This window comes from Antechinus flavipes, chromosome 3 (genome assembly GCF_016432865.1).
Source record: "Antechinus flavipes isolate AdamAnt ecotype Samford, QLD, Australia chromosome 3, AdamAnt_v2, whole genome shotgun sequence".
Lineage (NCBI taxonomy): Eukaryota > Metazoa > Chordata > Mammalia > Dasyuromorphia > Dasyuridae > Antechinus > Antechinus flavipes.
The window spans coordinates 541,806,019-541,870,677 of record NC_067400.1 but is presented as its reverse complement, the minus strand read 5'-3'; the positions used below and the strand labels follow the sequence as shown (position 1 = coordinate 541,870,677).

Genomic DNA, 64,659 nt, shown 5'->3' with positions numbered 1-64,659 from the left:
CTGCTCACTTAAATGCAATAAAACTTCATGGATGTGTTGTGCCACAGTTCCCTTTTAATGTCCTGACCTAATTTCTCCAATTGTCCTATTTAGTTACTCTGCCTCAGGTTATGACCTTTCCCTCTTAATGTTTGATGAGATAAAAATGTTCTATCTTTAGGCCATAATCATTCCTTCTTAATATTTGAAGGGATAAAGATCTATCCATTTTAGACATCATTAGAATATCAGTAACCTCTCCAGTACCTCCCTCCATTGTGTCATCCTAGGTGCCTCCCCCCATTAGGTTACCCCCATCCAGGTTCTTGTTATCTTATAAAAATTTTTGCTGTCTAATACTGAGTGCTGCATTCTTTGAGATGATATTCTCATCCAGCCCTGGGACCAAGCATGGATCCATTTGGTCCCAGTATATCTCTCCATTTAATAAACTATTGAATTGGTCTCTAATCTCTATCTTGCTCAATTTCTCCGGTATTACAGATGCACCCTGGCAGCAAACATTGGCATTTAATAGATTATGTGATTGTAAGGAGAGACAGATAGAATGTGAGAGTAATGAAGAAGTAGAGAGTTGTACTGATCATAGACTTTTCCTCACCAAGTCGAATATTTGCATTCAACAAAAGTACAGGCCCCAAGGCAAAAAGATTACCTGAATAATTAATGGTAGCAGATTAGAGCACTTCTCTGAGCAGGAACAGTTTGTTGCCAACTCAGAGGGAGAGTTGAACCAACACACAATTGGCAACATTGGAGCAGAAAAGAACGGGGCCGATTTCAGAAATACAGCACTGTATTTATTCATCTGGGATGGAACACCACAAACATCAAGACTAATTTGAAGAAAATGATGGGGAAATCCAGAAGCTGTTAAAAGAAAAACAAGAACTTCACAAGTGTACCAACAGGGTACAGCATTTAATTTCTAATAATAATAATAACAAGGCAGCATTTAATTTCTAAAGCTTAGGACATTATATCATCCACCTGGAATCAGGGTCCTACTTTAACAAAGTGTTAAAAGAAAAATAATAGGCTGGGAAAATTAGTAAACAATCAAAAAAGATTCTTGCAGAGAAAGTTACTATGGTGACAATAAAGATCAAAATATATGCTCAGAAGATGATGACAAAGTCAAAATTCCTATATCCAAAGCCTCCAAGAAAAATAAGAATTGATCTCAGGCTATGGAAAAACTCAAAAGGAATTTTGAAAATCAAGTAAGAGAGGTAGAGGAAAAAATTGGAAGAGAAATAAATGAGAATGATGCAAAAGGAAATATAAAAAGCTAATGAGAAGAATGCCTTTAAAAAGCTAAATTGTACAAATTGGAAAGAAGGTGCAAAAGTGTACTGAAGAAAACAATTTCTTAAAAATTAGAATTGAACGAATGGAAGCTAATGACTTTATGAAACATTAAGAAACAATAAAACAAAATCAAAGGAAAATTTTAAAATGTGAAATATTTCATTGGAAAAACAACTGACCTGGAAAATAGATCTAGGAGAGAGATAATTTTAAAATTATTGGTCTATGTGGGAACTGAGTGTGGTCCACAACATAGCATTTTCACTCTTTCTGTTGTTTGCTTGCATTTTGTTTTCTTTCTCAGTTTTTTTTTTCCTTCTTGATCCAATTTTTCTTGTATAGCAAGATAAAAGTTGCTATGTATATAACTATATATATATATATTGGATTTAACATATATTTTAACATATTTAACATGTATTGAACGACCTGCCATCTAGGGGAGGGGTGGGAGAAAGGAGGAAAAAATTTGAAACAGAAAGTTTTGCAAGAGTCAATGTTGAAAACTTACCCATGCATGTGTTTTGTAAATAAAAAGCTTTAATGATAAATATATATGTCTACCTGAAAGCCATGATCAAAAAAAGAACCTGGACATCATCTTTCAAAAAATTATAAAGGAAAACTGATCTCATATCCTAGAACCAGAGGATAAAAATGGAAATTAAAAAAAAAAAAACTACCCATCACCTCCTGAAATAGATCTCAAGATGAACACTTCCAGGAATATTATAGCTAAATTCCAGAATTCCCAGGTCAAAGAGAAAATCTTATAATTGCCCAGAATCTAAAACTCAAAAATTGAAAAACAAATGTAAAAAATATTTTACATGTAACTGGGGAAAATTAAAATATTAAAAAAAAAAGCAATAAAAGGAAGTGCCACCAAAAAAATCCACCTCAGATGGTAAATCATCAAAATGCTTTATCATGAAGACTTAAGATGAAATTTTAAAAATAAAGCTTATTCAATAACCAAAAAATAAAAATAAAGATAAAATGAAAATCACAGGGCATTCTTTATCTTAGCCATTTCTCCAAGATTCTTGCTAAAGTCCTCTTTAATAGATTGATCCTTCACCTGGAAGATGGTCATCCACCTGAAAGCAAGAAGGGCCTGAGGAATACTAGATACGGTGTTTGTTCCCCTATAACTCCAGGAAAAATTCCAGGAGTAGAACAGAGGCATATACACGACATTTGGAGATCTGACCAAAGCTTCTGATATAGTCACTCTCAAGGGCTTTGGAAAATTCCAAAAGTTCATTTCATGACGGTATATTTGCCTGGGTTTTGAATAGTGAATAATGTTCTCATGCCTTTTAGTATGAAGTTTTCAGTCATACTGTCAAATACTTCATTGAGGACAAACATGACATTAAAGTCAGGTACTGCACTGATGGTAAATTCTTCAATGTAAAAAGACTAAGATTAAAATGGAGGGAGTGTTGATGCATGATTTTTTTGTTTGCAGATGACTGCACACTCAATGCAGACTCTGAAGCTGAAATGCAATAATGTATGGCTCAATTCTCTGCAGCGTGTGCTAATTTTGACCTAACAATTAACACCAAGAAAACACGGTATTCCATCAGCCAGCATCACACCATTCATATGTAGAATCATGGGTTATAACAAGTGGAGAAGTTTTGAATGCTGTAGTAAGGATATTACCTTGGCAATATACTCCCCAGGGATGTACATATTGATAATGAGATTGACACATGTATTGCCAGAGATAGCTCAAAGTTTGGAAGGTTCTGAAGGAGCATCTGGGAGAGGAGAGGTATTAGACTGACTACCAAACTGGAGGCATACAGAGCCATTGTGCTAATCTCTCTCGTTATATGCCTGTGAAACCTGTTCAGTATACCAGAGCCATGCCAGGAAATTGAATCTCTTCCATTTGAATTGTCTTAGCAAGATTCTGAAGATCACCTGGAAAGATAAGATATCAGACACTAAGGTAATGAGGTCATTTCTCCATCTAAACTGCCAGGTATTCAAACTCTACTGTAGAGAGCAAAATTACATCGAAGTGGCCACATTGTTTGAACGCCAAACATATACTTGCCAAGAAGACTATTTTATGGAAAACTCAGGCTAAGTACTCCCATGGTGGTAAGAAAAAGTGACATAAGGACACTCTCGAAGTCTCTCTTAGGAACTTTAGAATTCATTGTATGACATGGGAGACAGTGGCACAGAACCACCTGGCAGGCCATGCCCTCTTCAGAGAAGGTGCTGGGCTCTATGAACAAAGCAGAATTGAAGTAGCTCAAAAGAAACTCAAGAGGTGCAAATTTAGAAAATTCGTCCCAAATGTTTACATAGACTATTTGTGCCTGACCTGTGGTACAGCAAAACTCATACTGATTTGATCAGCCACACTCAAGACACAATGTAACTTAATTCTAACATAGTGATATCATTTGGGTCCTTTTTGAGAACCAAAGACAACAACCAATATGAAAAATATAGGACAAATATGATTTACCTGATCATAGACAGAAAATGAGAGTTTGGTTACTAATCTTAAAATAAGGTAGAGTTGTTCACAGAAAGAACCCAGAGTCTGAACAAAGATAAGAGAGGTGAAAAGACAGATTTCAGAACTCCCAGCAGCTAAGCCTGAAGCTGGAAGTGATGGATACCATAGCTGTTGTGGAGGAATAAGTTGAATAGAACTAAAAAAAAAATCTTGGAAGCAGAAATTAAAAGAAATCTCCTGTATATTCTTTTCATTAAAAAAAGAGACATGTCTGTGTATATCCCAGGAATATAGGATATTCCAGAAGCAACTCGGTGATTTAAATAGTTTGGCTTATATATTCTGTCCAATGAGAGTTTGGTCAAATACAGCATGAATCAATTCATCTTAGCACCACACAGAAGTTATGTTCAACAATGAAATTTTACTTACAATTCCTTAGGCAGAAAGAAGACAATGAAATTTACAATTCCAAAGTGATGAGTTATCTTAAACACATGAATTTTCTTTACTCATGAATATCCTTGTCAGGTCTCCCCCCACAGTTACTGAGTATATTGGTGTGAGATTAACCATCAAGTTTGTATAGATTATGATGTATTTTATTATTTCTATATTTGCTTTATACTTTTTATCTTATTTTCACTTGTCTTGTCATTAAGTAAATAGTTAAGTGTAGTATCTAAAAGTATCATTATTAAAATGAGGATAAGAACACCTGTACTACCCACTCATAAATTTGTTGCAAGTTTCAAATGAGATCTGGCTGCTCTTCATTCTTGAAGAGGACCAGAATGACACTTCTGTGTTAGAATCAAAGTACAGTGTATACAACTGAGGCTGATCAGACCAATCCGAGCTCAGGATGCTCTGCCACAGGTTGGGCACAAATAGTCCCTGTGAACATTTGGGGTGGATAGAATAATCGATTTAATGCTAGAAAGGACATGAGACATCCTATAATCCAGTTTCCTCATTTGCAGATGAGGAAATTAAAACCCAGAAAGGTTAAATGACTTATATAGTATAACACAGCTAGCAAAGCAGCAGAGCTAAGATTTGAACCCAAGTCCTCTTCTCACAGCATTAGAAGATTAACTACATGAACACAACTTAACTGGAAGGAGCTACCATTGTTATTCCACAATTCCACAACTGTGCTGCTGGCAAGCCAAGCTGGGTGGCTATCAATTTCTGAGCTTTTCTGAGAGCTCCCTTCCCATTTCCTTTGCATGGGCAGTCTCTCTAGCAACTCCCTCCCTTCTAGGCTGTGACTTTCTTCCAAACCTAGTGCTTTTTGCCACCAAGGGTGTTTTCCTGGGGTTGGGAGGTCTCTTTTTCTTTCAGAAGCACTTAGATTAACCTAATAAACTCATCTCTGTTGAAAGTCTAACTCTGAATCTCCAAGTTCAACCCTGCCCTTTATGTTTGATCCAATAACTTTTCTCTAAAATAGAGAACATCCTCTCCTCATCTATTATATGTGAGCCTTAAGTAAGATTACAGCACTTTGGATGCATGTTGATCAGCAATTTTATCACATAAATGAATTATAAGTGAACATGCATGTTTAGAAAAAAGGCTAATGCTTCTCAAGCTCAGAGGGAAGCAGAGTCAACCAACTAAATATTTATAATGTGTCTACAATATACTAAAAGTTGAGACAGCAAAGGGGAAAAAAGAGGCATTTAGGTGCCTACTATGTGCCAGACACTGTACTTTATAAAATATTTCATTTGTTCCTCACAACTCTAGGAATAAGTGGTCTTATCACCTCATTTTATAGTTCAGGAGATTGAGTTTAAGTGACTCATCCAGGGTCATACAACTAAAAAATATGTGAGATTAGATCTGAACTCAGATCTTCCTGACTTTAAACCCAGTGTTCACACAATCAATTATGCCATTTTAACAAAGTAAAGTAGTCCCTAGAATTAAGACCTAATGAAGAGAACATATATTTATAGAAGCATATTCAAGACACATACAAGTCCAATATCAGGTAACCTGAGAGAGAAAGTACCTAGAATCTGGAGAGGGATTAGAAAAGGTCTCTTGAAGTAGATGGCCCTTGAAATGAGTCTTGAAAAAAACCAAGAATTTCAAGAAGGAAAAGGATTTCAGGCAAGAAGGGATATCCCAGGCACAGGTACAGAGGCAGAGGATGGAGCATTGGTGAGACGAACATAAAATTAACCAATATGATTAGATTGCACAGTTCATGAAAGGGAGTAATTGAGAAGACAGGAAAGATGAGAAGAATTCAAGTTGTGAAGAACATGAAGTCCCAAACAAAAGAGTATGTATGTGTATATGTATGTGTGTGTATACATATATCTAAGTAAAATAGGAAGTCATGACATCTATTATTGAGGGAAAATGTGACATAAAATAGTAATAACCATACTAGCCATAATAATACTAGTAATAATATAGTATTTCTTTAAGAGTGGCAAAGCATCTTACATATGTTATCTCATTTGATCCCCACAAAAATTATGTAAAGTACATATTATTATTGTCTTCATTTTATAGATGAAGAAACTAAAGCTAGGAGGCTGGGATTTTGACTTGCCCAAGATCACACAGCTCATAGGTGTCTGAGGGAGTGTTTGAATTTTAAATCTTCTTGATTCCAAGTATATCACTTATGTAGTGTATAGAATATGTGGTGTAATAATAACTGAAGAAACAGTCCAAGCAAAACTGGATAATAAATGGATCAGTGGACTCCCAAGTCACTTCAATACAGAGGGAGACAGATTTGTGTATTAAAACCAATCAAATAAGCCAGTTAATATAAGAAAACAATTAACCAGGATATAAAATTAGCTAATCTGATTATTAATTGGAGGAAAGATTAGGGACTTTCCCACTTAGAAAGAGGAAAGAGTGCATTTCAGTGGAATTGGAAGGAAACCAGTAGGTTTCAGGTTCTTTCTATTCTCAAAATGGAGAGATTCTGATTAATAGCATCCACCTGCATTTGTGAAACAATAGATGACTTATACTATCTAGTTTCCCAGGGATGATTTACAGAAAAACAACAAGATGGAGGAGAACATATGTGGCAGAACAAGATGGAATCAGTGTTCATGAAACAGAATCTGACTAGTTCTCTTGATTCTGATACCAAACTAACTTCACCCTATTTCATCATTTACCTGTCTGATATAGTCAAATCTGTACTTTAGGGGAAAATCACTTTGCTGGCTTTGTGAAGAAATGTATTGAAGTGGAAGAGATTTAAGCCAAAGAAATAAATTGGGAGGCTATTGCAATAGCCCAGACAAGAGGTGATTATATCTAAACTAGGATGGTGGCTTTGTGAATGGAGAGAAGAAGATGTATGTGAGAAAAATTGTGGAAATAGAAATAAGAAGACATGACAACTAGTTGGAAATGTCAGATGAAGAAGTCAAGGATAACCTTGAGGTTATAAAACTGGATGATTAGAAGAATGGTGGTACCCATGAGAAGAATGGGGATGTTTATAAGGGGGTATATGTGGGTAACTCAGAATTCATTCAGAAGAGAGAGTAGTATATGTCATCATCTCTGTTCCCTAGCTGAGTAGCATTAATAAGACAGACTTCATCCAGGACATGGGTTGTGTTTGGATCATCTTCTCAGCCCCATTAAGAAATTCTACAGCTACTAACTCAGACTTAACCCCTGACATCTTCCCTTCATTGCTCTCTCTCTCCGGTCTGTTTGCTTGCAATGGCTTCCCGCTGCTTTGGCTTACACTGACTCCTTTCTTCTCCTACCTGCAAATCCGTTTCAAAGTCACAGGTAGGATTCCCAAGGCTTGGAAGAATCTAGACAAAAAGTCCACCCTAATACCCTAACAAGGCATTCACTTGGGTTTGAAGTCTCTCAGATCCCTCAGTCTTATAGATGCAAATATTGAACATCATTATTATTAAAGTGATGTGAGAGATTGCCTTCCTTACATCCTAAAGCTAAGAATAAAAGTTAGTGTCTGGAAAGGGAACCAAGAAACTCCTAGAGCACAATCCTTACATTCAGGCTCTGCTTTGCTCCTACACAGAATCTTTTAGCTAAACTCACAGACGCTTCAGAAAACATTTTTCCCCAGGACTTGAAAGCCCCAGTCAGTTCGGAACTCAGTGTTGCTCAGCATCCATTGGCACAATGAGACAGCATCTTTTCAACTGACCACATGCCCGGTGACTCATCCAGCCCTGCTGAGAAAAGCTGAAGTGATGGAAAAAGCCCAGTACCCCTAAACTGTATCTTTGTTTCCTCCAGTCAGTCTGTACCAGAGCTATTCCTCATACTTCACTCACTGTGCAGGCATTAACAAAACACAAAACCAGAGGACTGAAGGGGCCCTTAAAGAGCTTCTGATCCGGCCCCCTCATTGAGCAGGTGTGGAAACTGAGGCACAGAGTTATTGTCCAAAGCCATATGGCTAATGTTGGCAGAGATGACAGGGTTCTTTCTAAAATATCATGCTGCCTCATTGCTTGTCAAATGTGGGCTAGCAAGACAACAGTAATAGTAATAACAATAATGATAATTATAGTTAACCTTTATATAGTGCCAGGCATTGTACTAAGTACTTTTACAAATATGGATGTGTCATTATCAAATTAATCATTGCCTCATCTTTACTGAATAATCAATCATCCCCCAAGGCTAAGGTCTACCTGTTGCCATTAGGAACGATATCCTTCCAGACCTCCAAAGACCATTTCATCCTCAAATCCTGATATAGGAGGGTGAGGAAAGGAAGGGAAGTAGAACCAACCAACTTAGGGACTTGCCACCAGGCCAGGATGTCCTAAATGGTGTTAAGTACCTGAAAACTCAACTCATCACCATCTATTCAGCTTGAGACCATCTTTTGCATCTCATATGGTCATCCAACAGGACACCGAAGGCAACTCAGCACAGGCTCTTGCCATCTGCGGTACCCTGGAAATGCTGCCCTTCCTCCATCTCCTCATCCTTTTTTATTTCTTAGTGTTTCTCTGAAAAGAATATCAAAATAACCCTGCCAGTGCTCCTGAGAGAATACTGTGACTCCGTAAGTAATCCTTGTGACTCTCTTGTTCAACATTCTTCTCTGTGGCTATTGCTCTCCTTTCTGTGTTATGTGACCTTTTAGAATATAAGCTTCTTAAGCGAAAGGATGGTTTCACTTTTTTATTTGTATCTTTAGTGCCCAGGACAATGCCTGAATACTCTTTAAGTAATAAATAAATGCTTGTTGATCAATGGATTTAAGTACTGTGCCAATCTAGACTGTGATATAATTAGTTAAGAAAAGCTTGTTGGTTGTGCTCCCAAATTTTGGAATGTTTCCAGAACCAAACTTAAAAAAAAATTGTTAATATATTACATTTTAGAATGGGAAGGGAGAGATTGGTGAAGTTGAACCTCATGGTGTACTTAATTTCCTTGTGGTGATTTTTCACCAGAACCAAAGTAAAAACAAAAGCCAGAGCAGATACCAATGTATGCAGTCCCATATATTCTGCTCCCGGAGCTATAAGGTATCTTACATAGTAACAAGGAGAATTGAAAATTTTATCTTTGTCACTTTTGAGTCAGATGGAGCACATTTGTTAATTATTAGGGAAATGGCCAATCCCTGAAAAGGCCTGCTGGGATCCAACACCATTTAGCTGCCAAATTCTTCATCTCCATTTGGCAGGTAGTTCTGGAAGCCATCTATGAGGGAGAGCCAACAGGCTTTTAGGTACCACAGAGATTTCCTTGAAAGTGAATCTACTTTCTTTTCAAGGCCTTTTGTATTTAACTACTGTATGGTAGCTGTGCCAGTCACACTTATTTGGAAGCAACCTTCCTGACCTGTTAGAGCTAAAAGCTTCAGGTAGGCACCAGTACCCAGGAAAAAAAGCCCTAAATGACACACGTGTTTAACAACAATTCTCTCCCTAATAGTTAAACCAGTTCCGAGAAAGCACAGTGGTTAAATGAAACTTTTTCCCCCCCTGAGGCAATTGGGATTAAGTGACTTGCCCAGGGTCACACAGCTAGGAAATATTAAGTATCTGAGATCACATTTGAACTCAGGTCCTCCTGACTTTAGGGCTGGTGCTCTATATACTGAACCACTTAGCTGCCCCTAGATGAAACATTATTATAGAGGATAACTTCAGAGCAACTATATGATCTGGATGGATGACTGACTAAACAATGTTACCACATGATTGCATGATCTCCTGACATGATGGCCATTTAGTCTGAAGCTACCAGCGACTGGGAACTAGAAGGGTACTTGAAGTTTAATTTATGGAAAGCTGACTTTTCAGTGGGTCTCATTCCCTGAGCTTGGCAGAAAGGGAAAAGGAATAAGCATTTATTAAGTGCCTACCAAGTACCAAGCAAATGCTTTTTAAAATATTGTTTCATTTTATCCTTATAACAACAACCCTGGGAGATAGGCAATAATAGAATCTCCATTTTATAATTGCGAAAACTGAGGCAGATAGAGGTTAACCAGATAAAAAGTGTCTGAAGTTGGATTTGAATTCAAGTCTCTGTAACTCTAGGTCCAGCACACTATCAACTGTACCCCTAACAGCCTTAATAAAAAATTATTGACCTGTGGAAAGAATGCTGGATTTGAAATCAAATTTGGTTCAAATTCTGACTCTTTTTTATTTAGTATCTTTGTGACTTTTCACTGGTCAACTTTATGCTTCTTGGCTTTAGCTGCCTTCACTGAAAAATGAGAGGGGTAGACAAGATGGTCTCTAACATCCCATAAAGCACAATATCTAGGATTCTATGACCTTCTGTTTGACCTAAACAGCACCCTATTTTTTTGTCCTTGCAGCACTGTGATACTCTGGTATCAACTCCCACTTTCACTTGAAACCCTACTTTCTGCCTCTGTCTGCCCTGCTTTAACAACCTGTATCCCTGGTAACCAACTCCGTACCTCTGCTCAGCCAATCCCAGCCTTTCTGGTTCCTCTCCAGAAAGGAACCTTCCACCTGCTGTCTTTGCCTCCTCTCTAGCTGGAGAGCTCTTAGCCCCAGCTTATTCAAAACAGGACTCATCAGCAATTCTGCCCTCAGGTGTGGCCAGAAGCAGTTACTCTGGAGGTTATAATTCATTCATGACATTATTTCAAAGTACTGTCAGTTGGTGTAATATCAGATGAGGTATTTGGATATGTTATGTTATACAAGCACATTTGGATAGCACTCCAATTTTACAAAGTGTCTTCCATATTTTTTTTCACTTGATCTTTAACTATGATATTTTTAGAATGTTTATAGGTTATATTGTCCACATTTTATGTAAGAATAGTTATAGGAGATAACACAGTTGAAAGAATGCAGGATGTGGAGTTATAGAACCTGAGTTAGGATCCTAGCTCTTCTGCTTATTACTCATGTAACCCTGGGCAAATTATGTAACTTTGCTAAACCTAAGGGTCATTAGCAAAACAAAAGAATTACACTAGATAACATCAAGGTCCCTCCTATCTTCAAGTCTATAATGTTACATTATGTACCTTTACCGTAGCTATCTTTCTTTAAAAAAAAAAAAAAAAAAAAAGTTTGATATATTTCATTTTTTCATTAAATATTTCCCAATTATATTTTTAAATGTTTTAAACATTTATTTCTTAAAATTTTGAATTCTAAATTCACTCCCTTCCTCTGTCTCCTCCCCACCTTGGGAAGGCAAGCAATATAACAACAATTATATATGTGAAGTCATGAAAAACATATTTCTAAATTAGTATGATTTGGATTCCATATCTACCACATAAAAGGATCTTAAATAAGCAAAGTAAATGCTGATTTATTCAGAATGATTGAGAACAGAAAGTTTTTGATCACTATTCTGATTAACTGAAAGCTACCAACATTCCATCAGGGTTGAGTAGAAGGAGGAGAGTGGGTTGAGTAGAATGAGAGTTTCTTAAGAACCTTTCCCCTTCCCTTTAGGATTCTTCAAGAAGTGGCTCATAGTAATTTGTTTTCTATATTCTGTGGAATTTGGTCTGAGTTATTCGAAGTCCAATGGTGAGAAAGTAAGAGTTTAAAATCCAGGGTTACAGGGAAGATGTTCACACAAGCACATTGCCCAATGCTGGAGGAGGAGGGAGGCAAATAGTATTGATTCATTATGGATTCAAATCAAAATTAAAACGAGAAATGTCCATTTAGTCCAAGAGAACAGGTGTTTCCACAATACCCTAAAAAGATCCTATATGGGGGAAAGTGAGACTCCCAGAGTATAAAAACAGGTTCAAAAGGCCTGAGGCACTCAAGCCAAGAGCTGTGACAGAGCTATAAGTGGTCAATTGTCACACCAGGGTCATCTCTAGATAGCCGTGTGGAGAAGAGGTCATGAGCACCATCTACTGGAAGAGACCTAAACTAGAAAGCACATTGAAACATCCCCATCAGAAAGCAAGAGATCTTAAGGACTTAAAAGTCCCTCCAGGACAGTGAGACTGGCAGAAAAATAGCTCATCTTTAAAGTGGCCCAGTGGATAGAGCTCTGGGCCTATAGTCAGAAAAACCTCAATTCAGATCTATCCTTAAACTCTTGCTAGCTGTGTGACTGTGGGCAAGTCTGTTTTGCCTCAGTTTCCTCAACAGTAAAATGGGGACAATAATAGCATCCACCTTTCATGGTTGTTTTGATACGCAAATATTTTTAAAGTGCTTAGAACTGTGACTGACATATACTAAGTGCTATTTAAATATTAAACCAGATAACCTCAAGGTCCCTTTTATCTTCAGGGCTATAATAATACATTATGGTACCTTTACCATAGCTTTTTTTTTTTTTAAGTGTGATATTTTTCCATTTATTTTATTAAATATTTCCCAATTATATTTTTAAAAACCTTTTATCATTCATGTCTTAATTGTTTATTATTATTAATTATATTCATTAATATATGGATAATGTCATTATTATTATTATTATTATTATTACTCAGGATCAAACAGAAGTTCAAAAAGCTAACTTTACTACAGAAGACAAGAGGGAAGCCTTGTTATTATGCCTCACACATAGTCAGTAGATTTTTGCTAGCTCTGGAATCCAGAGTGGCTAACATGAACGCTTGTCATTTAAAGGGGAAACTTTCAATTTTCAGGAGAATTCCCATATTAACAAATGAGATGCTGACTTCTCCAAGAGCTCTTCCCTATTTTCCTCCTCCCAGTTGTTAATAATCTCTCTTAGAAATTCTGCTTGCTCATCTGTGTCCATGTTGTATGCCCCTCTTTGAGGGCACCCACTGTTTTGGAATGACAAATATGGAGTGGACAAGATCATTAGAAATCATCTAGTTCAATACCTGTCATTTTATAGAGAAGAAAATTGAGACCTACTCTTTTGAAGATAAGATTTGCCCATGAATGTACAAAGAAAGAATTTGAATCCAGGATGTTGGATTCCAAATCCATCACTCCTGGCACTAACTGCAAAAGGCTGCCACGTGTTTCTGTCTTGATATTCCTAGAATTAGCAGAGTACCTTGCAATCCTAGGAGCTTATTAAATAAATGTTTCAGTGCATTACTGTATATACCAATATACAGTAAGTTCTTAAGTTCTTCAGGGGCAGAAAAAGCAAGTTGGACCAGGAGTCCTCAGAAGTCACTTTAAGCTTCTGAGCGGGGATCCTGGAAGTTTTGGACACGTAGCAGGGCCACGTCAGCCTTAGCTGTACTCTAAGGGAGGGAGCAGTTTCTCCTCAGTTCTTCCAGCATGTGCCCCAAAGGCTTCCAACCTCAAGCCCTAATCTTCTGGAGCAGGACAAACAATGGGTTATTTATTCAGCAGTCCTAAACTGGCCAGTTCCCCGAGGTCTGCAGAAAAAGAAAGGACCTGGACGTCCGGCCCAATTGATAAAGGGGCCTGGGGGAACCCAGGAGAGTGAGGGCCCATTAACGCCTGCCTCCTTGGCAGTCCAGCAAAGACCAACCCGCCTGCTTTGAAGTGAGTCCAGGACCAAAAGCCACTTTACCGCAGAGCCCAGTTGAGCATAAAGTGCTCTGGCACTACCTGCTGCTGTCAGTGATAAGACAAAGTTATCAGGTTCAAATGAAGGGAGAAGACCCCTGGACTGAACCGCTCCTGGCAAAACGGTGAGGTGACCCTTGCCCTACTACCACCACTGCACAATTTTAAGGTCCCCTGACCTTAGAGGGGACCCTGTGCTTCTGTTCTTACAATCTGTCAGTGATTCTAAATCTTCTGGCTTTGGAATCTATGATCCTGAGGCCCTCTGATCTAAGAATGTTCTGTCAATGATTGTAAAAGTCTTCTGGCCTAGGGATATAATAATATTTCTTCCCTTAAACTTTAGGGAAGATCTATTAGTGATCCTGAGATAAGTAATGGGTGGTAGCTGATAAGTGTGCTTCAGGCTTCAGTCATCACCTCTTCCCCGTAGTTTCAGAAAATCTGCCAGCACCTAGGAACCACTTCTGCCCTCAAGGAACGTGTTTTGTGGTTAACAGATAAGGAAAAAGTGAAAGTGCAAAGACAGAACTTCAGGCTCCTCACAGAATCATGGCAATACTTCATAATAATAATGATTACAAACACATATATATATATATACACACACACACACACACATATATATTTTTTTATATGTCTATATATTCATCCTTGCCTATTCTTGGAAGCTTAGATTACAGCAAAACCCCTGGGGCTTGAAAGGAAAAAGGCCATAGCCTCCGTGACTCAACTCACCTGCCTTCCAGGGCAACAGGAGACATCTTGTTCCCTTGCAAAAACCCTGATAGGTCTCCATCCCTCCAGCACAAGCTTGACATTCTGGGCTCAAACCCCCTGCAGACACACCCTGTTGCCTCATGACAGGGAAATTACAATAAGCTTCCCTTTCTCTTAGGCCCTAAGGGTTGTTTTTTCGATCAGCCCCCTCCTTTGCTAATTCCCTGACACATCTTAGGCTGCACAAGGTCTAAGGGCATCCCCAGATAAGTAACTAAAGGCCATTTTTTTTTCCTGTACAACTATTGTTTATGGTGATGAGGACCCTTCCCCTCGCAGTCCTTGCTCCTTAAAAGCTAGAAGCTTTATCCATTAAGACCTGCTTGGATCCATGTAGCCGCGCTTGCCTGTCCATATTCCATTATTAATAAATTTCCACATCCATTATAGTACAACACTATGATGTGGGGTTGGACACTAAATGATGGGAAGCACCAAAAGTTGGGGTTTGGTCATGTGAAGAATTCACAGTGGCCATTCTCTTTGGCAAAAGGTAGATTTATTTAGACAAAATGAAGGGATACAATAGAAACTGGGAATGGTAAATATGAAATAGAGTGGGAGAGTGTATGAAAGAAATTCCTCAGTGGAACTCACAATCACCCAGAGCATCCCCATAAGGTTGGGACATGCTCTTGGCTGGCAGGCTAAATCCTGAAAGGGACTTAGCCCCCTAAAAGAGTTAGTTAGCTGTAAGGAGAAGTGGGGTTGGGATGCATAGTGGAGTTCCATATGGCATGGGGAAAGGGGAAAGACACCACAATTGTAACACCAATTGAAGTAGGCTAAGTACCAGAAAAGATTTAGCAAAAAACCAGGAGCAAGAAGATAAATTTATAGGAAAAGTATGTTACTTATTTGCTAATTTTGTGGCTTATAGGTGGGTTTGAGGGGTGGTCTATTCGCTATTGTCTCAGGAACTTGGTTATCATTGATCAACAGATTGTCTACCTGACAGTCAACAATGTTTGTAGGACTGTATTATAGTATTACTAAGGCCAGGAGACTTTAGAATCATTGACAGATTGTTAGAACAATAGCACTCTAAGGTCAAAGGACCTCAGGAATACTGCTATATTTCCTCTAGAAGTTGCATCCCATCATAATTATATCTTGTAAACATTTGTATATAATGTTTATATACATTAAAAATATTTTATATATTTTATATTGCAAATATGTATATCTATATAATTACCATTTGCCATTACCAAATTTATGTGATTCCTTCAAAAATCTTGTGCAACAGATAGGGCAGACATTATTATTCCCATTTTAAACATGAGGAAATGAACTCTCAGAGAAATAAAATGACTTGCCTGGGTTATCTATTGATTAAAAGGTAAAGCGGGGGATGTAATCACTCAGATTTATTAAACATATATATTTATTGAGGTTAAGAAGCAACCCCAAGAGGTTAAAGTCCAAAAGAATTTAGCATAGAAGCAGAAGCAAGGAGACACATTTATCCAGTTCTTCATGTCACTGGCATGCTAATTTTGTGGCCTAGAAGTAGAACTGAGGAGTGATTTCAGGGATTTGGTTATCACTGACCAGCAGATTTAAGACTTTAGAATCATTGACAGATTGTTAGAACAATCACATCCTAAAGTTAGAGAGTCTCAGGATAACTAATATATCTTCCCTAAAGTTTAAGGGAAAAAATATTATTATATTCCTAGACCCGAAGTCTTTTACAATCCTTGACAAAACAATAGCATTCTTAGATCAGAAGGCCGCAGATCACAGATTCCAAAGCCGGAAGATTTAGAATCATTGACAGATTGTTAGAGTTTCACAGGGTTACCTCTAAGGTCAGGGGACCTTAAAATTATTGCTATCTCCCCTAGAAGCTATGTTTCATCATATTGAGGTACTTTAAATATATAAAAGTAACTGGATTTTTGTATCTGCAGAGAACCATCCAGCTCTCCCATTGAACATTTTCTGTCCCTTTCCCCTAGCCTCTACATCTTGCTCACCTCATTCCCAGCTTCGACTCCCTCCCACCCTGCCTTCCCCCAAAAATGCCTCCACCCTGCAGCCTGTGCTCCTGATTTGTGTGTCCCTAGCTTGGGCTGTCACTTATTTCATTTGAACTCTACTCACAAATGGGCTTCCTCCCGGCCCAGCTTCCTTTCACTTCCCAACCAACGACCCTCTTCTTCCATTAAATATTCTTCCATTAAAATACCTTCCCCCATGAAAATGTAAGCTTCTTGAAAGCAGGAACTATCTTTCTTTCTGGTTATATTTGTATTTTTAGAATAGAGCTCAGACAGCCCTTTTTGTAGTGGTAAGGAAGCAGAAATTGGATGCTCATCAGTTGGGGAATGGCTGAATAAGTTATGGCCTATGAATATAATGGAATAGTATTGTTCTGTAAGAAATGATGAGTGTCATATAAAAATAAAATTATTTTAAGAGACATATCTGTAGTAAATAAAATAATATTTGCTATGTGGTCCTAATACTTAATTAGTCTATAAATCAGTTTCCCCATCCACACTCTGCACTTAGAGACCAAGAAGTAAAAATCTAAGGAAATATTGTTGAATAGATTTTGAAGCATCTTATGAATCCTTTCTGACATGTGAATAACCAATTTTGATTTTTAAAATTTCAACAAAAAAGTGTACCACAGGCATTTGAGTAGAGTGATGTTATTGGCTTTAATGGTTAGTATGAGATGCTGTCTTGTTGCTTTCTTAATATCTATTAAAATTCATACAGATATTCATAAAAGAAAAGGATTAAAAGGACTAAAAGAGTTTGTAAGGATTCAACTAATTTATAAATAAATTGTGATGAATGAGATTAACCTGTAGAGTATATGAATAAATTGCTTCCTTATCAGATTCTTCAAATATGAATAATTTAAGTTATTTAATCAAACAAAGCATATTTTCATATTTAAATTTGTCCTTTTTTCCATTTGTGTCATTCTTTCTTATTGCCATTTAATTATTATTTGGTCATAATACATTATGATAGTTTGAATAAACATTTAAATATTGATTTAATTTTTTTTTAAATGATGGGCAGACTGATTTCAGAAAAGCCAGGAAAGAGTTACATAAACTGATAGTGAAGTGAGCAGAACCTAGAGAAGATTGTACACAATAATAGCAAGATTACGTGATATTCAACTGTGATGAAAATGGCTCTTCCCAGAAATGCCATGGTTCTTGACAATTCCAATAGACTTGGGGTGCTTATAGAGAGAGAACTATGAAGCCTAAATGTGGTTGGCTCGAGGCATAGTATTTTCACCTTTCTTTGGTTTGTTTTCTTTCTCACAGTTCTTTCCTTTTTGGCCTGATTTTTCTCGTACAACATGACAAATATGGAAATATGTTTAAAAGGATTGTGCATGTTTAATCTGTTAGATTACTTGCTGACAAGGAGATGGGGAGAGATAAAAATCTGAAACAGAATCTTGCAGAGATGAATGTCAAAAACTATCTTTGCATGAAATTGGAAAAATAAAATACTACTGAGAAAAAAAAATAAAGACTAGAACTCAGCAGAACCAGGAGATCATTATACACGGTGGCAACAAAAAGTTTATACGATGATCAACTCTGATGGACGTGACTCTTTCCAACAATGAGATGAGTGAGACCAGTTCCAATGATCTTGTGATGAAGAGCGCCATCTGCAACCAAAGAGAGGACTGTGGGAACTGAATGTGGATCATTCACAACATAGCATTTTTACTCTTTTTATTGTTTGCTTGAACTTTGTTTTCTTTCTCATTTTTTTTTCCTTTTTTGATCTGATTTTTCTTGTGCAATAAGATTATTGTAAAAATATGTATACATACATTGGATTTAGCATATATATATTTTAACATGTTTAACATATATATGTATATATATACATACACACACACATATAGGATTATTTGCATTACAAAACACAAGGTTTTGTAAGGGTCGATGTTGAAAAATTATCCATTGGGGCAGCTAGGTGGTACTGTGGTTAGAGCACCAATCCTGCCATCAGGAGGACCTGAGTTCAAATTTGACCTCAGACATTTAACACTTCATGCTTCCTAGGTGTGTGACTCTGGGCAAGTCACTTAGCCCCAATTGACTCAACGAAAAAAGAAAAATTATCCATGCATATGTTTTGAAAATAAAAAGCTTTAATAAAAAACTTTAAAAGCTAAAAATAAAAAAATAAAATAAAATAAAATTATTTTATCAATACTCAGAACCGAACCTGGTACATAATAAGCACTTAAATGTTCTAGCTAGCTAGCTGCCTATATTCAGCTCACCACTCTTCGACATTAAATCTTTACTGACTTTCCCCACTCCAGTTGCTAGTATACCACCTCTCAAGTGACCTTATATTTAACTAATTTGTATTTATTCCTTATATACATAGCGGTATGCATAAACATTTTTGTTTTCTTACTCCCCTCCCCTCCAAGTAAAGTCCTTGAGGAAAAGGATTATTTTAGCCACTGTATTTGTATCCCCAGTCCTACCCCATGAAGACCTTTAAATAATAATGGTGATTGATTGACCAGAACTGGGTGTCTCTCTCTCTATTTCAGATTGCAAAAGGACAAAGAAAGAAAGAAAGAAAGAAAGAAAGAAAGAAAGAAAGAAAGAAAGAAAGAGAAGACTTTCTCTCCTGCACTTTTCCTGATGAGCCCTGGAGGTAAGGTCGTATTTCTTTAGAATTTTGCTGTTTGTCTGTATGATACCTGCGGAGACTAGCTTCAGGCTCTTGGTAAATGTTGTGGATGCTGGACACGTGACCGTGGTTTGAGCATAACCCTTCTAGCAGAGAGCCTGATTCTTTCCCCCGAGAGCTGTAAATTCTTGGGAAGTCTGTCCAGAGCATAATTTTAGCTTTTTTTTTTTTTTTTTTTTTTTGGTACCTATTACCTATTTCTCTGCTTACCCATAACTCAGTGGGCAGGGGAAGGTATCAATTTGCATTTATATAGAAACTCAGCTTAAGTTAATTAATCAGAATACTAAGCTACCTCAACAAATCCTTCAGTGAAAGCCAGCAACCAGAACCCGGGTGTGCCTGGTTTGAAATGATGATTAAAGCTGCCACTCGGGCTCTCTTACAAGCCTCTAAAATCAGCCTCCTAATGGCCTGCAGAGATCAGGACCGGCTGGAAGACCATTCATTTCAACAAGTTAGCCCTCCTTTCTTCTGCTCACCTGCCCCTCCAACACTGCAACAAACACATTCACTTAATGAAAAAAAACACAATAATATTCCAAAGCATAAGTCAAATACTATTTCTCAGCTAAGACACATTTCGCTCCCTCTTCCCCAGGAAAATATCCAAGCTTTTCCAACCTGAATGGGCTGAAACCAAAAGTAAGAAACCCTGCAGACTTCTTAAAATTGAGCTGCTGAAGAGGCTGTTAGTGGAGAGAGGAGAGGAAATCCTATGTTTAAGGAAGCCCAAATGTAAGGAAGCTCAAAAGAAGGAAAATATAAGTCAAGAAATACTTATCTTGATTCCAGTGAGGATTGGGAAAGGGTGAAAGCCTTATCTTCTATCAATCACTGATTCTTCCTATAGGTATCTGCCTTCTTTCATTCCTTATTCAGAAATGTAATTCAATACAGCAAACATTTATTAATGTTTTACTATATACAAGACCCTGTGCTAGTTATTGTATTATCAAAGATGGTCAACATTTTTAAGTGGTCACTAGGTAGCAAAAACTGTGTTAAATGTCCTTACCACCACTACCTCACTCACACAGGATAGAGGCAATTAAGTGGTATTGTGGGTAAAACTATGCCTAAAGTCAGGAAAACCTGAGTTTAAATGTGTCCTAGCAAACATACTAGCTGTGTAACCCTGGAAAGTCATTTAACAGCTGTCTGCCTCAGTCTCCACATCTGTAAAATGGGAATAATAGGGGGCAGCAAGGTGGTTGCAGTAGACAGAGCCCTGAAGTCAGGAGGACCTGAGTTTAAATCTGAACTCAGACACTTAACACTTCCTAGCAAAGGACTTTCCTGGGAAAGTCACTTAACCCTAATTGCCTCAGGGGAAAAAAAAAAAAAAAAAGAATAATAACAGTATCTACCCCACAGGGTTGTTACAAGAATAAATTCCCAAACTATAATTTAGCTTCAGACTTTTGTTTCTGCTTTTTTAGATAGTTAGTATCCTAATTCCTATCACTCACTATATTAGCTATTCTCCCAGCTTCATGCCAGTCATAAATTTTGTAAACATGGCACCAATGCCTTAATCCAAGTCATTTTAAAAATCAATGAAAAGACTAGGGTAGGGCCAAGGGCAGAACCCTATGATATTCTGCACTAGATTTTCTTCTAGTCAGATATCTATTCATTAATTACTCTCCTTAAGATCCAGTTCTGTAATCAAGTTTCAAACGCAGTCTATATTTGCCAACTTTATCTGTAATGATCTTGTGAAAAATTTTTGTCAACTTCCATCACTGAATTCCAGATATACTTTATGCCATTTCCCTGAATTATCTGTTTAGCAACCCATGATAAAAGGAAATGAGGTTATTCTGGCCTATCACATTCTTAATGAAACCATCATGGTTCTTAGTGATCTCCTTTTTCTTTTTCAAGCCTTCCTTTCACTAATCCAAGCTAGAATTTTATTTTTTTTATTTAAGAGGTGAAATATAATACCTCTTCCAGTCTCCATGATTTTTCAAAAATCACTGATGAAAATTTAGGAAACGTTCACCATTTCTTTCCTCTAAACCCTTTCTGCTCCTTTTTTTTTTTTTTTTTTTTTTTTTCCTGAAGAGGTTAACACCATCCTTCCAGTCTCTTGGGTTCACAACCCAGGTCTCACCCTGGATTCCTCACTATCTCTCTCACCATCCATATTCAATCTATTGCCAAGGCCTATTGACTTCATCTTTACAACATCTTTTGGATATGGCCAATTCTGGTGAAGACTTCTGCCTCTCATACCTGGATTATGTTAATGAATCTACCAATCTCAAATCTCTCCCTACTCCAATTCATCCTCCAGTCAGCCACCAAAGTGATTTTCCTAACGATCTGGAAATCACCCAGATGTCACCCCTCATGTCAATCCAGGGTAAAATACAAAATCTTTTCATAATGGATCTCTCCCCTGCCTTTCCAGGCTTCTTACATCTTTGTTGTCATTCAGTCATATCCCACTTTCAAGACTCCATTTGGAGTTTTCTTGGCAAAGATATTGGCAGTTCATTTTACAGATGAGGAAACTGAGGCAAACTGGATTAAGTGACTTGCTCGGATTCACACATCTGGTATAGGAGATTATAGTCTTCCTGACTGTACTACTCAGCTGCCTTTACATATTACACTCTTCCATATCCCTTTAATCCAGGGACACTAGCCTCTTACCTGTTCCAATGACAAGATATTTCATCTCTTGGCCCTCTGTTTATACCCCATTCTAGGAATTCTCTCCCTCCTCATCTCTTTCTATTGGCTTCCTTTAAGTCCCGACTAAAATTCCATTTTCTGTATTGTAGGAGGAAGCCTTCCCAGTCCCTCTTATTCTATTTCTTTCCTTCTTAATTATTTTCTATTTATCTTATATATAGCTTGCTTGTACATTCACTTGCTTGCTGTATCTTCCATTAAATCCCTTGAAGGAGGAAAATTCCTGTTTTTACCCTTTTCTCATGTCCCCAGTGCTTAGCACAGTACCTGGCTCATAGTAGATTCTTAATAAATGTTTATTGACTGACTACTTAATATCAGTAAAGGCTTTAGATGGTGATGAATCTACCACAAGTTCAGAAATAGCTGCATCCTTAACAACACTCTCTGCCATTTCCTATTCTCTCAGGTGTGCCTTTGTCAAAGACTACTACTCCCTGATATTCTTTTCCTCACTCTAGCTTGGGTGTTTGAGAATGCCATATTCCATCCAATGCGATAGCGAAGAAAGTGGGTGTTTCCAGGGAGGTTTTATTGACTAATTGATACCTAGCTCTAGTGACTAGAAAACAGTTTAGCCCTTAGTTAGTCATAACCAGGGGAACAGCAGCTATCTCTTAGGAATAACCCTGGATAGTCTCTCCACCAAGGGACTGAGAATTCCATCCAGACCAGAGCATACCTAGCCCCTCATCACAGTACAGAGTTAAGGATGCCTTATCCAAATTATCGCCAAATGTCCTTTCTTCTCTAAATTCCTATGAATCTTCTACATTGTTGCCAAGGCCTTGACAAGTGGTTGCTCCTTACTTAGGCAAGCAGGGATCCCATTTCTATTACCACACCTTTGAGGAAAATAAACCTTGAGGAATAAGCATCTAGAAACAAAAGAAACATCTTACCTCCACTTACATATTATCTCCTTCCCATGTGAAAGATAGGTTGTGACAGATTTCTATCAGAAAACATTACTCTCCTCATTAACTTGATCCCTCTACTGCTTAGCTCATTTGTGTGCAGAAATGAGTAGAAGTCAGAAGTCTCTTAAGATGCTTTTTTTTTGAGACCAAAAATTTGCTGCATCACAAAAACCTATAACGAGGATGCTGAATTTGGTTTTCTCTCACTTTGCCTTTCAGCACAATCTTGCAGTTATCCCCATATCTCCATTAATTATAAGGTCCCCTTATTCTCAATTCTCCAACTGCTCATCCATTTGACTGTTTGGTACCCTACAAGCTGTTTGTTTTGTTTCCTTTCCATATCTATATAAGCAAGTTATCATTCAATCTATGAGTCCACAAAAGACCTTTACATAGTGGTCATATGTTCAAGGACCAAGAATGACTACTGTGGAGGAGTGAATAGGACATTTCGTCTTCTGTGTCCTGTAAAGTATTATGCTGACCTTATAGGGGAATTGCTGACTTATTTCTATGGACCCTTTAAAGATTGTGAATAGGGCATCACCTTGGTTCTGTCAGCTCATACAATCCATCTGCCTCCCTACTGCAAAAGAGATGGAACAGTTAAGACCTGGACTTAGAGTTTAAAAGACCTGAATTCAGAACTCTGACTGACACTTATTAGCTATTTAGTTGGATGAGTCACCCTTTCTGTGAGCCTCAAGGTCCTCCTCTTTAAAATGAGGAATTTGTATTCTCCAATCTCTAAGATCCTTTCCAAATCTATAACTATGACTCAATGCTCTATGCTGAGATCTCAGTATTCATTGACATCTCCAAACTTCAGTTTCTCATCTTCCTCATCCTCATCATAAAATATCTATATTTTCTATTTCAACTCCCATTTTAAATCAATGAGACAGGACAAGTGGGATGTGGGTCATAAGGTATAAATATAGATAATGTAGATCAAATGCTTTATAAATTTTAAATTTCTATGTAAAATGCCAGTCAGCTATTGTTATAACTGCCTAGATCCCAATAATAGTTAGAGGCGTGTAGAGGAAAAGAGATGGAAAGAAGCTGGTGGCCCTTCTGTCAGCCAAACTGCTCGGATCTCAACTCCAATGGTACAGGTTACCTGTTCTGATGATTCGTAAAGGAGGTGACTCAGAGATAGGTCAAATTGCTTCATTCTAAAATAGTGTGAGGAAGAAGAAAGTTGGCTTAAGTCACAGCAGATCTATGATGGGTATGGGTTAGGAGGAACAGGAAGACTGAAGGAGGTGGGATTCAGAGACATTTTTCTAGGATTAGTCAAAGGGAGCAAGAATAGAAGAGAGAAATTATGTAAGAGACAGCATATCTTCATTGATTGCCCAAGATATAATGGTTTCCAGAATATGGTAGGGTTCATAAGTGGTCATCCCTAGTAGGGAAGGTGGGGTGGGATGAAGATGGTACAAATGCTCTTTTCAGTCCTTCCAGAGAGATATATATTCCCCTGGGAGAAGTAGATTGAAAGGGAAATGCCTCCAAACATATTTCTCATATGATCTGAAATTATACCAATTCATACAGTTAACAATACTTTATCTGGGAAAGTTAAAATAGAGGAAGCTGTCATTTTTAATCTAGTCTGAACTCATTTGCTTTCCTCACAAGTTAAAAGAGTAGGAAAGAGTAGGAGTTTTGATGAGAGTAGAGGAGGAAGATAGAACAAGAGAAAAAAGAGAGGGAAAGCTAAGTAGTAGTGATAGAGGTGTTGGGTTTGGCAGACATTTAGTGACCACATGACTTTGAATAAGTTGGATAATCTCTTTGGGCCCCAGGTACTTCATTTATAAGATGAGAGAATTCTATACATCTCTAAATCTCTGATTGTGTGATAAATTTTAACCACAAAGCCTTACCTGGACTAGGATGCTCTGTTGAAGATCAGCATTAAAATACTGGGCTTCCAAGAGAAAGAGAAGGGAGACACAGGAAGCAAGAGAACAGGGTTATAGAAAAGGGAGAAGAGGGGGAGGGCAAACAAACAAATTTTACCTACATTAACATTTTGCCCAAGGTCAGCCTTCTTCCTTTCATCCATTCATACACCAAGCAAAAGGGTCCTTCAATGACAGATTCCTGACAGATTCCTGTGCAAATGTTTCTCCCTGTCTTTCCCCTGATCAGAGGAAGATTAGAAGAGATACCCAGTAGTTTGTATGTTTGAGCCCAGTAGTTTGTATGTTGAAGGTACATAGAAGGATGCTTTCTGATGTGGATGGCTACACATAATTTGTTTGGTCATTCCTATGTATGGCTTATTTCCAGGTATGGAGTCTCCTCTCTCCCTTTGCCCTTCCCATTACAAATAAAGCCGCTTCTGGAACATTGTACATGCTTTGTAAATGCTTGTTGATTGATATAAAAACGACCAATGTTTTCCCATTAATAACATAACCTCCATCTGCACATCCAAAGGGATCTTGAAGGTTTGCTACCTCCATGATTATGTGTCAGTGTTCTTTCACAAAGAGTTATGTATAGCTTAGGGAGCATGATGTTTACAGTCATCCATATTAAGGGATTTTTCCCCCTGCTCTTGAAAAAGATGTGGTTAATATGTTTATTTAGCCTTAGTGTATTGCTGTTTGTTGATAAACCTAGTCTATCATCTAAATCTCCCTGCTTCCACAAAGGACAAGTCAAAGAAAACAGAAGAGATTTCTCAATACAAATTCTAGGAGGAGGAAAGCTTTCTACCTGGTGAAGGGAAAATCCTGACAAATTTACACATTGTCTCCAGAAATTTGACAGGATTGTTTTGTGAGCACGCTGGCATATGTGACTTATATTCAGATTAACTATTCAAGCTGCAGAGATAATAGGAAAAGTATTACATCAATTTATAGGCTGTGTCTTCAGGTATTGCTGACAAAGAAGTAAAAAATGCAAGACAAGTGTTTGTTAGTATTATAGCTTCCCAGGGAAGAAAAGAAGTCTAGCTATGCGGATTGTTATAGGATAAAATATTATCTCATTCCATTTTCCCCCTGAAGTGTAACCTCAGACACTGTGTAGAGTAGGAAATTTACCATTGGCTCATTTCTGGGGAGCTAGGTTGCACAGTGGACAGAGTGCCAGACCTGGAGTCTGGAAAACTCATTTTTCTGAGTTCAAATCTGGCCTCAGATACTAGTTATATGACCCTGGGCAAGACACTTATCTCTTTTGCCTCTGTTTCCTCATCTGTAAAATGAGCTGGAGAAGGAAATGGCACTCTAATATCTTTGCTGAGAAAACTCAAAAAAAATCAGATATGATTGAAACAACAACAATAGACATCTTTTGGATTAAAGAAAAACTGACTTAGGGAATCATAGTTCTTGAAACCAGAAGAGTCTTAGGCATAATATTTTTATTTCTACTTAACCATGAAGCAATTAAAGTCTCCTTGAGTTACAAGCTCCCACAGCTAGTATTTGAAGGTAACTTGTTTCCTAGTATTCTATACCAGTTCTCCTATGACTATATAGGTATGGATAGAGTCCTCTATGCAATTATATATGCTATCCTAGCCTCTGATACAAATATAACAAAATTAGTTTACATTTTAATTTTATTATGTCACTAAAATGAGATAAGAAGCTACATGGTAGAGTTACTATAATACTAGACTTGGAGTTAGGAAGATCTAGATTCAAGTCCAGTCTCTCTGGGCAAGTCATTTAACCCAAGTACGTCTCAGTGGCCTCAGATATAAAATAGTAATGGTGATGGTAATTATAATAATAATACCACAGGGTTGTGGTGAGCAAATGATATAATGCAAAATGTTTTGTGAACTTTAAAGTGCTATTGATGTAAAAACATTTAAATGTTTTACTTTTATGCAAAGCATAAAAGTAAATAAATAGTCCCTGACCTCAATGAGAAGTCTTCCATTGTGAGGAACAATGTGTACTTATATAGGTGTATATACAAAATGGATATAACATACAAATAGAGCTGAATATTCAAAAATAGGGGTAGGGGAAGCTCTTCTGGCTATTTCTAGTGGACAATTGCAACCCAGCTGCTCAAAGAAGATGGAGTAAGCATGCTGGGCTGAGAGGGAATTCATAAGATAGACTGCATTCATTATATCTGCTATTTCTAGAAATCATAGATTGTTTAAATAAAAAAAAAGCTACAGAAAGTTTAGAGAGAAAAAGGAAGGAAGGAAACAAGGGAGGAAAGAAGGAAGGAAGGAAACAAAGGGAGGAAGGAAAGAAGGGAGGAAGGAAGGAAGGAAGGAAGGAAGGAAGGAAGGAAGGAAGGAAGGAAGGAAGGAAGGAAGGAAGGAAGGAAGGAAGGAGGGAGGGAGAGAGGAAGGAAGACCAAAATCAATTCTGAATTACATCTTATGAAATCATTGGTTCTTGATCTGAAAAGAACATTAGAAATCATCTAGTCCAATCTCTTTTACACATGAAAACTCCCAGAGAAGTTATGATTTGCTCTAAGTCACACAGGTAGTAATGGGAAAAGATATTTTGAATTTAAATTCTCTGGCTACAAATCAACCACAGATGATAACAATGATGATGAAAATAATGATAATGATGTTGATGATAACAATAATGACAATGACGATGTTGATGATGATGATGATGAATAGTAGGCAGGATTAGGGCAGCTTCAAGACAACCAGTTCAAATAATTCCCCCCTCAAAAAAAAAAAAAAAAAGGAAAATGGACAAAAATAAAGACAGTGATTTTGATCATTTGTTAGAGTGATTTAATCAATGCAAAAACAAGTATGGCATCTGGAGATAAAAAAGAACCCAGAAACTATCTTGGCCAATAAATGCTTGCCAATCTTCCTGACAAGTGGCAGTCAGGAAAAATATTATTTCCAAATTCAAATTTCTCTGAAAAACATTTTGGAGGATATTTATTTCAACTAGCATTTTCTCTCAAAATACTAAAGAATACTATAAGAGAAAATGAGCACACAAAAAGTTTGGTCAGGTCACATCATCCCAAGAATATCCAGGAGTACAATAAATAAATGTGAAATAGAATCAAACTGCTGGTGTTCCTATGGTAAACAATTCTTATCAGTGAAAGAAGTATATTCTATCAACTCAATACCTATTATCCCATATGATAAAGTAAAAATTGTGTTATTCTGAAGTGAATCAAAAATAATGGCTAGATCTAACAATCACATGAGGAAGAAAACTGTGTTGGAAGTGACATAATTTTAAGAGGCAATTTTCAAAATATCTCAAAGAATAAGATTCTAAAAGAATGTTAGAGATCACATTACCTTTTTAAGGCACCAAGAAACATCTATTGTTGTTCAGTTGTTTTCAATTGTATTTGATTCTTCATGATCTCATTTGGGGTTTTTTTCAACAAAGATCTTGGAATGGTTTATTTCCTTCTCTAGCTCATTTTCCAGATGAGATAACTGAAGCATATAGAGTTGTTACTTGCCCGAGATCACACAATTAATAAGTATCTGAGGCTAGATTTAAATTCAGGAAGATGAGCCTGATTATATTCTTATTTGTATAGAGCTTTAAGTGTGTCCTATGCAATACAGAGGTCAAAGTTTGTTAAAAAAATTCTATATATCCTGAATACTTTCTATAAGAGTTTGAAGGTTTAATCCGCAAACCATATCACATGCAAAAACATCAAAAAATGAAAATATTAACTGATAGAAATAATTGATTACAGATAAGAGAATAATCTCCAAATTGATTACTTATGTAGCAATATCACTGGCTTACTATGTCAAAAGCCAATATTGATAATAATCAAAAGAAAAAATAGATAAAAACTGCATATAATTATAATGGCTTCAATATAATCTGTTCAAAGAAGCTATTGACAAAAGAATAGACTTTGACACTAATGGTCATTATTTTCTTCTACAAGAGTTAACTGTTATAAAGCAGTCATAAAAATCAATGAAGACCAGAAACCATTTCAACCAACACTTAATCTCCTTGATAACCAGGAAGACATGGAATCCAAGGGAAACATTTATTTAGATTTTAAACTCATTTTCAAGATGCTATGGAAAAGTATCATGGGAGATTATGAGCAGGAATGCTTCATAAAATTGACAAAAAAATTAGAGGAGGAAGAAGTCATCTGCTTAAAGTTTGGCATATGATCAAACTCAGGTCAAGAACATTTGTACATGAGACTAGAAAAAGAACAACAAATAGGTTAAAAAAAAAAACAGAAGGGATTTGTCAGCATTTCTGTAGCAACATAACTTCATTATTTGATGACATTGAAACTACCACTTTCCAGTTCTAATACTTAACCTACCTGGTTGTACTTTATAAATGTCATACAAGAAGGTAAAGGGAGAAGGAATAGCTAGGACAGATCATGTATACACAAAAGAAATCTCTATTGAAAGAAACATTTTGAAAACATTTTTAAAGAAAAGATCAGTTATTGATATCTTTTATTTTTATATCATCTTCAATGTCTTCCCAAAGAGCCATCCCTTGTAATAAAGGAGAAAAAAGCTCAGTAAAACTAATACATCAGTTATATGTGGTATAAGATAGATTACACTTTAATAAGCTATATTCATATGAAGTTTATTCAGGAACCAAGGGTTCATCTACCAAGGTACACATAGAAATTACATGGATGTAGCTACAACACTCTGAAGGAACAAAGATTTAAATAATTGGAAAGAGATTAACTTGCTCAAGCTTGAGCAGAATAACTCCATCTTTATTTTGCCAAGTTTTCTCCACCAAGGAGAATGATCTTTGACCATAAAGGATAGAACAAAAATGATATTTAATGGGATGTATTGAGACAATAGAAAGCTTTTCAGTAAAAGATCCAGACTTCCAGTGCCAGCACTATGACTTACTGCTACATCTTTGGACCAAGCATTTAATCTCCCTAGGCCTACTTCTCTCTATTATAAAATGAGAAGTTTAGACAATATGATTTACAAATTCCTTTGCAATCCTAAATCTATACTCATTTGAGACCCAAGATAAGAAATAGTACAAGAATACTTGGCTTCCCTTAACAAGCTAAACACCAGATTCAGATGAACTACATCTTATAACTTGAAACAACTGGTATGATTACTAAACCATTGTCAATATAGAAAAAAATGGAAGAGGCTATGTAGAATTACAAAAGGAAAAATGAGCCAGTTTTCACAAAAAAAGAGAGAAAGAGAGAGAGAAAAAGAGAGAGAAAGAGAGACAGAGAGAGAAAGAGAGACAGAGAGAGAGAGAGAGAGAGACAGAGAGAGAAAGAGAGAGAGAGAGACAGAGAGAGAAAGAGAGACAGAGAGAAAGTCTGTGAACCATTAAGTCAAATAGCTTTAAGCTTGAATTTCTAACAAAACTCTGGAATGGATTCTAACTGACCAATGAATAACATCTAGAGATGTGATCACAAAGAGTCATCATGATTTTTAAAAGACCAAGTTACATTACACTAGCTTTATATTCTTTTAATGGGGTATCAGACTGGTAGATGAGGGTAATATTTCAGATATAATTTACCTAGATTTAAGTAAAACAAATGATAAACTTGAAATTTCTCTTGAAGAAAAGATGCAGAGGCAAACCTGAAAAATAATAAAGTGGTCTCTGAACTGGAGGTATGACCAAACAAAGATCAATAATTAAAGGTTATTGTCTCCTTGGGAGTTATTTTCCAGTACAGGATCCCAGAGATGTAGACTTAGCTCTATGCTGTTTTATTTTTCTGGAGGGAGAAAGTTCATTTAATTGGATGAAGTCATAGGTGGCATACTTAGTAAATTTACTGATGACATAAAACTGGGAGGGATAGTTAGCATGTTGGAAAATTATAAGTATCTAAAAACACCATGTCAAGCTAGAAAGTTGGACTGAGTCTAACAAGATAAAAATTAAATTGGGAAAATTACAGAGATATGTTAAGCCAGTTTAAAGCAGCTCCTGACAGCTGATTGTTAAATTTTCATTATGAGCACAACTAGGAAATTGGCAACTACAAATCAGGGCTTGGTTCATTGGTTTATTGTTTTGTTGATTGCTTATACTTAAGAAAGTGATGAAGAAAGTGTTAATAATGCAGATTAAACTTAAAAATGTATCCTATTTGCATTTTTCCATGAGCCACTTGTTGGTTGGTTATTTTCCTTCATTCTCCAAGAGGACTAAAATGACATCACTATATTACAGTCAAGTTACAGTATCTTGGACTGTGGCTGATTAAACCAATAACAGCTCAGAATGCTCTACCACAAGTCAGACATAAATAGTCCATATAAACTCTTGGGGTAGACTCACTAACTTTGCACATCTCACATTTCCTCTGAGAACTGAGTATTCTTCTTGAAATACAATTCTGTTTTGCTCATAAAGCATAACACCTTCTTTGATGAGGGCATGCCATGCTGGACAGTCCTATGTCAATGTCTCCCATAATTGTTAGTTGTTAAGTATTTACCAGTGCACCACTGAGAAATGTGTAAGCTCTTGCATTGATTTTTATTTTTTTGTATGATTTTTATTTATTTTGCTAAATATTTTCCAATTATATGAAAGAAAAATCAACACTCATTTTTTAAAAGTTGGAATTCCAAATTCTCTTCCTTCCTCCAATCCTTCTCCCCTCTTTGAGAAGACAAACAAATAGATATAAATTATACATTTGAAATACAAAATACACACACAATACAAGTAAATGAAGAAAAACATACTTTGTTCCACATTCAGAATTCATCATTTCATTCTCTCTGGAGATGGATATCTTCCATTATGGATCCTTTGGAATGGTTTTGAATCACTGTTTTAACTGGCGTAACTAAGTCTTTTGCAGATGACCATTCTTACAATATTGCTGTTAACATATACAAAGTTCTCCTGATTCTGCTGACTTCACTTTGCATCAGTTCATATAAGTCTTCTCAGATTTTTCTGAAACCATCCTGCTCATCCAGAATGAGCTATAGCACAATAATATTCCATCACAATTATATATACCATAACTTGTTCAGCTACTACCCAATAAATGGGTATCCCCTCATTTTCCAATTCTTTGACATCACAAAAAGAGCTGCCATAAATATTGTGTACATATAAGCCCTTTTCTTTCAAATTTAATCTCTTGGAGATATAGACTAACTAGTAGTATTGCAAAATCAAAAGAATGCACAGTTTTATAACTTTTAGGAGTAGTTCTGAATTGTTTTCCAGAATGGTTGGACTACTTCACAACTTTCCTAGCAATGGATTAGTATCCCAATTTTTTCAAATTCCCTCTTTTTGTGTCATATTAATCAATCTGATTTGTCTGAGGTAGAGTTGTTTTAATTTGTATTCTCTAATCAATATTGAATTAGATCACTTCTTCATGTGACTATTGATAACTTTAATTTCTTCTTCTGAAAACTGCCTGTTCATACCTGTGACCATTTATTAACTAGAAATTTTTTATAAATTTTTAAGTTTTATTTTTATAAATTTGGCTCACTTTCCCATATATTTGAGAAATGAGACCTTTATCAGAGAAACTTGCTGTAAAATTTTCCTATTTAATGTTTTCCTTCTTGCTTGTGCAAGAGCTTTTTAATTTCATGAAATAAAAATTATCTGTTCTACTTCCTATAATCCTATCTCTTATTTAGCTATAAAAATCTTTCCTTACACACAGATGCATTTTTCCATGTTCCCTTAAGTTATTTCTGATATCACCCTTTATGTCTAAGTCATTTATCCATTCTGACCTTATATTGGTATGTGGGGTGAGATGCTAGTCTATGCAAGTTTCTACCAAACTATTTTCCATTTTTTTCAGCAATTTTTGTGAAATGGTGAGTTCTTACCCCAAAAGACTGGATGTTTGGTGTTATATTTGGGAATTGAAGTAAACTGAGAAAAAGTATTTGAGCATGATCAATTTGTTAGTTAGGCTAGTAATACCAATAAATTGGATCAATGACTTCTCTGAATGATGAAAGACCATGAGGTAGGACTTATTAGCCTTCATATAGTTTTGGGAAGTTCAAGAGAACAAAGAATAAGAAGAATCATTAATAAAAATCATATGATTGGTATGATAAACAGCAAAAACATGCTCATTGACTGGACATTTGGGGCTAGCAACAACGTTGACTGATAGTCCATCTGCTCATAAGTTGAACAGAGATAACAAACTTCTTGGCACTCTTCTGCATTCTGTAAAACTTGTTAATAGGAGAACAGATCTCCCTTAATTGCATGTGGATATGAAAGGCTGTATAGATTTAAAATATCTTTGACTTAAGGTGATTTTGAGGACAATTGAATTTTAAACTTAACTCAGAGAGGGAAATGGAACTTTTGAACTTAACTCAGATACAAAGAAATGTGGCTCAGGCAGTTATAGAATAAAATCAATTACAAACCAGAATTAAATATAAAATACTAAATCAATATTAGATTTTCTTATTGAGTTTGTCAAATACTAGCTATTACTATATTCATTTGCTACTCTGCATTGTGTACCTAATCCACTACTTTATTTCTTAGCTAGTACCAGACAATTTTGATGATTACCACTTTGTAATAGAGTTTGATATCTATTACTGTTAGCTGCCTTCTTTCACATTTTTTAATTGGTTCCCTTGATCTTGACATTTGGTTCTTTCAGATGAATTTTTTATTATTTTTTCTGTTCTATAAAATAATCCTTTGGTAGTTTAATATGGCACTGAATAAGTAAATTAACTTATGTAGAATTTTCAAAATTATATTGCTTTGGCCTACCCATGAGCAATATTTCCCCTGTTGTTTAGATCTGTCTTTATTTATGTTTAAAGTATTTTGAAATTATGTTCATATAATCCTTAGGTTTGTCTTGGCAGGCAAACTCCTAATTATTTTATGTTGTCTACAGTCATTTTTTTAAAAAAAAATTCTTTTTTTTTTACTGTTAGGTTTTGTTTATAGTATATAAATATGTTGATGATTTATATGGATTTATTTTATATTCAATAAGTTTTTCATTGTTTCAACTAGTTTTTAGTTGATTCTCTAGTGTTCTCTAAGTATGTCATGGTATCATCTCAAAGAGGGATAATTTTGTTTCCTCGTTACCTATTTTTATTCTTTCAATTCCCTTTTCTTGTCTTATTGCTCTAAGTAGCATTTCTAATACAATATTGAGTAATAATGGTGATAATGAGATCTTGATCTTTTTGGGAAGGCTTCAAGTTTACCTCCATTACAGATAATGGATGCTTTTTGTTTTAGATAGCTATTACTTATCATTATAAGAAAGACTCCAACAATTCACATGCTTTCTAGTGTTTTAATAGGAATGAATATTGTATTTTGTCAAAGGATTTTTCTACATCTATTCATATAATCATAGGATTTTTGTTATTTTTGTTATTGATATAGTCAATTATGTTTATAATTTTCCTAATATTGAATTGCATTCTTGGCATAAAACTGACCTGGTGAGAGGAATATGATCTTTGTGATATATTGCTGTAATCTTCTTGTTAATTTTTAAAATGTTTGCATCAATATTCATTAAGGATATTGACCACTATTTTTACTTATCCAGTATGTAAAATGGTTAGATTCCAAATGGCAAATTTAGGCTTGATGTAAGGAAAAGTAACAATTGGAGCTATCCAAAGTTATAATAGGATGCCTTGAGATAGGTTTGGGAATAAAATGATATAGGTATTCCCTAACTAGGCAACTTGTTAGGGGATTGAGTATTGCTCAAGAATGAGTTGCACTAAATAGATTATGAAGTTTCTTCAGACTCAGATTAAGTAAAGAGAGGTATACAAGATGAGATTTCACTAGAATGTGATCTGTCCTATTGTGTAGCTATATTGATGTGAGCAAAGATTCATTGAAGGATTAAAATACACTTCACTGGGTATTTAAAAGGGTGTAAACTTGACTCTAACAATTGCCAATTTCAGGCTTCCCTAGTAGAGAATACTAATTCTCTGTATTGTTGTTAGCATTCAAATTATGCCAAATAAGCCAAAGTATATTAACATGGTTCACTATCATCTGTGCTGTAAATATTTGGCCTAGAAATTAATCCAAATACCATGTGTGAATTGAGGTGTTTCTAGGGAAATTTTATGTTGATGCTTCCTAAAAATGAATACTAGAACCTTATTTCTTTTCCCACCCTCCCCACCTCTCTCCCACACAAGCTCACTTCCTAGAAAACTACTATATTTACCTATAAGAAGAGGGATTTTTCCAAAGGACTGTAGTTTAATTTTAAAATTAGATATCATCTGTAATTCGCCCAATGAGCACCATCTAGTGGTAAAAGAAGGGAATTGGGTACCTGTTTGGTCACCAGATTCCATATTAATTTTATCCCTACCACAGGATGGTATGAATCCAAAAGCTGTAGCTGAAAGGCTTAAAAAAAGACTGCATTTCAGATTTCATGGATAAAACGTAAGGTGACTGTTCAAAATCTGAAGAAGTTAAAAGAGCATAGGTGGTAGAATGGGAAAGAAATTGAAGATTAATCAATAAACATTTATTAAATGTGTAATAATTGCCAAAAGATAGGATAGATGAAAATGAATGCACAAAAGTGAGTTATTAAGACTGTATAGCCTGTGTTAGGCCTAAGTAATGGGACATAAATACAAGTAAAACATTTCTTATCCTCGAGGAATTTATGTTCTCCAAGGGGAAGACTATCTAGAATCGGAGGGGCTTAGTTGGGAAAAGTCCAGGTAGTAAGGGCATGGGTTCCAAGGCAAATAAGGCAAAGGCTCATCTGTGAGAGCCCAGGCTTCCATGGACAAAGTACAACTAAAGCTGGAAAGAAGAATATGACAATGACAGGTAGGAAGAAGTAGCAAAGGAAGAAAAGAAAGGGAATAAGAAGAGGAAGAAGACAGAAAGACAGGGAGGAACAAAAGGAAAGAAGAGGAGGAAAAGAAGAATACAAAAGAAGAGGAAGAGAGAGAAGGAAGAAGAGGAAGATGAGGAATAGAGGAGGAGAAAGAAGAAAAGGAAGAAGACAGAGAAGAAAAAGAAGAGAGGGAGAAGAAAGATAGTTAGAATGGAGGCCCACGTGATTGGGAAATATCCAGAAAGTGCATGGAGGATTGGATTCCTAAGACAACAAGTCCAGTGTCCCAGAGGCAGAGTCCAAGAAAAGGGATATGATATATAACAGCTAAAATATACTAATTTCAGGAAAATACTTAGTGAAAAACTTTGCTGTTCATTGATTATAGGTGTGTTTTTTTTAATATAAAAATTTTAAGTCTGTATTTAAAATTGTTTTTGTCAGTATGGTCTAGTTCTCTCTCATAGAATCAGAAAAGCAAAGTTCTTGTTTGACAATAAGGATTAAGAATGGTTCTGGTGCTGGCACTGACAAAATTGAGAATCACAGGGATAGTAAAGAGAGGTCATTAAGAGGTCATCCATTCAAACCCACAAAAAGATTATTTATAGAGGATACTGGGAAAGCATGTGGTAAAGATGCCAGATCCCTGCTGTCATGAATGCAGCTTTGTTTCTTAGAACTGCCTCTGGCGTAACCAACCTCATTCATGGGAATTTTCCAGATGGGAAAATTCCCAGAATAGCATGATTTGCTGAAGGCTCATCTCATTTCCAAATTCTGATGGATTTCCATGTGCCAGGGAGACTAAGCCCATTCACAGTAGGTACTTAATAAATCTTTTCAGCTAATTTTTAAAAGTTATCCTTTAAGATAATCAATTAACCAACATTTATTAAGTGCCAATGATGTGCCAGGTCTTTTGCTAAATGCTGGGAATAGAGGCTATCCTTACCCTCTAGGAGTTTACAATCTAATGGAGGAGACAATATGCAAACAAAGCAAGCTACAGAGAGAAGACATAGGAAGTAATGAACAGAATGATGGGAAGATAAATTTTAGTTGTGACTTAAAAGAAGTTTGGAGAGAGCAGTAGTCAGAGTACAGAAGGAAGAATATTTCAGGCATGGAAAACAGCTAGAAAGAATGCCCCCAAGGGAAAAGATGAAAGGTCTTAAGAGACCAAAGTAACTGAACTTACTTATCTAGAGAGCAGCTGACATATTTATTAAGCACTTATCATATTGTTATATTTGGTCCTCTACTGCCCTGGAAATGCAAGCACAAAAACAGTCCCTGCCCTTATAATCCAATCTATTGACAAATCTTGTTTTCTCAACTTTTACAACATTTCTTCCCTCCATACAACCAATGAGTTACCAAGTCATTTCATGTTTCTTTTTTTCTCCACTCCTACACTGACCACCCTAATTTACAGAGAATTATCTCTCACTTAAATTATTTCAATAGCTTCCTAATTGGTCTTCCTGCCTCAAATGTCTCCTTATTCCTATTCCTCTTCCACACATTCCACACATGTCAAAATATTTTCCTCTTTAAAGTACAGACATGAGCATATTATTCTCCTACTCAATAAATCCCAGTGGATCTCTAATGCTCTTCAGAGTACATGAGTGCACCTGTACACACACACATATAACCATACACATAGCGTTTCTCAGACACAACACTCCATCAGCCGCCTCCATATCTTCATAGTGATGTAAGAGGGTTCTTTGGTCCCATGATTTTTAGGGGCCTCGATCAAGAAACCCTAATTCTTCTGGCTTGAAGTCTATCTCAGGAAACTCTCCTGATTCTGACTGCTCCTTAGCCAGAAAGCTTCTAACCTCAGGAAACTCCTAAAATAATCACCATCCTTAATTCATCTGGAGATTACTCCTTAACCTAGAATCATAGAATCAACATGTACTCCTTAGTCTTAGACTATAGAAGACTGGATAAAGTTCTCTGACTTTTGAGTTCTTTGCTATTTTCCAATCAGCAATCTAGCCCTTTAAGAATTCTCAGTGTCAATAGATCCTTTTTTGCCAACTTATCTTAGAGACTGGGACTGCAAAATTTTTCACAATACCTGAGACACCGACCTGAGGACCCTCAAACATTGTTAGGGTGTCTCATTTCTTAACATTAGTGCCCATCTCTTAAGCCTTTCCTCTTCTTTCAATTCCTGTTTTCCCTAAAACTTAGTTCAATTGCTGTTGTTTGTCCTTCATTCTCCAAGAGGCCCCCTGACATCAGGGAAATGATGCTCTGACATGCAAGTAAATTGGATTTAAGTAAAGGAGGGCTGTGCAAGGTCACCTGCCTCACTTTCCCCTCCAGAGTCTGGATCCAGTGGCCAGATATGGATAAGGATGACTGGAGATGGCCCTAGATGCAATGGGAGACCTTGGCCTTTTTAAGCTAAGGTCTACAACAGGTCTCAATTTCACTGAGGCTGCACCCATTCAGTGATTAAGGCAACTTTCTACATGAAGCCTTTCCTAATGTCTTGTCCTCTTGCTATTGTCTCCCTCCCACCCCTACCTTATTTTTTATCTATTTTAATCTATCTGTTTCTTTGCATATTATCTATCCCAATAGAAGGTAAACTCTTTAAGGGCAGGCAGAGCCTTTCACTTTATATCTTTATATTCCCAGTGCCTGACACATGCTCTAGATTCTTAATAAACTGTCAATGATTGATAATGCTCTGTTGAGGGAAACAAGGTATCCACAGATAAATACATTTAAAAAAACAATTTTTAAAATACCTAGTGGGGAAGAGAGAATCCTAACTGGTAACATAAAAGAAGGGTTTGTTTAGGATGTAGCACTCAAATTGAAACTTAAAGGCAGCTAGCAACTCCTTTCTAAAATGAAAACTCCCATAGTGAAGTAGCTAATAGAGACATCATAGTATGGAAGAGGCCATGTGGGAGGGCTCTATTGGTGACCTTGTACAACTCTCCCTCACTTAAATCCAACTTACTAGGGTGTTCCAGTATCACCTCTCTGACATCCTCTTGGAGAACAAAGGATAGACAACAATAGAGCACTGAATTAGGAATCACAAATCATGGGACTGAGCCCCTATTCACCTATCTACCAACTGTGTGATTTGGAAGTAATAAATTAATCTCCTTTTCTCAGTTTCTTCATCTACAAAATAGGTGTAATAATACCAGTCACATTACAAGCTTTATAAACTAGAAAGCATGGGAAAAGGAGTCAAACTGTGGTTGCTAATCAGTCATTTTTCAGTCTTATCAGACTCTTTCTGACTCCATTTGGGGTTTCCTCCAAAAAGTCCTCCAAACAAGTCTGGAGTGGTCTGTCACTTCTGAACGAGATAAGGTGAGATCTTTCAAGACAGTTGTGAAAATCGAGTAAGGCTTCATCTATTTCAAAGTTTGAGTAGGCCTGAAGGACTTTAAGCTTTAAGTCAAGGGCATACTTAAAGTGTCTTCTCCCTGCGATTCTCCTAAGGACATACTTAAAGTGTCTTCTCCCTGCTATTCTCCTAAGGATATACTTAAAGTGTCTTCTCCCTGCTATTCTCCTAAGGACATACTTAAAGTCTCCTCCCTGTTATCTCCCTAAGGGCATACTTAAAGTGTCTTCTCCCTGCTATTCTCCTAAGGACATACTTAAAGTGTCTTCTCCCTGCTATTCTCCTAAGGACATACTTAAAGTCTCCTCCCTGTTACCTCCCTAAGGGCATACTTAAGCCCCCTTCTTGTTATCCTCCCTATTTCAGCCAAATATGGGCAACTATGTACTTATTGGTAAAGTTCAATTTCTTGAATAGTTCCCTCATTTAAAATGTAAGATCCTCAGCCAATAAGGATGAGGGTGGGAGGGGGAATTTGCTTTAGGGATTAAAAGCATCGACCCTGCCTCCTATGATGCTTCCTCCCTTCGATGTCTGCTCGATGGGTGGGACTCCCGACTCGGTAAAGGTATAATAAACTTTGCTTTTCTTTTGCTTCTAGAGATCTATCCAGTTTTTTTAATTAATGGTTTCCAACCCACACACTTCCTTCTCCAGCTCATTTTACAGATGAGGAAACCGAGGCAAACAGTTTAAAGTGACTTGCCCAGGGTCACCTTGGCTCAAAGCATCTAAACTTGAATCCTGGCTCTGCCATTTGCTACCTGTGACATTGTATGAGAACTTTTAGCTCTCTGTGGCTCAGTTTTCTTATGTAACAGAGTTTTGGACCATGGAGTCTCTGAAACAGCATCTTTCCCCATGGAAATGCTGAAGAGATAGTTTTTCAGAACAATAATGATAATATGTAAGGGAAATGTCTTAGAGAGTATGTTTAAAGAGTATGGAGTATGTTTCAATCAGTCAACAAGCACTGAAGTCAGGGAGACTTCTCTTCCTAAATTCAAATTTAATCTCAGACTAGCTATGTGATCCTGGACAAGTCATATAATCCAATTTGCCTCAGTTTCCTCATCTGTAAATGATCTGGAGAAGGAAATGGCAAACCACTCTTGCATCTTTTCCAAGAAAACCCCAAATGGGAGCCCAAAGAGTCGTATAGGACTGAAAAATGACTGAATAACAATGTGTCAGGTTCCAACATTACTGGTTCCAGGGCTGATCATTTAACCTGTATGCTCTGGCCACATATGCCTGGTATATCACTCCCAAGCCTCCATAAGGTGTCCTGAAGAACTGGGTTGTGTCTCCTTTCCCACCATTGCCCTAAGCCCCTATAAGCTGTGTTCCCTCCACTTGTAAGTCAATCAGTGATGAGTGCTCCATTTCCATTTAACCCCTTAAAACAGGGTAGTCTTTTACAAAGGGGATGTTTACTTCAAGGATATAGTAAGAAATATGTAAACATTTCTGGAATAATCTCTTTTCTCCTCCTCCTCCTCCTTCTCCTTCTCCTCCTCCTTCTCTCTATGTGTGTGTGTGTGTGTGTGTCTTTCTCTCTCTCTCTCTTTCTTTCTGTTTGTCTGTCTCTGTGTGTCTCTGTATCTGTGTGTATCTCTTTCTATCTCTGTCTTCCATCTTTGCCGTTGTCTCTGTCTTACACACACACACACACACAAATACCACGTAGGTCTTAGAGAAAAGGCTTAATACTTAGCTCAATTCTTGTGAGCTGGTGAAACCAAGTTCGGCTCAGCCCACCATCTCAGCCTCTTGCTGGAATGGTTCCATTAGGGTTAACTTCCCTGTTTTGCATTCCAATCTCCTTATTTGGTAATTTAGAAAATAACTTTACTGGTCTGGTAGATAACAAGGCAAGTTCCTCTTGGTAATATACTGGCCCTTTATCCAAAAGGATACATAAAACCCAAACCCTGAGGTTCCAGGGACTTTGACTGGAGCAGAGAATGATCCCTGTACTTCCAGCACTTCCCACCATGTGCTGTCCACTGTGAGCATAGAGGCCAGACCACTGAGAGTATCCCTGATAGTCTTCCTCTTTCATTCCCTTATGAGTAGAAGTAAAGTTTGTTAAACCGCTCTCTCTCTCTCTCTCTCTCTCTCTCTCTCTCTCTCTCTCTCTCTCTCTCTCTGTCTGTCTCTCTCTGTCTCTCTCTCTCTCTCTCTCTGTCTCTCTCTCTCTCTCTCTTTCTGTGTTTCTCTGTTTTTCTCTCTGTGTCTTTCTCTCTTTCTGTCTCTTTCTCTCTCTGTCTCTGTCTCTCTCTCTGTCTCTGTCTCTCTGTCTTTCTCTCTCTCTCTCTCTCTCTCTCTGTCTCTCTCTGTTTTTCTCTCTGTGTGTTTCTCTCTTTCTGTCTCTCTCTCTGTTTCTCTGTATGTATGTTTCTGTTTTTCTCTGTGTTTCTCTCACTCACTCGCTCGCTCTCTTTTTTACTCTACCTTTCTCTCTCTGTCTAGCTATCTCTTTCTCTCTGTCTCTCTATCTGTCTCTTTCTCTGTTTCTGTCTCTGTCTCTCTGTGTCTCTGACTCTGTCTTTCTCTATCTCAGTATTAAGAGAGTGCTTTCCATGTGAACTCCTCTGCACTGTACAGTTCCTACATAGCATTTTCCCACAAAGATTATATCCAACTTTATAGGCTATTGCTGCCAAATAAGCTGGGCTAGAGTACTACAGGTCATTCCTGAAAATTGCTTTTTTCCTCCTCAAGAAAACCCAGCACCTCCCAGACCATGAAAACGGAAGGCCTTTGGGGAGATGATGCATCTCTGGCTTTGCCGCCAGTGAAGAAAGGCCATCCCAACCATGTACATCGCTGGTCTGAATCAGTTACAGAATGTGAGCAGGGCCCTCCACAATCTCACTGAGGCCTTCTCTTGTGCTCATCAAGAACAAACTCGGCCACCCCTCCTCCAGACTCTTCACAGGGAGAACTGCTATACCCAACTCTCTGTGCATGTGCCAGGATCCTATAAAAACAGGGATGATAGATTAGATGACCTCAGAATTCTCCTCTTCTTCCAGATTTTAAAACTTAGAAAGATTTATGTTTCAGATATGTTTAAAGAGTTACTTATCCAATATCCCTAGTTTAGGTCCTTGGATAAAAATTATATTCATGAATCTAGGTTCATTAGAGCTCTATCTCCTGGCCACCCAAACCTAGTCCCAACCCCAGCTCCAAAGCTTTTGTGACAGTTAAGAGACAGCCCCACCTAAAAAGATCTGAATAAATAGATTAGCTAATAAGAGTTTTGGAGGTGAGGAGCACTTAGAATGAGCTTAACCTACTAGGTCAGTGAAGAGCATCCTGTAGGTCCTGATGGGCAAAGGGGTCTCCAGATTTCTGCAGAGTTTAATCTGCTCCGAACTAAAATTGTTAGATGACTTCTAATTTGTATCCTTAGGGAAGGAGAAAATCTCCAAGGAGCCAGAGCAGGTCATTATGGAGAATAGCACAAATCTATGGAGCTACAGAAAGAAGGGTGAGGTTAGCAGTTCCTGGTTTAGCTCCAGAGTCAGCTGTGAGGAGAGCTGGCGGGCAAGGACACAAATTATGGGGGTTCTGTCCCCTATGCCCTCATTCTGTCCCCTACGCCCTCACCTGACCAGCGGAGGGCAGCAGTTGACAGCTGTAGAAAGCTGCTTTGCCAGTAACATAAAGGGATGTGGCAAAGAGCAGAGCCAGAGCCCTTCCTTCCCTGGTGCTGAGAAGAGCAAAACATTGAGAAATTTGGGCTGTGGGGTCTCACTAAGGAAATGACATGAGATATGAGGGAAATAACAGCCTTGTATTCTGTAGCTTCTGTTTTTCGATAAAGCTTCTTTCCACAGCACAGTGAGGTGCATATTTTGTAAGAGGGGGTGTATTATCAGCCTTCCAAGAAGCACAAGCTAAAAAACAGGACATTGCTAATGGCCTAGCAAACACGCCAGTTATAGGCAGTATTTGGAAGCAGGGAACAGTCACACTATGTTAGGTCTTAGGTTGGACAAGAGACAGAGGGAAACAGAGACAGAAAGATGGAGAGACAGAGGGAGACATACAAGCATGTGTATACACACAAATATACTAGTTTTATATTATAAATATAATATAATAGTTTTATATTATATTCCTCTATGCAGGTTTTACGTGGGATCCTGCTGCCCCAGGGAGGCTGGCAGGCGGGCAGGTAAAGGAGAGAGTTGGGCTTGGAGTCAGAAAGAAAGACCTGATTTCAAATCTAGTCTCAGATACTCATTAGTTGTGTGTGATCCTGTGCAAGTCACTTAATCTCTATTTGCCTTAACCCACTGGAGGAGAAAATGGCAAACGACTTCAGTATCTTTGCCAAGAGAATCCCAGGGAGGTTATGGTCCAGGAGGCTCATGAAGAGTCAGATATGACTGAATGATTAAACAACAATAATGCTTGAGGTCACGCAGGCTCTCCTCAGCCTCCCTCCCTGTTTTTGGAGGCAGCAGTCTCTGAGCTGAAGATTAGCTTTTTTTCACAGTACAATGGAGCAGGGCCAGAAGTTTTGGACTAGAGAGTTTGAGGAACTGGGTTCAAGCCCTCTCTCTGCCATTTGATCCATCCTTCATCAGGATTCCCAATGACAAATTCCCTCTACCAAGGAATGGTTTGCAGCTTTGCAGTTTGAAGTCTTAGAAAGTGACCTTGTTATAGAATATTATTGTTCTATAAGAAACAACCAGCAGGATGATTTCAGAAAAGTGTGGAGAGATTTACATGAACTGATGCTGAGTGAAATGAGCAGGACCAGGAGATCATTGTATACAATAATAAGATTATGCAATGATCTATTCTGATGGATGTGGCTCTTTCTAACAATGAGATGACTGAGTCGGGTTCCAATGATAACTGTGATGGAGGAGAGCCATCTACACCCAGAGAGAGGTCTGTGGGAACTGAGTGTTGATCACAATACAGTATTTTTATCTTTTTCTTGTTGTTTGCTTGCAATTTTTCTTTCTTTTTCATGTCTTTTTTCCTTTTTGATCTGATTTTTCTTGTGCAGCAAGATAATTGTGGAAATATGTATGGATGAATTGCACATGTTTAATATATATTAGATTCCTTGCTATCTGGGGGAGAAGGGAGAAGGAGGGAGGAAAAAAATTTGGGAACAGAAGATTTAACAAAGGTGAAGGTTAAAAACTCTATGCATATGTTTTGAAAATTTAAAAAACTAAATAAAATTTTAACCAAAAAAAAAAAAAAAAGGAAGTTTTCTGATCAGGCTTGCCTAAAATCACATGGTCAGCATGTGTCATAAGCAGGACTTCCTGACTTCAAAGGTAATCACTATGTGATCTTATCTCTCTCTGCCAGTTACTACCAATCACCTGCATCTTAGTGTCCTCATCTAAGAAATAAAGAAGTTGGACTAAATGACTAAAAAGTCTGTTCATACAGTATTGCATTTAATGCTCTCAATAATTCCAGAGTAAAATAGATGAGCATAACCATCATAATAATAACATTTTATAAAGCTCCTACTATTTGCCAGGCACTATGCTAAATACTTTATAAATTATCTCATTTGAGGCATACTGAGCTAAATTTGAGCCATACTGAGTCATTCTGAGAGATAAATGCTATTATTATCTCTTTGAAGATGAAGAACTTGAAGCAAACAGAAATGACTTGCACAGCTAATAATTGACTGAAGACATATTTTTCTCTCTATTTCTTATGGAAATTCATGCCTTGTTAGTCAGTCTGCAAGTTCTTCATTAGATATTGTACTAAGCACTAATACAGCATTAATTAATAGCATACTTAAGACTAGAAGCTAAGTTTTAGACTTCTGGAACACCACTGCATTGCTCACAAGAGAATTTTCTTCAAAAGTTTTTCTTCAGAGAACACTGGATTGGCTTTGCATCCCAAAATTCATTGCATTTGCAAGTTTGACCTGAGGGCTTATTCCAAGCTCTGTTTCACTAGCGCTATAATTTCAAACAAAGGTGAAGGTTGAAAACTCTCTATGTATATGTTTTGAAAATTAAAAAAAAACTAAATAAAATTTTAACAAAAAACAAAAAAGGAAGTTGCCTGATCAGGCTTTCCCAAAATCAGATGGCCAGTATGTGTCAAAAGCAGGACTTTCTGACTTCAGAGGTAATCACTATGTGATATTATCTCTCTTTGCCAACTACTACCAATTACCTGCATCTTAGTGTCCTCATCTAAGAAGTAAAGAAGTTGGACTTGATTATCATCATCATCATAGAATTTATAGTGTTTTGAAGTTTTGCAAAGTGCTTCATAAATATTATCTCATTTCAGACTGATTTCAGAAAAGCCAGGAAAGACTTACAAGAACTGATGCTGAGTGAAATAAGCAGAACTGGGAGAATATTGTACACAGAAAGAGCAATACTGTATGATGATCAATTATGTTAGACTTAGCTCTTCTCAGCACTACAGTGATACAAAATGGTTCCAATAGACTTAGAATGAAAAAAACCTGCATCCAGAGAAAGAACCATGGAGACTGAATGTGGATCAAAGCATATTATTTTCACTTTTTTTTCTTTCTTGTGTTTTTGCCCTTTTGTTCTGATTTTTCTTTAACAACATAACTAATAGGGAAATTTCTTTTAAATGATTGTACTTGTCTATTTATATCAGATTGTTTGCTGTCTTGGGGAGGCAGAAAGTAAGGGAGGAAGAGAGAAAAAAAATTGAAACACAAAACCTTACAAAAATGAGTATTGAAAACTCTCTATACATGTAACTAGAAAATAAAACATTATTGAAATTTTTTGAAAAAGAAAAGAAAAAAAATTTGATCCTCAAAACAACCCTGGAAGATAGATGCAATTATTGTTCCCATTTTACAAATGAGGAACCTGAGGCACAAAAGTTCAATGTCCTTTTGTTAAGAGATAGGTCAGTTCTCCAAGAGCCTCCACAGCTAAGGATCACAACATGTGAAGGAGTTGCAGGGCAACCTTTGCTGACACAGGTGTTGCGGCCTGGGAATGAGATAAATTGGAGGCAGAGGGAAGAGGAGAGAGGTCAGATAATGCAATGGACTCTCAGTCAGAGAGGTCAGAGAACAGCAACTGCTTCTCAATCTCCTGGTATCATCCTCTCACAAGAGGAGATCCATTCTGGGTTGGATCTCCAGCAGCCTCTGCCAGGTGGCTCCCATGTAATCCAATATCCTGTTTCAGGTCACGTAGTTAATAAGTGTCTAAGGCCAGATTTGAATTACAATCTTCCTGACTCCAGGGTCAATATTCTATCCATTGTGCCACCTAACTGCCTTAGTTTCCTTATCTGTGAAATGGAAATAACTGACCTTGTCTGACTAACTCACAGGATTGTTAATGAAGAATCAAACTGATTGTATATGTTTAAATGCTTGAAAAAATATAAAATTCTATATGAGAACAAGCTGCTGTTCTGTATTTCCCTTCTTCCTTCTCTCCCTTCACTGTATAGCCATTTCTTTTGAGCCCATACAGTTGGGGAAGAATGCTGTTTGGTGGGTTGCCATGGAGGTTTTGTTCATTTTAATGTGTTTTCACTGTCTGATAAATTTGGACACGTTCCCAGACATCTTGGTTGAGATGTTTAAAACAGTAACAACACACACACACACACACACACACACACTCCTAAATCAACAGTTTTCTATTTAATTGAAACATCTTAGATCATCTAAACAAAAAGACCAGCAATGGATAACAGATCCACTTCTCTATTTTGTCTGACATGATTGCCCTCTTCTATCCTTCCATCTTTTTGGAAATTGTATAAAATTCCCTTCATGAATAAAGTCCAGGCAAATTGGATGAGTGTCCACATCCTGAGCTTTGCCTCTGCCCCTGTTGGTCAGGCGATTCCCTTACTCCTGAAATGCACTCCTTTCTCATTAACATTTCTCAGAATTCCTGTCTGTCTTTCTTCAAGCCTTAGCTCAGCCACTACTATCTTTCCTGGGATGCTATCCCAGGTTTTCTAGTACCCCCTCTGTTGGCAGTGTCTTTTTCCTCCTTAGTATTCCTCTTAGTACATTTAGTTTCATAGGCCATTTCATCCAAATCCTTCATTACACAGATAAGGAAAATGAGTTCCAGAGAAATTAAAAGCCAGATTCAAAATTTCACAAGCAGTAAATAGAAAAACTAATATTTGAATACACAACATAGCATTATTCCTAGCCCTCGGTGAAATTTCTTGAAAGCAAAGAATGTTATGTAGCACCTGGGGGGAACTGTGACTAGTATCTGATCCTACTTAACTGTGACAACCTGGATATGGACTAATAATGAAATATTCTTTCTCCCCTGCCATGTATACTACCTATCACCTAGCTCTAGCCCCTTTCTGGCCCTCAGCAAACTAGCTGCCATTTATTCCTTGAGCCTACTCCTTTATGAATAATATTATGCTTCTCTCATTAGTCTAGGGATCGGCTCACATTATCCAATCAGACTCTGTCCCTATCTAAGTTTAGAATTAAATCTTCCCCTTTATCGTTTTCTATATATATTTCAACCAGACCATTAGAAATGAGTAAATATAAGTCACTTCAATGAATACTCATCATACATTCTCTAATCTATGAGGTTTTCAAGTTCTTACATCAAGCTCTCCCCTACTAGGGGCAGACAGGCAAAAAAAAAAAAAAAAAAAAAAAGTGTAGGTTTGCCCAGAGTTTACCTCTGGAGATACTTGCACTGCTGGACCAGCTTTGTGCTAATAATACAGGAGCTAGATGCTCTCTGATTGCATATTTGTGGTATTTGATTGTGATAGAATACTATTTTATTATAAGAAATGATAATACTTTCAGAAAAATCTGGGAAGATTTACATGAACTGATACAAAGTGAACTGAGTAGAACCAGGAAAACATTGTACATAGTAACAACAATATTATATGATAATCAACTGTGAATGACTTAGCTATTCTCAGCAATACAAGAATCCAACACAATTTCAGAGGACTTATAGATGAAAAATGCTATCCCTCTCCTGAGAAAGAACTGTTAAAATCTGAATATTTTTCTTTTCAAAGCTTCTTTCTTTAATTTTCTTTTCTTTTGGTCTGTTTTCTTTTACAACATAGCTAATATGGAAATATATTTGGCATATTTGCACATTTATAATCTATATTAAATTGCCTGCCTCTTTAAGAAGGGAGAGGGGAATAAAGGAAAAAATTTGGAATTCAAAATTTAAAAAAATTAATGTTAAAAGCCTACCTGCTCTTGTCCTCATATCCCCAGGGTTTAGCATAATGCCTTGCATGTGGTGGTCATATTAAAGGTTTAAATTAAATTATACATTAAAAACAAAATAAAACTTCTTTGCTATAAGCATGAGGACTATAAGTATGAATGGTATACTGGTAGATGATCACAGGATTATATTGTATCCATAGAGTCCAGCTTTTTTTGGTTTAGGAGATAAATCCAATTAAGGCAGATTTTGTGTCTAAAAAATCTTGCCTTGTCACCAGACTCCATGCTTCCTCAGATTCTTCTTTCACTGGCTATCTGAAAACTGTCTATTTTTAGCAATACCACAAGCTTCTTTCTTGTAATCTTTCCTTTAAGTATTTCTGGCTAATAAGGAAGCAAGTAATTCTGTTTTAGTTTCCCCATTTCTAATTCTTCAACATGAGATTGAATGATACCCCAGGAATAATCCTCCAAATCTCCACTCCAATTCTGTATGAATAGGAGTCTTTCCATTCTACTAAGCAGTTTGAATGTCTTTCATTTACTCTCTCTTCCTCATACACAGTCACTAAGGTTCCTTTAATCTATTTTTCTACTAAGCTCTGGCATAGTTTGCAATCTAATTATTCTAGTTGAATAATTCTATTTGCTAACTTATCTAGACACCCATATGTATGTGTCTGTATATATATATATATATATATATATATATATATATATATATATATATATATATATATAAAGATATAAATATATTATATATATTTTTCTTATACTTCTTGTTCAGTCATTTTCAGTCATGTCTGACTCTTTGTGCCCCATTTAGGATTTTCTTGGCAAAGATATTGGGGTGGTTTGCCATTTCTTTCTTCAAGTACCTTCCTTCTTACAGCACATTTACATTTTAGAATAGAACATTCTTATAGCGTGTCTATAATTATAGAATCATATAGACATGAAATATTAGAGTTGGTAGAGACCTCAAAGGTCCCTTAGAGATAAGGAAGGCTAGTGTAGTAGAAAGCATATTTAACTTAGATTTGAATGACCCAGGTTCAAATCCTGAGCAGATAGGTGGTATAGAAGATAGAATATTGGCCTTGGAATCAGGAATATGAATTCAAATGCTTCCTTAGATACTTACTAATTGTATGATTTTGGAGAAATTATTTAATCTCAACTTCAGTTTCCTCACTGTAAAATGGAGATAACTTATTTTACAGGGCTGTTGTGAGAATCAAATAAGGTCACATATGTAAATCACCATCTAATGTTCATTTTTTTTAGTAGTTACTCTGACACTGGTTGTATGGTCATGGACCAATAACTTTGTGAATCTATTTTCTTAATTGTAAAATTGGAATAATGGTATTTATACTAGTAGGGATGTAATGAGAAAAAATGGCAGGATGGGCTGTTATTAGTCCAGTTCCTTTGAGGTAGGATGCTACTAAGAAAAAGGACTTTTCAGTGTACTCTGGGACCATTTGTCTAAGTGGGATCCCTTGCCTTTTGAAAAAAATGCTGCTGGATTTAAGATTCTGATTATTCTCTGCAGGGGGCAGCATTGCTAAAAGGTTGTTATTCTCTTCTTATAAAGTAGTTTATATACTATTATTCCTTTAATGTCAAATTCCTCCTGACTAGTCTTAAGGTGATTTTAATTACAATAAGGGAAATTATACATAATATGTTGATGTAAGTCCTTAATCTTTCCAAATTAAATTAGGGGAATCTTAGATTCTTTTAAATATTTGTTACAAAGTATGGCTTGCTGGGTAAGGAAAGAAGGAATAAATTTTTTAAAATTAATAGTTTGTTTAAAAAAAAGGATACCAATAAGATAAAAATGTTAAATAACAAATTAAATTAAGAAAAGCATGCTTTACTGGAAAGAGATCTGGAATGGGAGAAGAAAAGTGGCTTCTAGTTCTGTCTCTACTCAAACTAACCATGTGATTCTAGGCAAAAGCCCTGGGGCTCAGTTTTCTCATGTGTAAATTTAGGAATGTTCTGGGTCAGGCCTGACTCAGGATGGCCAAGAGTTCAGGCTCAATTTAAGAAAGAAATGAGACATTTGTCAACTACATTTAACAAAAGGAGGTTTATTCAATGGAAAGGATAATCAGCAAGAATATATTGATTCATATTTGTCTTTATATTTGTACTTAAGATCAACAGAGTGTGAGAGACTCAACTTTTGTACTTAAAATAGTTCAAGTCAGTGGTTTTACTGTAACCCTTAGAGCAATTAAATGTCAAGCACAGTTTCATTATCTTTGAGGGGGAAACTAACCAGCATAGAATAAATGTTCCTCCTAAACTAAACAATTTTCCTTCTATAGCTCCAAGAACTTAAAAGTTGGAACAGATCTTAAGAATGATATAGACTTCAGCTTTTTAAACTGTGGTTTGTGATCCCATATGGGGTCTCATAACTGAATGTAGTGGTTAAGAAATTATGATTTATTATCAGTAAATATTTGATTTATGTACTTATTTTATATATCTGTATCCCTGAGGTCACATAAAAATTTCTCAGATGAAAAGGGGTCATGACTGGAAAATGTCAGAAGCCCTGATCTAGATTAAACATACACACACACATCCAGTATAGAAATCTCCTTGATAGTATTCTAGCCTCTACTTAAATTTTTCTAGCAATGAGAAGCTCCTGACTTTACATAATAGCCCATTACATGCTTTGGCAGTTTCAAATCAAACCAACAAGCATTTTACTGGTGTTGGGCACTGTATTAAGTTCTGGTATACAAAGAAAGGCAAAAACAACTCCTGCTCTCAAAAAGTTCACATTCTAATTGGGGGAGGAGACAACATATAAACAACTATGTACATAAAAGATATATACAGAATAAGTTAAAGGTAAACCCAAGGAAATGACACTAGTTTTGAGAGGGGGCCTGGAAAAGTTTCTTGCAGAAGCCATATGTGGCAATTAATAATAACTGAGGAAACAATTCAAGCAGAAGGAATTGGTAAGTCAGAATAAATGAGTCAATAAATGTCCCAGTCAGTCCAGACAGAGTAAAGGAAAATTTTTTTCTGCCCTTAATAGTATTTTATTTTTTTCCAGTTACATGTAAAAATAGTTTTCAACATTCATTTCTGTAAGATTTTGAATTCCAAATTTTTCTGTCTCCCTCCCTTCCCTCCTCCCTACCTAAGATAGCAAGCAATCCCAATATAGGCTATATATGTATAATAATGTCAAACATAGTTCTATGTTAGTCATGTTGTGGGAAAAAAAATCAGAACAAAAGGGAAAATTCACAAGAAAGAAAAAACAAAAAGCAAGTTTAAAAAGTGAAAATAGTATACTTCAAATTACCTTCAGATTCCATAATTCTTTCTCTGGATGTGGATGGCATTTTCCATAAAACTTGAAGTACATTTTTTAGACATAAAAACAATGAATAAAATTGTACCAATTAGTTAAAATAAAAACAATTAACCAGCATACAAAGTTAGATCATCTAATTTCTTAGTAGAGGAAAGATAAGGGACTTTCCAAGTTGGGAAAGGTTAAAGAGTAAGTTTTAGTAGAGTTGGGAGGGGGATGAGTAAGTTTCAGAGTCCTCTATTCCTAAAATAGAAACTTGTTGAGTAATCAAATCCACCTGCATTTATAAGACAATAGATGATGTTTCCCATGGATGAGTAATAGAAAAATAAGATGGAAGAGAATACATGTAGCAATACAAGATGGAGTCAGTGTTCATAAGATAGAATCTAATTGGTTCTTTTGATTCTCAAACTAAACCAAATCCATTTTGTAACTAGTCTCCTTTTTTTTTTTTAATCACATGGGATTTTAAACATAAAATCTTATATTTTATTTTAGCAGAGATTTGAGGGAATATAGGAGTCAGATAATTCCAGGCAAGGGGAAAGATAATGAAAATGCATGGAATTTAGAGATATGATATCTTATTTCAAGAAAAGGAAGTAGGCTTAAATCAAAGAAAATGTGGAGGGAAGTAAAGTTTAAGAAGATTGTAAAGGGAGGAAGGACTCAGGTTGTTTGGGACTTTAAAAACCAAACAAAGGGTTTTTATATTTGATGCTAGAGGTAAGAGGAAGCCAATGGGGTTAACCAGACAGGAAGATGACTCAGATTTAACTTTAGGAAGATCACTTTGACAACTGAATAGAGGACTGGGGGAAAGAGAGGGAATTGGGACAAAGAGACCAACCAGTAGATTCTGAAAAAATTCAGGTGTGAGATGATAAGGGTCTGGACCAAGGTAGTAACAGGATCAAAAAAAGGAAAATACTTCATATTTGCAACTGCCTCCCCTCTAACTTTGACCTGCTGCTCCTAGGTCAGTCCTTTGTAGCTTTACAGAAAGAGTCAGATCATTCTTATGATCTTCATATATTTGAGAATAGGGGTTCTCCCCCAGCTTAAAGAAGAGCTCTTCTGTAGGACTTTACACCCCTCCTTTCTCCCACCTCCTGGTAGCAGAAATACCACCTGAGCACACTTTGCCTCTGGAGGGTCTCGATGGGACAGAGATGTTTCTAGTTGAGAGTGAGGTCACTGTTTGAGCCAGCCAGAGGGCTCATCAATATTACACAATACCTAACCCTTCATTAGTCAGACAAGACTTATGAGTGCAAGCATTTCACAAAGAGCAGACTCTATTTGTAGTGAAAAGAATTTTGCCTAGCCTGTAATCATGTGTAGCTACAGCTGTTAATGGTTCCAAATGGCATTAAGGAATTCTTTCCTGTTGACATTTCATCAGGGAAAAGTGTGTAGTTTTCCCAACAGTAAAGCCAAATATTTATACCACTTAAACACAGGGACTGAAATTGCTGCGTATGTGTAGATTTTCTGTTCAGCAGATAAATGAAATAAATGATCAGTGATTTACTTTAAACATGAATCTGTCTAAAGAAATAGAACCTACTTTCTAATTCAATCCCACAAACATTTATTAAGCACCTAATGTATATAAGGTGAAAGGTAATTCCCTTGGAATCAGAAAGATGGGTTCAAGCTCTAACTCTGACACTTATTAGCTATAGGACCAGGGACAAAACATTTCATTTCTCACTCTACTGGGGAGCTTCTCTAAGATACTAAGTCGAAGAACAGTTTTCGAATTGTTAGGTGTTTGTTTATACCCAGGGGAGTTTTCCACACTGAAGAAATCATAGGTCTAGAAGTAGGTTGGGAGGATGGACGGGGAGGGTAGTCACAAAGGCACAAAACAGTTCCAGACGTCTAGAAGCTTACAATGCAGCTCGGGGAATATATAATCACAGACAAGTAAATACAAGATAATTTAAGGATAGAAACAGCACTGACAGCTTGGGGATGAGGAAAATATTGTGAGTCAAGTTTTGCAAAACTGTGAAATAGATGATGTTTAACTGCGGGTCCTGCCCACCCTATCTTTCACACTCAGAATTTATACTTTTCCTTCTTTATTTCCCTAAAGAATATAATATTATTCAATTTAACAAATACATAAGAACTTATAGGCATTGTAATAATCAATAACAACAATAATAGCTAGCATTCAAAAATCACTTTTTAAATTTAATCTTTACAAGAACCCCATATGGTCTGTGCTATTATTATCCCCATTTTACAGATGAGGAAACTAAGGCTGAGAGAATTTAACTACATAGCTAGAATCTGAGGTTTTTCCCTTCTCTAGGTCCAGCACTCTATACCACCTCACTGTACTGAGTGCTGGGCAACAAATAAAGGTAAGTAGTCTCATGCCTTCATTAGGGATCTTAGTGCACAAAACTCTGAATTTAGATTCTAGAAAACTTTAGATACTTCCCAGCTGCACATCCACAAGTCAGGCACTATGTTTCAGAGACATTTATTATCTGCAAAATAGGGAAAATAACTCCAGCTTCGAATACCTACCTCTAAGGGTTCTCATGAGAACTATTCTCTTCAAACCTTAAAATTCTACAAATATGAGTTATTATGAGTCACAAATATTAATCAGGGATATAGTATATGTGTTGGGGGCAGAAGATGATATAGTTTTGTTTTTGTTGAGGGAATTAGAGAGGGGTGAAATAAAGTGCTAAGTGAAGTCCTTGTCACCTTAATGGCGATTTGGTTAAATCAGCTATGTTGTTCAGCCAGAGGTTCCAGATATTCCTATGAATGTATAATGAAGAAATCTGGAAGGAGAAGACCTTCAGAGTTTCTGACCAAAGCAGAAATGATCACTATTTACCTTCCATCTGAGTCAATCAGTTCCCAAACAATGAGCAAATAGGGCTTGGTCTAGGACCTACTGGTGGCCAATGAGAATCAGATTGATTTTGGTTTAAGGCATGGTCTTTAAGAAAGAAATCTAGCAAGTAAATGCCCAAGATATCGTGGGAGGACTCGAAGGTGCAAAAGAGAAAAAAGAAATGCTTTTCAGAGCATCTGTGGGTAAGGGTGTGGTACTGGTTTGGTTTTGGTTTGGTTTGGTTTGGTTTTTTGGACTAGGTGAAAGAGGAGATCGATTCCTCAATTGCTACCTAGGCTTAATCACTGAATGGGAGTGACCTCAGTCAAACGGAGACCTCAGCTTAGAAAGGCCCAGGTCTCCCTGCATCCAGGGCCATCTCCAGTCATCCTGACCTACATCTGGCCCCTGGACCCAGATGGCTCTGACCTTGCACAGCCCTCCCTCACTTAAACCTAATTCACTCCTTCGATGTCATAATCCTCTTCAAGAACAAAGGACAAAGGACAATGAATGTGTGATCTTACTGGTATGGATGTCCCTCCAATTATCAACCTGACCATTTGGGATGTAATTTATATATTTATAACACATAATATAATACAAAGTAATATTTACTGCAATGAATAATAGTATTTTCCACTTAGTATGTAAGGCGGATCACAAGCCATCTAGGCTTGACCCTTGCTCTAAATGTGAGATCCTTGGCCATTAACCACAAGCCGACACAGGGCTAGAGTATGCCCTGAATCATCTCATTTGTCACATTCTCAGCCAGGGGTAGCTGCATCTTAAACTCTATCTTTAACTATGATCAGAGGGCCTTTGTCTCCCTGAAAGACATTCCAGACACCAGTGAACAGGTGGGAGAGACATTTGGGGAGCCAGGGGGACCATCCCCTTCCAGCTGCTCTCAAACCAACCCAGCTATGTATGGAAAAAGGCCTTCCCCATGGCAGCAGCTGATCTAGTTTTGTTACTCCTGCTAAAGTATTCTTCAAATAGTAGTGACAGCTCTGAAAAACAGTGTCCTTTACTAGAGCAGAAACAAGGAGAGGGAATGATAAATATGCATTTAAAAACAGCGTCCTAGGTTTGTTTTTATAAGGAGAGCTCCTTGGGTTCAGTCAACATCTGCTGTTAGGTATGTATATATATTTGTGTGTGTTGCCTGCATGAGGTATAATTTACATGCATGTTTATGAATATTGAGCTTGCTTAACTGTGAGTTCCCTCCCCCTAATCCCAAACCGTTCAGATTTCTTCCCTCACCTTTGCTTAGAGTTTGCCTGGCCCCCCTTCCTACAATGCAGGGCGTCAGAGGAGTAGCTCCAATTATAACATCCCGGTTGTTATCTGGGTAGGTGGATAGCCTGGGTGCCAACTAGAGCAGGCAACAGCTGTAGGTTCATGCCGATTACCCAGAGGGTCAAGTTCTCCTATGGCACGTACATCAAAGGAGCAGGCATCTGACCAGCTGTCTCCACTGCTCCGGCCCTGCCTCTCCTTAACCTTCCCAAAGCGGCCGTTCTCAGATGACACACAGGTGCAGAAGACGGGGCCGGGAAAGACCATGGGTTTTTCTAAGCCATCTCAGTGTTGGTACAGACCACGGATTATCCCTCCACTTAACCTGCATTGACCACAGCTACCCTATGCCTTCAGACACTCAAGCAGTCAGTGGTGGGCTCCTGGCCACCAGCCCCTGAGAACAAGATCCAGTCACTGAGACACTGAGTCTGAAAGTAGTTTCTACTTCTTTAGAAACATCAGTGTTGAATGGCTACCACAACTTTTCTGTGTTTTGGTAAAAAACTTAATTTGTTTACAGATTAAAAAACAGTCTAATAATCAGAAACATAGTCTTCTTCTTCCTCTCTCTCTTCACTAAGGAGCACCTCTCCTCTGAACCCATCGTTATAAAATCTAGATTCAATCCTAGAGGACTTGATGGTTTCTAACGAGAGAAGTCAGAGTCCTTTTCTCCACTCTTTGGCTCATTAAATACTAACTCTGGCATCCATGGAAAAGTTACTTAAACTTAAATCTGGTCCTACTTCAAATTGGAAAGTAGAAAGGTACTCAAAAGAAGAACCAAATAGGACAGCTATTTTCTTCCTGCACTCAATGCCAAGGTTATGATCCTGAAAGAGTAGAAGGATGGAGATGCCTTAAATAGAATTGGGGAATAGTGAAAGAGGAGAAGGTATGTGGGGGAAGATGAGTTCAATTACTCTAGCCCAGTCTCTCTCCTTCTCTTCTTTTCTCTTCCTCTGAAATATCTCAAGTGATTCTGCAGGCATTTCAATATCCAAAAGATTGGGAATTACTGATTTATAGCAACAGGAATATTACTCTATTAAAGTAATAAAATAATATGGACTGAACAATAAAGAGAAGTAGCAGAGGGAGAAAAAAAAAGGATTGAAGCAAAGCACGACGACTTTTGAGTCTCAATAAATTTTTTAAAAAACAACCATTAGGGTTCAGTAGATAGAGTACCAGCCCTGAAGTCAGAAGGACCTGAGTTCAAATTTGACCTCAGACACTTAACACTTCCTAGCTATGTGACTTAGCCCCAATTGGCTCAGCAAAAACAAAACAAAACAAAATCAAAAATCAAGCAAAAACCCAACCATTAGCAATAATTATAACATCATAACATTGAAATTTGTGCTTCAAAGATAAAACAATTCACATTTCCATACCACATTAAAGCTTCTATAGCATTTTCTTTACAACAAACCTGTGAACTAAATAGTACAAGTAGTGTGAACCCCAGATAAGGAAACTGAGGCTCACAGAGAGGTAAAGTGACTTGTCCATGGTCACATAACCAGTCAAGGTCAGTACTGGAATCCAAATTTATATCCTATGGCTCTACATCTTCCTTTCTTCCACTATGCATTGTCACAGTAGAGAGCTAGAGTACACCAAGTGATTATGGTTGTATAGCCCTTCCTTTTCTCTTCTTCCCTAGGCAACCTAAAAGTATTCTTTTTGAGAAGAAATGTGTAAAAGACATGGTGATGTCAGGAAAAGACTGTACTTCCCAGAATGCTATGAGTGAAGGAAGTGACAAGGTGAGACGACTGGGAGAGAAAAATAGGAAGAAGGACAAAAAAGGGAGACATATTTCCAAAAGAATGGGAGATATAGATAGCATTTGTCATTGTGGCAAGCAACAACAAGGTCTCCTAAGCCAAATTCAGGGTCTACAGTGATTGATCGAAGCTGGCAAAAGGGGGAAGTATAGTACAGTGGAAAGAGCAGCTGGCCCCTGGAGTCAGGTATACCAATTTCAAATCTCTAGAACCCAAAGTCCATGGGCTAAGCCTGTTCTGGTAGACAAAGACAGGACATGTGCCTCTCATTCCTTTCCCTCACAGTGAAGGAACTTCCTAGTGAAGATGTGAAATTGGTATCAGACCTAGTTTTTATTCCCATTATTATCCATGTGTGTATGTGTTTAAATATAACCTGCATATATTAAAAAATGTATAAATGCATGTATTAAAAATGTGAAAATGTATAATTTTTAATTATACAATTAAAATTGTATTTTACAATACAATGCATACTGGCTGCCTTGCTTACTTGCAGGTGAGATGACCTGAATCCCCTGGGACTGAACCAAATTCTGATATTTCCAGGATAGCCCTGGGAATCAGCACCAACTCTAGAGAGATATTATTACTGATATACATTCTAAGCTGAATTGGTTCTATCTGTCTTTATCAACAAGTTGGTTGAAAGATAGGAAATTGGTCTTTCATTCTATAAAGTTCTCTCAAGGATGGGTTGATTATTTTCTTCTAAGAGAATGTAAGATGTCCTTAGCAATGATGTACATTCTGATCTCAAAAACATTGAAAAGGCCATGAACTTTCTACTGTGTTCTTGGCACACATATACAAAGCAGATAAGTCTGGAAAATTTCTCCCAAACTGAGGATTAGAGTGAAGGTGAAGCAAGGGACCCTTCTCCCCTCTCTTAATGTGGTAGAATGCCCTGGCTCTAAAAGCCTCTGGGTGGTCTTGGTCCACAAATGGATCTCCTGGCTGAGATAGTCTGCCCATTCTCATGGGAGCCCCATGAATCCAAGGGCAACCTCATTTAACTATGACCTTGATCTCCTCCCCATCTGCACTCCTAAAATACAGAAACTTCACTGAACAACAACAGGGACACAAGATACAATGAGCCAAGCAAATTGTAGGAAGGAAAATGATCCACTTTGCTGTGGATAGAAGTCTGGCTGCTGAGCTCCCATCAAACACAGACAGTACTTCTTCAACTTCAGAAGCCACTAGAATATTCAGTTTTATGCAGCAACCTACAGAATTAAAACTCAATTAATTGCTCATAGTTCAAAATAGAATGACCTGGGCCCCAGAGAACAGCTGACCCATGGGTAACAGGGATGCACCTCTGTAACATGTGGACAACATTGCATAAGAATACCATGCTACATGCAAGGTAGCAGAGAACCAATGAGCTCGCGTATAGCAGATAAAGATATAGAACCCATATCTAACAGTTTAATCTTGGGCCACAGAGACTTGGGCAGCTGATATTGCAGGTTTAGATAGATTTAGAAGTCTCCAAAAAAGTCTGTAATTTCCATCTTTGTAAGGAGAAAGAGAATGACTGTGGCTAGTACCTCACTTCTTTACTCTCCTAATTCCAAGAGGTATATTGGGCTAGATTTTTGTCAGTCTATTTTCAATCTAGAGGTTTGATGCTTTGGGCTGTGAGGGGGTAATGGTTCAGGATAAAAATCATTTTCTCTGGTTCATTCCAAAGGGGAAGGAAGCTATTAGCTTACTCTTAGTCAGCAGAGCTCCCTACTTTTAGTTCATTACACTAAAGACAATCATGGAGTGAGCAAGCCTATTTATCAAAGCGTGTAATAAGGAAAGTAGTAATCACAGAAATTACACAGATTTGTTTTGAACATTGAATAATAATAGTTAGCATTTATGTAGCACCTATTATGCTCTAGGCACTGAGGTAAGCACTTTTCAAATATTATTTCATTTGATTCTAAGAGCAATCCTGGGAGGTAGGTACTTTCATTTTCACCATTTAAAGTTGAAGAAATTGTGGCAAACAGATTAAGTGACTCAACCAGCATCTTTTTAGGTAGTAAGTATCTAAGAAAAACACAGATTTTTTTTGACTTCAGGCCTGGTGTCCTACCTACTGCACCTTCAGCTACCTCTATATAAAAGAATACATGAGAAGAAAGGAGGTCTGCAATACAGAAGCAAGATGAAATCTCAGCTCAATCAAGTAAATAATATTTTGAAAGAAGCCTATCTTTAGTAGCCTCTGGGGTTGTAGACAGTAGGAATCAAAAGACATCTTGTGGGAAGAGCATGGGCAGAGATTTTCCCATATCTTTATAGTTCTGAGGAGGTTTTCCACTAGATAAGTGGAAAAGATAAGAAAGATAAGAGTCTTTAAAGGTACAAATTTTCCCTGAGGAGCTTCTTTGGCTGCATCTTAAAAGTTTTGATTATTATGTCAATATTAGGACAATTGTTTTTAATAAGTACTTGCCAATTCTTAGGATCACCTCTTCTTTCCAATACATCATTCTTTTAATAATCCATCTAGCTCCATACAGAGCATTCAAAGTCTATATCTTGCTTCTAGCCCAGCCTCTCTCTTCTCCTGAAATATCTCATCAGGATTCTTACCTACGCCATATGCAGTCTCATGGGTGGGAAGTCTCTATGTCAATTAAGAATCATGTCTCCCTGTATATATGCAATGTAACAGGACTAGGTCCCTGAATCTAAGCCCTTTCCAGGGACACATTTGCTCTGGATCTATTCAATAGATTCCTTTGGAAAAAGACATGTTTAACTAGGAACCTCTGGTTGATCTATATGTTCCACCACTACCTGTTCCCCCCTTGTAATGGATTATATCAAAGAAGATTGGCCATTAAGCCACAAAAACTAACCATTCAGTGGATTTTAAAGTGAGAAAAAACTTTTATTCTTAATCCCTTTTGTCTGTCCCCTAAATATGTGAATAAGGATTCAGTTCTTCCTTGAGCTTTTCGTATTGGGGGTCAGGAGCTCTTCCACATGTGGCTGTAGCAAGTTGGAGTGTCTGAGAGTCCTTAACCTTCCTAACTGGGCCCACATGTGAACACGAATATAGGCCTCTGTTCTTTGTCTAATTGAGCTTTTTTTTCTTCCCTCCTTTTAGGCGAAAGAATATTGGGACAGCCATAAGCTTGTGAATCTTAAAAGTTTAGGAGACCAAGTTACCACAAGTTCAATGACTGGAATCAAGTTCAGAGCTGGAGTGCCAGGAAAGCCCTGAAGAATGGGAGCCACATTATTTTAAAGGCATCCTCTACTTACTGATTTGTTCTTTCTCTGTTTTGTTAAAAATCTTTAAAAATGTAAATTGTCCCTTAGGAGCTTCTTTGGCTGTATACTAAAAGTTTTGATATATTATATCAATGTTAAGACACTTGTTTGTAATAAATACTTGCCAATTCTTACAATCACCTCCTCGTTTCCAACACATCATTCCTTTAATAATCCATCTAGCTTTTTATCAAACATCAACGTAAAGCTTCCTGGCCTATAGTTTGAAGTATTACCTTCTTTGAAGATTGTAATCTGGGCCCTCTTCTCTAGTTCTACTCTTTCTTGGTGACTTCATCAGTTCCCATGGACTTAATTATCATCTCTAGGCAAATGACTGTAAAATGAGCTGGAGAAGGAAATGGCAAACCACTCCAGGATCTTTGCCAAGAAAAGCCCAAAATGGGGTCACAAAGAGTCAGACATGACTAATCAACTAAACAACAACAAAATGTACACAATTGTTAGCAAGTTGACTCCTTCACTAGAATGTGAGCTCTAGGGGAGGAGAGGAAATGTTTTGATGGCACAGTGGACAGAGTGCCAGGACTGGAGTCAGGAATACTCATCTTCCTCAATTGTGTAACTATGGACAGCTCATTTAATCCTCAGTTTCCTCATCTGTAAAATGATCTGGAGAAGAAAATTACAATATCTCTGCCAAGAAAATCCCACACGGGGTTACTAAAACGTGGACCTGACTGAACAATAATATCTAGCACAAAGGACAGAGAGAATTTTTTTCATAAACCTAGCGAGCATTCTCCACAAATACACAGTCTCCAAAGAAAGAATGGGCTCAAACTGCATTCAGAAAGAGGATCACAACATAGTATTTCCACTTTTTTGTTGTTGTTTGCTTGATTTTTTTTCTTTCTCATTTTTTTCCTTTTTGATGTGATTTTTCTTGTGCAGCATGATAATTGTGGAAATATGTTTGAAGAATTGCATGTTTAACCTATACAAGATTATTTGATGGAGAAGGGTGGGGGGGGGAGGGGAAGAGAAGAAAAATTTGGAACACAAAGTTTTGCAAGGATGAATGTTGAAAATTATCTTTGTATGTATTTTGAAAATAAAAAGCTATTATTTAAAAAAAAAGAATGGGCTCAGACTTAGAGTATAATGGTAGTAAGGTACACATGTAATATTTATTTGTGACATGATCAATTCACAACTTCTGGGACTGAAAGACCTGGAAGCTCTTTCATCATATAGCTAGAGAGACTTAGAATCTAGAATCTGTTGGGTAGATTGATTAGTGGGCTCCCAGGAAAAGGACAGAAAATCATTTTCCTCCCCACCTCTATATACCCACTATAAACTCCTTGATATCAAAAACTGTTTCCTTTTTCTCTTTGTATCCTCAATGCTTAGCATGATGCCTAACATATAATAGGCATTTAACAAATGCTTATTGATTTGAATTGATTTAGTGACCTGTCTCTTAACTCTGTCATTTAATAACTACTTAAAAATAAATGAAAAAAAAAAGTCACTTGGGAATAATACCAAGGAAACATGCTGTTGGGCAGAGAAGCTAACCTGTACAATTCTAATATTGGCTCTGACTCAACTTTTACTTAAAGCCTTGAATAAGTATTCATTAATTTTCTCTTTGCCTTGATTTCCTCATCAGTAAATTGTGGATAATAATACTTACCTCACCTTGAATATTACTTAGTGATTATAGTATGCTTTGAGGTCTATAGATGAAAGGCTTTATCCAAAGCATAGTGTTATTAGTGTATTATTGTTACCATTTCTTTGTTTATGGGAGATGAAGTGATATAATTCCTATGTAAAGTTTTCGGGTACTTAGATTTTCTTCCTCTGTAATTCTTCTATTTTCATAAAAATAACAGCATTTCTTTTTGAGATCATGCTGTCAAAAGCTGAGAAATAAAATGGTATAATATTTTCCCCCTTTTTGATGATGTTTACTTGCTTGTTTTTTTTTTTTTCTTTCTCATTTCCCTTCCTTTTTTATCTATTTTTTTTTGTGCAGCATGATAGATGTGGAGATATATTTAGAAGGATTGCACATGTTTAATCTATGTTAGATTGCTTGCTGTCTGGGGAAGTCGGGAGGTGAAAGAAGGATGTGGAGCATGGGGTTTTGCAGGGGTGAATGTTAAAAACCACCTTTGTATATATCTTGAGAAATAAAAAGCTATTATTGAAACAAAAAAGAAAAAGAAAGAAAGAAAATGGGAGGCTAACTACTATGTCCAGAAAAAAATCTCTTTATTCACTAATTTGCTTAGATATAATCCTGAATAGGGGTTCTTAATCTTTTTTGTGTGTGTCATGGATCCCTTTAGTGAATGTACCCCTTCTAGAATAATGTTTTAAAGTACATAAAATAAAATACAGAGGGTTACAAAAGAAATAAATTGCATTGAAATGCAGCCATCAAAGTATTTTAAAAACAAATTCTTAGAATCTAAATAAGGTACTCCCACCATTTGTATAGTGAAAACAGAGTAGAAAATATATGATGGGAAAAGTGTTGGATTATAGAAAAAGGATCTAGATTTGAACCTTAGCTCTGTTACTTCCTACTGATGTGCTCATGAACAAACCACTTCAACTTTGAGCATCTATTTGAGGTCCGTTCTAGCTATGAATCTGATGATATAACTAGATGCAATAGTAATATTCTACAATAGCATTTTCAAGTATTCTATTGGTAGACACCCCCAAAATAGATTTGAGATGAAAGAATAGGGAAAGGAAAGAGGGAACTAGCTGTTATCTGAAAACTGGCTTTTCAATAATGTCTTTTAATTGACAATAATGTCAATAGTGTCTTTTCAATAATGAAATAAAGTACCATTTTTCTCAAGTGTCTGCTAAGTGCTATGGAAGATTCAAAAGATCTATAATACATGATCTCTACTCTCAAGGAATTTATAATTTGAGTATTCAGATCTAAATGCATAAAATGCTAATCTGTATAATATTGATATGAAGGAGTTCAGAGAAAGGAGAAATCAGTGAGGGCCAAAATAGGTAAGGTTTCATGACGTTCATGGAAATTAACATATATCTTGAAGGAAGAGTGAGATTTGAATAGGCAGAAATTACAATAACTACTAAAATAAGAGAAAGAATAGATACAGTATTTTAAAAAGAACAGTGAGGACCCTAAGTTAGTTGGAGAATTAATTAATTAAAATTAATTAAGCTTAAGATTAGTCTTCCAAGAGTGTTCAAGATGGATTAACTAAGAGAACAGACTGGAATTAGTATAACTATCCATAATGTTGTTGCAATAAGCCTGGTAAGGAATGGAAGACTTAAGCCAGTGTGGTGGCTTTGAAAATGGAGAGAAAAGGCTAAATCCAAGAGATTTCAAAAGAAAAGAATACAGGTCTTGATAAGTAACTGAATAAATATAGAGGAAAAAGAGAAAGGCAAGGCAGTTCTGTCTTCAAGATTTCTAGCCTACGAGACAGAAAGTGAGGTAGTACTATTGATAAAAACTGGAAAGTTGAGAAGATTAGGGGGAGAAATGGTAAATTTTTGTTTCTTACACATGTTGCTTTTGAGAGGATGAAGGAAAACCAAGGTTACAGAGAAAAATTAAACATGATATCTAGAGTCTAAAAGAGAGCTATAACTATAAGAATTATAACTCTTC

At 36.9% G+C, this 64,659-nt stretch overlaps 1 long non-coding RNA gene across 1 annotated transcript; it reads left to right on the top strand.

The window, feature by feature from the left end:
• The first annotated feature begins 13,555 nt into the window (after window positions 1-13,555).
• On the top strand, window positions 13,556-63,287 carry LOC127555190 (uncharacterized). The gene is made up of 3 exons (XR_007952177.1): window positions 13,556-13,925; window positions 19,148-19,254; window positions 60,847-63,287. It is a non-coding gene; the product is annotated as an uncharacterized LOC127555190 (long non-coding RNA).
• Window positions 63,288-64,659: the final 1,372 nt, after the last annotated feature.